The sequence below is a fragment of the Nicotiana tabacum genome, chromosome 14 (assembly GCF_000715075.1).
Source record: "Nicotiana tabacum cultivar K326 chromosome 14, ASM71507v2, whole genome shotgun sequence".
Classification (NCBI taxonomy): Eukaryota; Viridiplantae; Streptophyta; class Magnoliopsida; order Solanales; family Solanaceae; genus Nicotiana; species Nicotiana tabacum.
The window spans coordinates 87,682,670-87,754,758 of NC_134093.1; the positions used below are offsets into that span (position 1 = coordinate 87,682,670).

Below are 72,089 nucleotides of genomic sequence, written 5' to 3' on the forward strand. Positions count from 1 at the left end.
AATGTGTTGGTATATTTGGTTGAGGTCTCGAGGGCCTCGGGTGGATTCCGGATGGTTAACAGATCGAGTTTGGACTTGGAAGAAATGCTAAGGCAGCTGGTATGTGGTGTAACCGCACCTGCGAAGTTTCGGCCGTAGGAGCGGAGCCGCAGAAGTGGCCTAGAGGGTCGCAAAAGAGGTTCTGGCTGGGGAAGGCTGAGACCGCAGATGCGGTCAAGTTTCGCAAAAGCGGAACCGCAACTGCGCATGAAGAGCTGCAGAAGCGGACGCGTATATGCGCTACAAGGGGCACAAATGAGGGGATTGTTGGGCCGAGCTGGAGCCGCACCTGCGATGGAGTTTCCGCAGGTGCGAAGGTCGGGATGGGCAGAATGTTTTTAAAGCGGGGTTTGGGTTTATTTCACCCATTTTTTATTTGGTTGGGCAATATTTGGAGCTCTTGGAAGGGAGATTTTCGTCATCTATGTCAAGGTAAGTGATTTCCACCTATTGCAAGTTAAATACTTGGATTATATGAGTGTTTAGACTTGAAAATTTGTGGAAATTTGGGATTTTGGAGAAAAAACTAGAAATTGGTATTTTTGGATTTTGACCATGAAATTGGACATGGAATTTGGAATAAATTATATATTTGAGTTCTTGGTGTTATGGGTAAAGTTTATCTTCAAAAATTTTCGGAATCCGAGCACGTGGCCCCGAGGGTTGCTGTATCGATTTTTCTAGCGGAGTTGAAAATTATTATAAATTGATTAATTATGAGTATTAGAGTATATTTTGATTGGATTGCATCTTATTTGACTATTTTTGGATCGGCGGTCACCGGTTTGAGGTGTTAGGGCGGCGTTGGAGCTGGTTTTGGAACGTCAGAGTGAGGTAAGTCTCATTTCTAACCTTGTAAGAGGGAATTAACCCCATAGGTGAAATAATTCAATATGTGCTTCTATTTATGGGGGCTACATACGCACGAGGTGACGAGAGTCCGTGCGTAGCTACTAATATGTTTATGTTCGGGTAGTCTAGGACCCAGATCATGTTATAATTGCGATGCTTGCATCCTACTTGTTAATTAAATTGCCTAAATCATATTGGATCTTGGTAAAGGAACTTTAAAAAGGTTAAACTTCATTTACTTGACCGTTAAATGAGATTTTGAAATTTTGGAATATTTGCCCCTTAATAAATCTTGAATTGGTTGTTTAATGTGTATTTTCTCTTTTGTGGAGCGGGCCGAACGCCTCGGCAGGTTTAATAGATGCATCTATGGTCCGCGTCGTTCGACCCTCCACAATGCACAGTTTAAATACTTATGTTGGAGCAGGCCGTACAACCTCGGCTTGATTTGCGCTTGATATATCTTTGGAATTGATAATAATTGATATTATTTTTATTGGCCCGAGGTCCAAAAAAATGTTAAATGACGAAAATAAATTTGGAAATTTCTTATGAACAAAAGAATTGTTTACTTATTTTATGATAATCGAGCTTACAGTCGTTCTACGTAATCCATGCCTAATTATATCATTGGTATTTTATTTATAGCACATAGTAAGTATCGAAGTCGACCCCTCGTCACTACTTCTTCGAGGTTAGGCGGGATACTTACTGGGTATGCATTGATTTACGTACTCATACTATACTTGCTGCACATTTTTGTGCAGGTGCATATATGTCTAGTGGCGTGTGGGTGCAAAGGCGCCAGATATTGCGGAGAATTATGTGAGCTGCATTCCACGTGTAAATTCCACCTTTTACTATTTAATTGAAAGAAATATGATTTCAAAAATATTAAAATGCGAACCCAAACAAGTATTTATTTTTGGCTTGCCTGATAGCGGTGTCCGGCGCCATCACGACCTTTAATGGATTTTGGGTCGTGAAAACATGGTATCAGAGTACTAGGTTCACTTAGGTCTCACGAGTCATGAGCAAGTCTAGTAGAGTCTTGCGGATTGGTACGGAGACGTCTGTACTTATCTTCGAGAGGCTACAAGACTGTTAGGAGCACCTCCCTTCTTGATTCCTCATCGTGCGATTCGATTCCTTTGAGGCTTATGCCTTTATTCCCTTTCTCTTCAGTCTTATGCGATATGAAGCGCTTGTTATAAATTGGGAATCGAGAAATTTTAATAGTACTGCAGATGTGGTGCATGATGTTTCTCCTTGCATATTTGATTGGGCTATTGTCGTCACCTTACGGATGACCGTTCTGTCATTTCAGCTCGGTATTAGTATTACCTAAGGTTTTGAGGTTTGGCATTAATTGTTATGAGGATTCGTGCATTGCTATCGCACCGTGTTTGCGTAATGGTAGGATGCTTGTCTATGCGTCGAAGCAGTGAATGACTTGGAAGGAGGTTTACTCAGTACATGATTCAGAGATTCAGTATTTTATTTCCGGCGAAGGAAAGGCAATCAGACTATGAATGTTCAGGTTTGGGTTGATGGAGTAACGAGACTTGGTATTTCGAGCATGGTGGAATTTTCATCTGTGATGTGGTGTCGTCACCCTGGGTTGAATGTTTTATGTTCGCCGATGTTATGGTCTTCATCAATTTGCCTTCGGGGCAGGGTAGTGTGAAATAGTGGCGGGGAAACGGCTGTCAGAGATCGCAGTGTGCAGTGGTTCAGGACTTAATTGGTGGTTCGGGTGTTGAGGGCTCAAGGAAGAAGATCTTCAGAAAGGTTTAAAGTTGGTAGCGATCGATTGGTTCAAGTGCTACAGAGGTAGATTTTGATTTAAGGCAACAACTGGGCAGCGAAGGATGAGGAAGAACATGTGGGAGGTGTCTTGCGGTGGTTAAATTTCTTGAAGGCCAAGTGTGAGAAACAGAAGTCGGGTAGTTGCTTAAAGGAGATAGTTTGACCAAAGTGGGAAAGTGGTAGATTAGCAGATGGGTTCTGTGGTAGGATAGCTACACGCGTTGAGGAAAGTTTAAAGTGATTTGGAACTCATGGTGGACAGTGACTAAGTCTATGAACTTAATTTGGAATATTGGCTGCTATACGGAGAAGGGTTGGATACAATGAAAAAGAGTTGCATGATATGAAGAAGGATACAACATGACTTTGGATTGGAATGTATCATCGCACGTTTAGTTGATGTCAATGGGGAGTGAACGGGCTTGTACATCTGGTGAATGAGCATGGGCTCAGGGTGGTTTATTGGTTTCGTGGTAATTGTGCTAGGTACAACATTGTTGGAAGATGTCAGCATGGAATTTCCACATGTGGGTTAAATCTGATGAGCAGGTTAACTGTTGCGTAGTGTTGATAAAGCTTCTACGAAGAATTTTACTGGCTATCCAGTAAGAGGTCGAATATGTAAATGTGGTTAGTGATTCAAAGCGTTCATGAAATGATTAACAGGAAGATTTCGAGGAATTTGGCGAGTCGATTGCGCAAGGTCATGTCAGTAAGGAATCTTGGTAGGTTCCAGGGTCGTGTAATGGTAGCTTCAAGCTTAAGTGGGAGAGCCCCACCGCCTACGATTGGATTGCATGATTGTCTACTTATGAGGTTTCTGGTTATCGGCATATTGGTGGGTTGCTATGACTAAGGAAAGTGAACATCAGTGGTGATTTGAGCCAAGGACTTAAGGAATGTGTGCTACAATTGGCCTTATCGATTTATGTTCAGGTTTTGGGAAGACTTAGAGTTTATGCTTTGTGTAGATGTGATGTACAAGGAAAGGAATTCAGCCGGTTGCTTCTTTGAGAGGGTGTTCATGTGCCAACAGGGCCTTGGAGTTTGATTATATTCGAGAACAAGTCAGAGTGGGTGACTCTCAACAATGCGGTGACTAAGGATTTCGAGCCAGTAGTATGGTTAAGTATCGAGCTTTTGCAGTGGATTATGAAAGGGGCTTAGAGTGTTCTATATTATCATCGGTCTGCGGTGTAGCATTGGAGGAATGGGAGAAAATAACTTCGGATTCATAGAGGGATTTTCAGAATGGGTGTACTAGTTGAAGATGCGAATATGCGCATAAGGAGGGTATGAGATGGTTCGCGGGTTTTGGAGACAATGTGGTCTCGTGAAATAAGGTCACTCAGGATGAGTGCAGATTTGGGTTCATGATGTTTTGAATGGAGCTATTATTATTTCTAGGGCAAGTCCCAAGTAAATTAGAAGAAGTGGCTCGGTTGGTAATGGTTGAATCAGCACAGTTATGGCAGTGACCAGTTTCTCTAGCGTGAAGTTATACATGTGGTTTGTGGTTGTACACTTGGGCTTGAGCACCACCACAACTTGGTTGATTTGGGAGGTATTCAATTCTTATGGCTTTGTTGTGTAAAGGGATTTTCGGAAGAGTTATGGTAGTTTAGATTACGACATGAGGTTGTATTTTTTGCGGTTTGGGAATTTAGTTGCGTGTTGTATTGGTTCTTCTGAAATGAGCTAAGTAAAAGGTTTCTATATGATGAAGTGTTTATCCTATTAGTGGATCAGGGGTTATTATGGAATTCCGGTACTCACACGTATTGGCATATTAGGTGCAGTGAGCGGCATGGGAAATTGGAAGCTGAGGATCAAGGTTGCGGTTCGGTGTTGACAAGAATGTCACGAGCTCAAATGATCAGGGAAGAATTCAGATGTTTAGAGTAAGGTGGTATTGTCTTTAGCGTCACCTGATATTGATGTCCTGTGTAAGAGGCTTTGTGTACTAATTTGCAGCTTCTTGATTTGCGTTACAGCATTAGTGTGGCCGGTGATATGGATATGCGGACTTGTTACCTGGTGCGGAAGGTCGTGGGAGCATATCCCACGGGAAGATTGTATAAGTGTGACATGTAGTCACTCCATTGATTAAAGATTTCAAACCAAGTATGGAGATTTGGTACTATCGCTAATGTGAGAGTTTAGGCCTGAAAGATGCTCTATTCAGTTGGTTGTGAATTGTGGAAGTTTGTTCTGGATTTGACGGATGTTCTTGTGTGTCATGGAAAAAGGGGTGTTGTGGATCCTTGAAAGGTTATTAGCCCAGTGTGGTACGATCAGAATCAATTTGGGGTCCGTGTATGGGTCCAAATGTGGATGTGTACTCTACACCAGCCTGGGTGTGTTCATTCAGCATAGCATTCCTTATGGAGGAGTATTCGGGTGTTGGATGTTAATTTCGTCATTAGCTACTTCATGTAATACTCTATTGTGCCTAGTGGGTTGTGAGATGGCTTGATTATTTGTACAATGTGATGAGGTCCCGCGTAGCGTTGGTGTTATGTGAGCGGGATGGCTCTCGACATGCAAATCATATATCACACCTTAGTTGTACTTGAATTTTATAGCATATGGTGCTACCCGTCTCCTCAAGATTTGTATCATGCACTTGATGTGCTTATGGTTGATATTCGGGCATTTCGTAAGGTATAAACATTTCTGGCTTGATGGGTATTTCCCTATTTATTTCTATATGCGGATCGGGTGGCATGCTGCCACGGAGATGTTTTTTGGATCGGGTTGCATGCCGCAACGAGTATCATGATTGGATCGGGTTGCTCACCGCAACGGTGTCATGTGTGAATCGGGTTGCACGCAACAACAATGTGATGTTTAGTACAGTTCCCTATACCTATTCTTGTGTGTTTTGCTTCTCATTTTCTGAGGATGGTTCATAACATCTTTTCGGTTGTTTAATTAGTCACGCGGGTTGAGCAGTTCTTTCCGGAGTTCATTTTTCCTTATGTATCACATGCGAGTTTGTGGATTTTTGGCACATGTTGGCATCATATGAGACCTTTGGTAGTGTTTGTGGTGGCTTATTGGATGAACAACTTATATTGGGTGAGACAATATTATTGGACCTGGGATCAGTGCGATCGGATTATATGAGGCATATTAAAAAGCAAATATCATTATTTGGTTCATAATGGGGTAATGGTCCTTGTCAAGAGAAGGAACCCAATGATTTGCTGACTCGGCAGTTGGTTATAAATTTCTGCACATCTCTTCCGTCGTGGCAACATTTCAAGAGTTGGAACATGACTTATACGTGTCATGAGGTGTATTGTAGGCATCAGATTCGTGGAATTTTGGCTATTGTTATTAGAGGATGTTATTATGGTCATGTGAATTATGCGGTGCATGGTAAGAATTTAGTAAGGGTACACAATCGTGTTTGGTGCAGTGTGTAGTGATTGATACGGTGTTCGTATGTTGGAAACAAGCCTGGTGGAGAATTCCGGATGTTGGAATTTGGCTCTAAGACTTACTTGACTAAATAAAGAGGAAGATCTTCAGATTGGCTCGAACTAATGTGCTCAACTGGGTTGTGGTAGCATAGGTAGGTGCACGAGGTGTTGACTAATGATTTCGGCAAATTCCGGAGCAGTTCTTAGCACGTTCGAGGACGAACGTATGTTTAAGTGGGAGAGAATGTAACGACCCGACCGGTCGTTTTGAGCTTTAGCACGTCATTTAGTAGTTTGAGACCCTGAGCAGCTTCACTTCAGGTATTATGACTTGTACGCATGGTCGGAATTTAATTTCGAGGAGTTCGAAGTTGATTTGGAAAGAAGATTCTAATTTCGGAAGCTTTAAGTGGAAGGAATTGACTAAAGGGTGATTTTTGAGTAAACGACCTCGAAATTGAGATTTGAAGGTTTCAACAGGTTTGTATGATAATTTTGGACTGGGGCGTATGTCCGGATTGTGTTTTGGATGACCCGGGAACGTTTCAGCGCCTATTGTGGAAGTTGGCATTTTGGAAGGATTTCATAAATTTGGGCTGGAGTGCATTTCAATGCTATCGATGTCCGTTTGGGATTCTAAGTCTGGGAATAGCTCCGTATGGTGATTCTGGTATTGGGAGCGCGTCCGAATGTGGATTTGGAGGTCCGTAGGTCATTTCGGGATCGTTTGGCGAAAGTTGGAAATTTGAAGGTTTTTGAGAAGTACGACCGGGAGTAGAATTTTTGATATCGGGGTCGGACTCTGATTCTGGAAGTTGGAGTAGGTCCATAATGTCGATCATGACTTGTGTGCAAAATTTGAGGTCAATCGGACGTGATTTGATAGGTTTCGGCATCAATTGTAGAAGTTTGAAGTTTCAAAGTTCATTTAAGTTTGAATTGGATGGTTATTCATGTTTTTAGCATTGTTTGATGTGATTTAAAGGCTCGACTAAGTTCATAATGTATTTTGGGACATGTTGGTATATTTGGTTGTGGTCCCGAGGGCCTCAGGTGGATTCCGAATGGTTAACGGATCGAGTTTGGACTTGGAAGAAATGCTAAGGCAGCCGGTATCTGGTGTAACCGCACCTGCGAGGTTTTGGCCGCAGGTGCGGAGCCGCAGAAGTGGCCAAGAGGGCCGTAAAAGCGGTTATGGCTAGGAAAGGCTGGGACCGCAGATGCGGTCAAGTTCCGTAGAAGGGGGACCGAACCTGCGTATGAAGAGCCGCAGAAGCAGACGCGCATATGCGCTACAAGGGGCACAAATGTGGGGATTGTTGGGCCGAGCTGGAGCCGCACCTGCGATGGAGTTTTCGCAGGTACGGAGTCGCAAAAGCGGCTATTTGACCGCATGTGCGAAGGTCGGACTGGGCAGAATGTTTTTAAAGCGGGGCTTGGGTTCATTTAACCCATTTTCATTTGGTTGGGCAATTTTTGGAGCTCTCGGAAGGGAGATTTTCGTCATCTATGTCAAGGTCAGTGCTTCCCACCTATTGCAAGTTAAATACTTGGATTATATAAGAGTTTAGACTTGAAAATTTGTGGAAATTTGGGATTTTGAAGAAAAACTTAGAAATTGGTATTTTTGGATTTTGACCACGAAATTGGACATGGAATTTGGAATAAATTATATATTTGAGTTCGTGGTGTTATGGGTAAAGTTTATCTTCGAAAATTTTCAAAATCCGGGCACGTGGGCCCGAGGGTTGCTTTATCAATTTTTTGAGCGGAGTTGGAAATTGTTATAAATTGATTAATTATGAGTATTAGAGTATATTTTGATTGGGTTGTATCTTATTTGACTAGTTTTGGATCGACGGTCACCGGTTTGAGGTGTTAGGGCGGCATTGGAGCCGGTTTTGGAACATCGGAGTGAGGTAAGTCTTCTTTCTAACCTTGTAAGAGGGAATTAACCTCATAGGTGAAATAATTCAATATGCGCTTCTATTTGTGGGGGCTATGTACGCACGAGGTGACGAGAGTCCCTGCGTAGCTACTAATATGTTTATGTCCGGGTAGTCTAGAACCCAGATCATGTTATAATTGCGATGCTTGCATCCTACTTGTTAATATAAATTGCTTAAATCATATCGAAACTTAGTAAAGGAACTTTAAAAAGGTTAAACTTCATTTACTTGACCGTTAAATGAGAATTTGAAATTTTAGAATATTTTCCCCTTAATAAATCTTGAATTGGTTGTTTAGCGTGTATTTCCTCTTTTGTGGAGCGGGTCGAATGCCTCGGCAGGTTAAATAGATACATCTATGGTTCACGTCGTTTGATCCTCGGCAATGCATGATTTAAATATTTATGTTGGAGCAAGTCGTACGACCTCGGCATGATTTGCACTTGATATATCTTTGGAATTGATAATAATTGATATTGTTTTCATTGGCCCGAGGTCCAAAAAAAGGTTAAATGACGAAAATAATTTGGAAATTTCTTATGAACAAAAGAATTGTTTACTTATTTCATGATAATCGAGCTTACACCCGTTCTATGTAATCCATGCCTAATTATATCATTAGTATTTTATTTATAGCCCATAGTAAATGTAGAAGTCGACCCCTCGTCACTACTTCTTTGAGGTTAGGCGGGATACTTACTGGGTACGCGTTGATTTACATACTCATACTACACTTGCTGCACATTTTTGTGCATGTGCATATATGTCTAGTGGCTTGTGGGTGCAAAGGCGCCAGTTATTGCGGGGAATTAGGTAAGCTGCATTCCACGTTACGAGTCCGCAGCCAACAGAGTCTCCTTCAGAGTATTTATCTTTCTCCTGTCCGAATTTGTATTCCGGAAAGATGTTGTATTTTATTTTATATTCCTAGTTAAGGCTCATGCACTTGTGACACCGGATTTTGAGGTGATTTGGGTTGTCCTGTATTGAAATTTATTAAAAATATTCTTATTTACTCTATAAATTCCACCTTTTAATATTTAATTAAAGGAAATATGATTTCAAAAATATTAAAATAAGAACCCAATCAAGTATTTATTTTTGGCTTGCCTGATAGCGGTGTCCGACGCCATCACAACCTTTAATGAATTTTGGGTCGTGACAGTTTTAATGCTTACTCGAGGACGAGCAAGCGTTTAAGTTTGGAGTGGTGATGTTCGATAAAAAAATGCATATATTTAACCATTGTTGCCTCACATTCTAGTACTTTTAATTATATTTTGAGGATTATTTATATTACAATATACGTAATATTATATGTTAATTGTGTAAGAATAAAAAGGTGTGCAGATAAAGATATTTGGAGAAAAATTGAATAAAACGTGAAAGAAAGAAAAATAAAAGAGTAAAAAGGAAGGAGACAAAGGGGGACACCCTGTGGTGTTTGTCCCCCACCCCAAGTGGAAGACAAAAAATAAAATAAAGAAATACAATTCAAAGCAAGCAAGGAAATGAAATTGCAAATCGTCACTAATTCCAGCGTTAGGCCAGCGCGTTGTTGCATTGCGTGATTTTTCCTATTTCTTTCGGGATATGGTTATTTTGGCCATACACGGTCCCAACTCGTATAAAAGGGGTCCTAAACCTAATTTGGAGAGGTTCTAATATACTTTGAAGGAGAATTCACGTATGTGAATGCAAACCACGCTTAGAGAAGGCTTTCAACTAGTTTTTCTTCTCTTCTCTTCCTTTAATCTTATAGTTTATTAGTTCTAGGGTTGTGGGTGCTACATGAACGTTGTAGTTTGAAACTTGAATTATTCTTATTATTTTATATTCTGGTTTATTTATTTAATTTTGCGCTTAATTATTTGTTGATTGATCAACAATTGAATACTATCTACGAATCTAAGATTGAACTTGGGAGAGGAAATTCTAGATTGCATATAGGATTGAGTAGAGCAAGATCTTAAACTTTAATTACGGGGAACATATTTGCGTTAGGATAGGGATATACCTAATCGCCTTGCTTGATTACTATACACGAGAATTATTAATGTGTTCTTATTAATCCTAATTCCATAAGAATATAGGCGTTAGGTTAGCTTGAATAACGAGTAGCACTTCGGGAGAATACTACGAGTAATATTAACCATATCAAACAATACTCCAGATAAATTAATCATACAGTTTAAGTGGAAGACTCAACGGGATTGTTAGCTAACCCATAGAACTGGAATATTTTCTGCCATTAAATTCGTCTTTAAGCTTGCCGACTTGTTTTCTGTAATCACTTAGTTTGCTACTCTAGATTAGTTTTAGTTAAATATTCATCCTTTAGAAATTTGTTTGAATAGATTAATTGTCTTAGTTTAATTTAGTAAATAGTTAATCACAAGTCCCTGTGGATACGATATCTGGACTTACAATTTTATATTACATGTACAATCAAGTATACTTGCGTGTGCGTTTGGGAATAACACTTGGTTAATTGGATCGTTTCTTTATGGATTCCTATCCTAATCTCTTTGAGGTGTGTTTCCGAGTATTCCTTGATCATTTCGTCCACGAAGAGGAGTTCCTTGACTCGCGTTTTCGCTGTAAGATTGAGTGAGGTGACAAGAGCTGAAGCCAAGGTTCCTTGCTGCGCTACATAGATGTTATATAGCATTGCAAAACACTAATTGTAATGACTCGACTTGTCATTTTAAGAATTAACGCCCCGTTCAATAACTTAAGGTCTCGAGCAACTTCGTAATAAGAATTATGATCCGCGGGTGTGGTCGAGTCGATTTTCGGAAGATTCAGAATTTAATTAAAAGAATAATTCTTATTTAAGAAGCTTAAAAGAAAAGAGTTGACCGGGGAGTTGACTTTTTGATATCGAAGACAGAATCCGATCCTGAAAATTGGAATACCTACATTATATCATTTATGACTTGTGTGCAAAATTTGAAGTCATTCCGGATTGATTTGATACGTTTCAGCACAAAACATAGAAGTTGGGAGATTCGAAAACTCATAATTCGATTCGAGGCGCGATTCGTAATTTTGACATTGTTTGACGAGATTTGAAGCCTCCACTAAGTTTGTATTGTATTTTAGGACTTGTTGGTATATTTGGTTGAGGTCTCGAGGGGCTTGGGTGTATTTTTGGATCATTGGTTGAGAGATTAATAAAGTTAAGAAATTTGGGAGTTTGGCCATGGTCAATATCGGGTCAAGACGACCTCCTTTCAGTGTTTTAAGTGCACGATCAGGTCCGTAGCATGTTTTATGATTAAAATTCATATATGATTTGTATCCGGGAGGTTCCGAATGAGATTCGGGGTGAGTTTTGAGCGAGTCCAGACATTTCGACACTCTAATATTGTTCTGGCACTTTTGGGGGCGCGGACCTTGCATTTTTGGGCGCTGAGGCGAAGGAGGGACGCGGACCGCGCATTTAGGTGAACTGAGGCGAAGGAGGGGCACAGACAGCAGCAGAATTTCGCGGCCGCGCTCAAAATTTCACGGACCGCGCATTTCTGTCCGCGGCCGCGCTCCAGGAAGTTCTGCAGATCCGCTGGTCCGACTTCAGAAGCCTATATCTTTCGATCTACAAGGAATTATAAGATGATTCAAAAATGTAAGTTGTAGCCCTTCATGTCTAGTTTCCAGAAAGATAAAACAGTCATCATTTGGATATTTGTAGAGAAAGTTATGGCCAAAATACTAAAGCCTGGCAGTGCAATCCCAAGAATTTCGCGGCTGCACCATTATTTTTGCAACCGCGGGACCTGGGGCGCAGCCGCTCTTGGAATTTTGTGGACCGCGTAGGGGAGTTCAGAAGGTGCACTATATAAACGGGGTTTAGGGCATTATTACCCATTTTGGAGCTAGGGAGCTCGGTTTGTGGCGATATTTCGAGGGTTTTTCAAGAAATTCATCGGGGTAAGTGATTCTAACTCGGATTTGGTTAATATACATGAATATATCACTGATTTTATCATTTAATTAGTACTTTGAGATGGAAATTTGGGAAAAATTGTAGAAACTTCATAAACCACAAATTTAAGATTTGGAGGTCGAGTTATTATTGAAATTCGATAAAATTGGTATGGTTGAACTCGTATCGGAATGAGTGTTCGGATTTCATAAAAATTTTGTCGGGTTCCGAGGGGCGGGCCCCGCATTGAATTTTGTTTACTTTTTAGAATAAATTTTTAAGTTGACCTATTATTATCCGAAATTATTTTCGATGAATTTTAATGAAGTTATACAATTAATTTGGATAGATTTGAGCGGTCCGGAGGTCAATTCAAGCAAGAAGGCGATTTTGGAATATCGGCATAACTTCAAAAAGGTAAGTATCTTGCTTAACCTCGAGTGGGGGAATTACCCCTTAGGCATTGAGTTTTATGTGCAATTTGTATAATTGAAAATCATTTACGTGAGGTGACGAGTACGTACTTGGTTTATATGTGCAAGTTTTATTGAGTTAAAGTCTCGAGCATATTGGGTAGTAAATTGGATAATTGTTGACATATATTTAATCATCTATTTGTCGTGCCTAAATCCTTGTTGTTGAATCTGTTGTTATATGACAATTTGATGTAATTGTTACTTGATTATTTATGAAACTCCGTGAATTTGCTGGTTTATTAATTATTGGAATTTAATTTCATTTTGAATTTTTCTCTCTGCAAATAATTAATTAAATGAGCTTAAGAAGAGATGTTTATATAATTATTAAAAATTTAGAGTTAATGAAGACTTTGCTTTATGTTGAGAAATTTCTATCTCTGTTGATTGTTTTTGGGTGTTGTACACATTGCGTGGAGCCTTCGGCTATTTGTTGTGAAATTAATTGACTTTGTTGTAGATTTGGAATTTGGTTGTGGCCATTGGGCAAATTGTGATATGAATTGATTTTGTTATATTGCCGTGATAATTTTTCGTGTAAATTGTCGTGTTGTGTTAATTATTATTGTGAGGATATAAGGGTGACATTTCACCGTTGATATTATGTGGGTATAAGGGTGACATTTCACTGTGGTTGTGTTTGTTAGAATATTGTCTGGGCGGAGCGATAAGGGTGGCAATAGGAGCGATAAGGGTGGCTATTGATATTGTCTGGGTGGAGCGATAAGGGTGGCTATAGGAGTGATAATGGTGGCTATAGGAGCGATAAGGGTGGCTATAGGAGTGATAAGGGTGGCTATTGATATTGTCTGGGCGGAGCGATAAGGGTGGCTATAGGAGTGATAAGGGTGGCAATAGGAGCGATAAGGGTGGCTATTATCAGGGACGATATGTGATGATGTGGGGTTGTGGTGTTGATGATTTTAATGTAATATTTTGATTTTCTTGTATTTATTTTTATACCTTGTGCAATTTGTCTTGTTGTTGGTAAATTGATAACAATCTGAATTGTGTTGAAATCGAGAGCCTGTGGCTATTGCTAGGCGGATTATAAAATGAAATCTGGGCACGAGGTGTTGTGAGTAAATGATGAGGATATGTGGCACGTGAATTGTTCGTGCAGTTGTGATATGAAATATGGGAATGAGGTGCCGCGAAAATATGATGATTTAATTATGGGCACGATGTGCCGTGAAAATATGAAAAATGGGTTGAGACCCGTGTTTACGAAATATATGAAAATGGGCTGAGACCCGTATTTTTATAATTTTGAAATGAGGTGTCATATGGTGACTCTTTAATCGAAAGAATTATATTCAAAATATTTAATTTAAAGGATTTTTATTCAAGAAGAATTATATGAAAGAATTGTATTTGGAAGATATTTATTCGACGAAATTATATTTGAAAAAGAGTTTTATTCGTAAGAATTATATGTGAAAGATATTTAATTGAAGCACTTGATTTAACTGGGCGTAATTGTATTTATTAATTGATGAGCGATATTAAATGGTGATTTTATTGTCTTACTGTGCATATCATTGGTTGTTTTATGTTGCCTTGATGTTATTTGTTTCCTATTATTTTGTATATTATATTGCACAGGTTATTAGACTAGTGAGTGTCTTGACTGTACCTCGTCTCTACTCCATTGAGGTTAGTCTTGATACTTACTGGGTACCGACCGTGATGTACTCATACTACACTTCTGCACAATTTTGTGCAGAGCCAGGTATTAGAGATATCGGGCTTGAGCGGAGTTAAAGCGGAATCGTAAGAATTCAAGGTAGAGCTGCTTGGTCGTCGTAGTCCCTTGGAGTCTTTTCATTTCATTGTACTGTTAAATTTTAATCAAACAGTATTGTATATTCGGTCCTCGTGATCATTCCATGTATTCAGTAAGAGTTCGTGACTCAGTACTACCAGTCTTGGGAAGGTTGTATATTTATATTTGTTCCGCTGTTAGTTTTGATTACTTATAAAAAAAATAGCTTCAAAATGTAATTAAAAATCGGCTTACCTAGTCTTGGAGACTAGGTGCCATCACGACGCTTGAAGTGGGATTTTGGGCCGTGACAAGTTGGTATCAGAGCTCTAGGTTCATAGGTTCTACGAGTCACGAACGAGTCTAGTAGAGTCTTGAGGATTGGTACGGAGACGTCTGTACTTATCTTCGAGAGGCTATAGAATTGTTAGGAATTTTCCACTTCTTTTATTTCTGTCGTGCGGAATTTGTTGATTTTTGAATTTTAGCCTTTGTATCTCTATTCTCTCACAAATGGTGAGGGCACGTGCTACCGGGTTAGCTGAGCAGGCATCCGCACATATTGCTAGGGCTACAAGAGGCCGGGTCGAGGTAGAGGTCGAGGAAGGGCACGTGCTGCGACTAGAGCACCTGTCAGACCAACAGTTGGGGGACAGGTACCAGAAACACCTGTTGTTACCTCCAGATTTCAGGAGACCTTAGCACAGTTTCTGAGTATGTTTGGTACATTAACTCAACCTGGATTGATCTTTGTTGCACCAAATATTTGGCAGATTGGGGGAGTAGCTCAGACTCCTACCACGACTCCAGAGGAGCAGGATCACATTGGTCAGGTTGCGGGTGTAGTACTGGTACAACCTGTTATTCCGGTTCAGCCTGAGGTCAGGCCAGGGGCATCAGTAGAAGAACAAAAGAGAATTTAAAGGTTTAAGAGGTATAGTCCACCTACTTTTAGTGGCACAGCTACAGAGGATGCCCAAGGATTTCGAGAGAATTATCACTGTATTCTCCGCACCATGGGTATTGTGGAAGTGAGCGGAGTTGCCTTTACTACATTTCAACTGTCAGGCGCAACGTATCGGTGGTGGAAAATCTATGAAGAAGGTAGACCAACCGATGCAACACCACCAACTTGGGCTTAATTTTCGGAAATGTTCTTGAAAGAGTTTGTTCCCCAGACTCTCCGAGATGTGTGGCGCACAGATTTTGAATGATTGCGTCAGGACACTATGATAGTGTCATAATATGCTATCAGGTTCAGTGAGTTAGCCCGTCATGCACCTATCTTAGTTCCTACAATCAAAGAATGGTACGCAGATTCATTGAGGGGCTCGATTATGATATTAAAATATGCATGGCTCGAGAGTTGCAAACTGATACTCCATTTCAACAAGTAGTGGAGATTGCAAGGAAGATTGAGGGTGTTTTAAGCGAGGAAAGGGAATCTAAGGAGGCCAAAAGGTCTCGAAGATCTGGAGGGTTCAGTGGATTTTACTCTTCAGCTAGGACCCATTATAGCGGAGGCTCGAGTAGTCGGCCAGCTCAGTCCGCACATCAAATTACTCGGAGTGCTCCAGTAAGTTTTTACCATGCACCACCGGCACGAGATTCTTACAGTGGTTATTCTAGTTATCCATCACAGACTCAGTACGAGCAGCCGCGACCTCAAAGGGGTTGTTATGAGTGTAGTGATACTAGGCATATCATGAGAGATTGTCCCAGACTTGAGAGGGGTGGGTTTCATCAGAACACTCCAGCTACAAGCTTTATTTCAGTTGATACTCTACGTGCATAGTCAGCTAGAGGTGGAGGACAGGCGGGTAGTGGGCGCCTAAGAGGTGGAGGCCCGATCCGTTGATTTAATCACTATGATTTGGCTAAGGCCAATACACTAGATGGTATCGTTATAGGTACGATCCTAATTTTTTTTATTATAAAAGGATATTTTCCTTAATTTGATTCGGTTCTGAATATTGAGGTAAGTCTTCCTATTATGCTCCACTTATGGGTGAGCTTCGTAAATTTGTGACCCACTTATATGTTTATCACTGTTGGAAGATTTGAAGGTGTGAGCCCGTGTCTGTCATTTTTATATTTGGGCTCCATTGAGGACTATAAGTCCAAAAGTAACTTTTATTACTCACTAAAGTGGGTTTTGATGTGATTTCGGGATATTTGATTTCAATTTTATGAATTATATGTCCTACCGGTATGGAGGTTCGTTATGTATTATGAAAAATGTTTACGAAATTTATAGAAAAGAAGAAAGAAAGGAAATTGAAAATTTCAGTTGGCACAATATGCAACATACTTGTGATTCGGAGTTGAGGACGAAATCCTTGCATTTTTATATGATATGAAATATTTAAATCGGGCTGCAAGCCGCGGTGGAGGTTATGAAAGGACGAGGTCCTTGTGGTAAAATATTTATGAGTTTAAATTCTCCCTTTGTGAAATTTAATTTGTACAATAATATTAATAGGGAGTCATGCCTGTTAGGCTTATTTGATAATTCTTGTATATTTTCTGTGCATATTCAGCCATTTTCGTGCTGTAAACATTGAGTTTTAGCCTATGAGATGAGTTCTCAGGTGGCGTTAAATGTGACTCATTAATCCGAGTAAGTGATCATGAGGTCTTCATGCCTCACATTCTGTTGTCAGTGTTGTGCAAATTCGAAATGAGATGGTGGTTAATATGAGATTAATTGATGATGCTGGAACTAATTATGAACATATTTTAAGACTAGAGATGTGGTGATGAGCATACATATGATGTGCTTCATGTTCTGACATCATTGTGATAATGTAGGGCTTGTAATGCTGAGATTGGTGTTATTGATATATACATTATGGATGTATTGTTAGGAGTTATTTTTGTGTTACTCTGGCAGGTGGATAGGCCCAATTACAGGGGAGACTCTGTCATAATTTTTGAAAAATTTGGGAGTTAGAAAAATTTGGGAGATTAAGACGTGCAAAATAAGAGATAAGTTATGTTATGTGGTTGAGGGCGAATGATCATAAGCGGGGGAGAATGTAACACCCCAGAATTTTTTTTGAAGTACTTCAACACTATCAAGAAAGTTGATGTGTGCGTAGGCACGATTTGCTATAGCCGGTTGAGACTAACACCGTGTCTTGATGTAGGGAATTTGAAATTTAATTGGAGTATAAGGAATTGGCTTAAAGCCTTACAAGTGTGAATAAAAGAAATAATCTCAAATGAGATGGTGTTGTCGGGCTTATCTCAAATGCGGTAGCGTGGAATCAACTATGAGTATATGTGTAAAAGTAAAATCATCAATTTGGTAACCTCAGAATAATTCTTAGAACGTTCGAGGACGAACGTTTGTGTAGGAGGTAGAGAATGTAACGACCCGACTTGTCGTTTTAAGAATTAACGCCTCGTTCAGTGACTTAAGGTCTCGAGCAACTTCGTAATAAGAATTATGACCCGCGGGTGTGATCGAGTTAATTTTCGGAAGATTCGAAATTTAATTAAAAGAACAATTCTTATTTAAGAAGCTTAAGTTTGGAAGTTTGACCGGGGAGTTGACTTTTTGATATTGAGGCTGGAATCCGATTCTGAAAATTAGAATACCTACATTATGTCATTTATGACTTGTGTGCAAAATTTGAAGTCATTCCGGATTGATTTGATACGTTTCGACGCAAAACATAGAAGTTGGGAGATTCGAAAACTCATAATTCGATTCGAGGCGCGATTCATAATTTTGACATTGTTTGACGAGATTTGAAGCCTCCACTAAGTTCGTATTATATTTTGGGACATGTTGGTATATTTGGTTGAGGTCCCGAGGGGCTTAGGTGTATTTTTGGATCATTAGTTGAGTGATTAATAAAGTTAAGAAATTTGGGAGTTTGGCCATGGTCAATATCGGGTCAAGACGACCTCTTTTCAGTGTTGTAAGTGCGCGAGCAGGTCCGTATCATATTTTATGATTGAAATTCATATATGATTTTTGTCTGGGAGGTTCCGGATGAGATTCGGGGTGAGTTTTGAGTGAGTCCGGATATTTCAGCACTCTAATATTGTTTTGGCACTTTCGGGGGCGCGGACCGCGCATTTTTGGACGCTGAGGTGAAGGAGGGACGTGGACCATGCATTTTGGGGTGCTGAGGCGAAGGAGGGGCGCAGACAGCAGCAGAATTTCGCGGCCGCGCTCAAAATTTCGCGGACCGCGCAATTCTGTCTGCGGCCGTGCTCCAGGAAGTTCTGCAGATCCGCTAGTCCGATTTCGGAAGCCTATATCGTTTGATCTACAAGGAATTTTAAGATGATTCAAAAACGAAAGTTGTAGCTCTTCGTATCTAGTTTCCAAAAAGGTAAAGAAGTCATAATTCGGACATCTGTAGAGAAAGTGATGGCCAAAATACTAAAGCCTGACAATGCAGCCCCAAGAATTTTGCGGCCGCACCATGTTTTTCGCGACCGCGGGACCTGGGGTGTGGCCACGATTGGAATTTCGCGGACCGCGTAGGGGAGTTCAGAGGGTGCACTATATAAACAGGGTTTAGGGCATTATTTCACATTTTGGACCTAGGGAGCTCGGTTTGTGGTGATTTTTCAAGGGTTTTTCAAGAAATTCATCGGGGTAAGTGATTCTAATTCGGATTTGGTTAATATACATGAATATATCACTGATTTTATCATTTAATTAGTAATTTGAGATGGAAATTTGGGAAAAATTTTAGAAACTTCATAAACCACAAATTTAAGATTTGGAGGTCGAGTTGTTATTGGAATTCGATAAAATTGGTATGGTTGAACTCGTATCGGAATGGGTGTTCGGATTTCCTGAAAATTTTGTCGGGTTCCGAGGGGCGGGCCCCGCGTTGACTTTTGTTGACTTTTTGGAATAAATTTTTAAGTCGACCTATTATTATCCGGAATTATTTTCGATAAATTTTAATAAAGTTATACAATTAATTTGGATAGATTTGAGCGGTCCGGAGGTCAATTCAAGCAAGAAGATGATTTTAGAATATTGGCATAACTTCAAAAAGGTAAGTGTCTTGCTTAACCTCGAGTGGGTGAATTACCCCTTAGGCATTAAGTCTTATGTGCAATTTGTGTAATTGAAAACCATTTACGTGAGGTGACGAGTGCGTACTTGGTTTATATGTGCAAATTTTATTGAGTTAAAGTCTCGAGCATATTGGGTAGTAAATTGGATAATTGTTGACATATCTTTAATCATCTATTTGTCATGCCTAAATCCTTATTATTGAATCTGTTGTTATATGACAATTTGATGTAATTGTTACTTGATTATTTATGAAATTCCGTGAATTTGCTGGTTTGTTAATTATTGGAATTTAGTTTCATTTTGGATTTTTTTCTTTGCAAATAATTAATTAAATGAGCTTAAGAAGAGATGTTTATATAATTATTAAAAATTTAGAGTTAATGAAGACTTTACTTTATGTTGAGAAATTTCTATCTCTGTTTATCATTTTTGGGTGTTGTACATATTGTGTGGAGCCTTTGGCTATTTGTTGTGAAATTAATTGACTTGGTTGTAACTTTGGAATTTGGTTGTGGCCATTGGACAAATTGTGATATGAATTGATTTTGTTATGTTGCCGTGATAATTTTTCATGTAAATTGTTGTGTTGTGTTAATTATTATTGTAAGGATATAAGGGTGGCATTTCACCGTTGATATTATATGAGTATAAGGGTGGCATTTCACTGTGGTTGTGTTTGTTGGAATATTATCTGGGCGGAGTGATAAGGGTGGCAATAAGAGCGATAAGGGTGGCTATAGGAGTGATAAGGGTGGCTATAGGAGCGATAAGAGTGGCTATAGGAGTGATAAGGGTAGCAATAGGAGCAATAAGGGTGGCTATTGTCAGGGACGATATGTGATAATGTGGTGTTGATAATTTTCATGTGATATTGTGATTTTCTTGTATTTATTTTTATACCTTGTGCAATTTGTCTTGTTGTTGGCAAATTGATAACAATCTGAATTATGTTGAAATCGAGAGCCTGTGGCTATTGCAAGGCAGATTATAAAATAAAATGTAGGCACGAGGTGTCGTGAGTAAATGATGAGGATATTTGGCACGTGAATTATTCATGCAGTTGTGATATGAAATGTGGGCACGAGGTGTCGTGAGTAAATGATGAGGATATTTGGCACGTGAATTGTCCGTGCAGTTGTGATATGAAATATGGGAACGAGGTGCCGGAGAAATATGGTGATTTAATTATGGGCACGAGGTACCGTGGAAATATAAAAAATGGGTTGAGACCCGTATTTACGAAATATATGAAAATGGGCTGAGACCCGTATTTTTATGATTTTGAAATGAGGTGTCATATGGTAACTCTTTAATCGAAAGAATTATATTCAAAATATTTAATTTAAAGGATTTTTATTCAAGAAGAATTATATGAAAGAATTGTATTTGGAAGATATTTATTCGACGAAATTATATTTGAAAAAGAGTTTTATTCGTAAGAATTATATGTGAAAGATATTTAATTGAAGCACTTGATTTAACTGGGCGTAATTGTATTTATTAATTGATGAGCGATATTAAATGGTGATTTTATTGTCTTACTGTACATATCATTGGTTATTTTATGTTGCCTTGATATTATTTGTTTCTTATTATTTTGTATATTATATTGCACATGTTATTAGACTAGTGAGTGTCTTGACTGTACCTCGTCTCTACTCCATTGAGGTTAGTCTTGATACTTACTGGGTACCGACCGCGGTGTACTCATACTACACTTCTGCACAATTTTGTGCAGAGCTAGGTATTGGAGATATCGGGCTTGAGCGGAGTTAAAGCGGAATCGTAAGAATTCAAGGTAGAGCTGCTTGGTCGTCGCAGTCCCTTGGAGTCTTTTCATTTCATTGTACTGTTAAATTTTAATCAAATAATATTGTATATTCGGTCCTCGTGATCATTCCATGTATTCAGTAAGAGTTCGTGACTCAGTACTACCAGTCTTGGGAAGGTTGTATATTTATATTTGTTCCGCTGTCAGTTTTGATTACTTATAAAAAAAATAGCTTCAAAATGTAATTAAAAATCGGCTTACCTAGTCTTGGAGACTAGGTGCCATCACGATGCCTGTGGTGGGATTTTGGATGGTGACACTAATAAATACAGTAAAGTAACCTGAAGAGTTATAATTTGTTAGCCATTCCTAAAAGGACATATGGTCCCCCGACGTCCTTGATAAAGCTATCACTTTCTTGATTGATCCAAATGGTGTTAGTCGTAATGTGCAATAATCAGCTAAGATTGCCAAAGTCATTGTGTTATATTATGAGTGGATACTTGTTTCTATACAATATCTTGTAACCTGTCTGAATGATTGTTATATCGAATAATATACGGGGACGAAATTTTCCTTCTGAGAGGGGGAGAAATTGACAAGACTCCAAGTCTCCAACCATCATTTCAAAGAGATTGTTATCTAGCTAACAAAGATAGACATTGCTTTATATTTTATCCAACCATTTGAACATAAAAGATATTGTTATCTAGTTGATTAATTTTTTTTTTTTAAAAGAAAGGTTGATATCTAGTCTAGCTAATAAAGAAAGGAACAATTTTAAATTTTAAAATTTTGTTTTTGTCTATCCATGCATCTTGATGTTGGTAGGAGTTGAAGCCTATAAATTGGCTTCAACATCAAAGATATTGTTATATAGTTGATTAATTAAAAAAAAAAAAGAAGAGATTGTAATGTAGTCTATCTAGCTAATAAAGAGATTGAAATAGTTTAAATTTTAATGCATATAGTTTGGTAGGAGTTAAAGCCTATAAATAGGCTGTGGAGTTGAACTCAAACGAGTATTAGAAAGTTTATAATAAAAAAAAAGGTAGATTAGTAATACAGAAATTAGAGATGTAGAGGAATTATAATGTAAAGATTATTTTTCGTGTCATGTTTAGTTTGGTTATAAATAGGTATAAATGTACAATAAACATATGTTTTTACTTTCAAATAACATAGAAATTTGTATCCAATTACCACTGTGAGTTTTATCATTTTAGTTGTTTTAATGCATATATTAATAATATTCATGTTCTTATTCCACTTTCTATCCTACATAAAATAATACATACAGTTCTGCATAATTTAGAATAAAAAAGTAATAACCAAGCATTGTACTAAAATATGTTGGATTTTATGAGAAGATTAAATCTCCTAATCGAACCAACCAAACACCCTCTTATATCCATTCTTTTTTTGAGAAAAAATAACACTTTTTTTCTTTTTCCTATGCTTGATTGAGTATATTTTATTTTATTTTATTATAAGCTCGTGTAATAATGTATCCCCTATCCCTTTTATTTTCTTGCTGAATCAATCTACTAATAGGTAGCATATTTAAACATATTCCTGTTTAACTTTTTCTTTAAATAAGTTTAGGCGACGGAATTTAAATTAAGAAGAGATGTTGCTGTAGTTTTTCCAAGTAGATATATGGGCGGTGACAGTTATATCATCAAGAAAAAACGTATATTTTGCTCTCTTCGTAGTTTTACCAGAATCAATCTATGTTTTAACTATATTATTGGATATAGTTTAATGGAACTTCCTTCTTAATCTCCTTTTTGAAAACTGCATACTATCCACCATAAAAATTTATGTATTCACATTTAATATTTACACAAAATCAATCAATACATATACAAATATGTTATTATTTGACTATGGACTTGTATAATTACCAAAATATATACTTAACTATAAAATATGTACGTGATTTGGTGTAAATACTCGGAGTCCATCTTTTTATCCTTCTACCATACTCTCGCAGGAGAAAATGTAAATTTACAAGCTATGATTTTCAGAAAACAAACCAATTCTGAAAATATTGACGCAAGATATACGTATTAATTGAATAACAAGTGAATTATGATCAACCACTGAAAAAAAAAAGCGCAAAGGAGAAAAGCATCAAAATTAAAAGTCGGGCGTTCCTACTGCCAAAGGAAATTTTCGTAAACATGTGTGGTGGAATGTCAAGTACACATTCATATTAATCAGAGATTTCGGATTCAAGCTCTGGGTCAAAAGTTATTTTTGATAGAAGCGCTTTACTTTTCAACATAAGAGTTTTTGACACGAATCCGAACTTAATCGAGCCTTGTATAGATAACGAACGAACATCGGATGGAAAACAAAAAGAAATCTTCGTTGATAAATTGCACGTCAACTATCCGTGAGAGCTACGTCTTTAATTTTGCCCTGCCAAAAGTCTTGTACCAAAAAATCTTCATGACCGTACCTTATTCTCTCTTCTTTTGAATAATTCACAAACATATACACACATTTTATTTATATATATATATATATATATGAATTCACAAACATATAGACACATTATATATATTCTTCTCCAAACATCTTACGTAACTTTTCTTTTCTTTATTCCACCCTATTAATAGGAACTACATAGAATCTAATTTTCTATTTGTTCTGTTCTTGTTTCATTATCATCAACCTTGAGTTTGTTGATTGATTTTGGAACAAGACATGATGAGGAATAATTCAAGAAAACAACACAATATGGTGAAAGAAGACAACATCAATATCCCTAGGAAACAAACATTTGGGAGCATGTTACAATCTGATCCAAATCATGATCAAGATGAATATACTAATTTTCGTACGAGCAATATATCTGAAGCTGCAGGCCCTGCAAATTTCGATAATCGCCCTTCTCCATTGAGCTCTGATTACAATATGGTCTCTCCTTCACCTAATTCAGACGACCATTATTCATTATCTTCTCCATATTCAATGCCTTCTATGGACCTAACATCTCCATTATCAAAATCTCCATGGTCGTCACACGTCGAAAGTTATCCTTACACAGGTCTTATGGGGTCCCTTGTTCGTGAAGAAGGCCATATATATTCATTAGTAGCTTCTGGAGACTTGTTATATACTGGATCAGATAGCAAAAATATTAGGGTATGGAAGAATCAAAAAGAATTTGCTGGATTCAAATCAAACAGTGGATTGGTGAAGGCAATAATCATTTCTGGAGAAAGAATCTTCACGGGTCATCAAGATGGAAAGGTACTTTTTCTTAATTATGTCTTGCGCACTCACGTGCGAAGTTGAGTCTTGGAGTAACTGGTAAAGTTGCTGCCTCGTGACCAGGAGGTCGTCACAGGTTCGAGTGGAAACACCCTCTTGTAGAAATGCAGGGTAAGACGGTGTACAATAGACCCTTGTGGTCCGGCCCGTCCCCAAACCCCGCGCATAGCGAAAGCTTAGTGACCTGGGCTGCTTTTTTACGCGCTCTCACATGCGAGTCTGATACTTTTTCATGATCCAAGTACATAAAAAAATCTTTTTGACATAAGGTGGCAATATCATGTTGAATTTGATGTGTTAAATTCATCAAAAAACTTAAACTGTTACAGAGAGAGCATTTTATTTACTTAAAGTTTTTCTTAAACAGGCACGAGTCTGGAAGATATCTTCTAATGATCCAAACGTTTACAAGCGCATTGGAACATTACCAACTTTGAAGGCTTATATAAAAAGTTCAATGAATCCAAACAATTACGTTGAAGTGAGAAGAAATAGAAATGCCGTCTGGATCAAACATTTTGATGCTATTTCATCTCTTAGCATGAGTGAAGACCAAAATCTTTTATATTCAGCATCTTGGGATAAAACCATAAAGGTTTGGAGAGCATCAGATTTTAAGTGTTTGGAATCCATAAATGCCCATGAAGATGCTGTAAATTCAGTGGTTGTAGGGTTTGATGGGCTAGTGTTTTCAGGCTCCGCTGATGGAACAGTAAAAATTTGGAGAAGAGAATTACAAGGAAATAAAACAAAACATTTTTTTTCACAAACGTTGTTAAACCAAGAATGTGCAGTAACATCATTGGTTGTGGACCCTACATCCAGTTTCCTATACTGCGGTTCGTCTGATGGACTAGTCAACTTCTGGGAACACGCAAAGTTTTTGTCACATGGAGGAGTTCTCAGAGGTCATAAATTGGCAGTTCTTTGCTTAGCAACTGCAGGAAATTTAGTTTTTAGTGGATCAGCTGACACAAATATTTGTGTGTGGAAAAGAGAAGGTGGTGATCATATGTGTTTATCAGTGTTGAAAGGACATTCTGGTCCTGTAAAGTGTTTAGCTGTTGAAGAAGATCATGGACCAATTACAAGTGGTGATAGGCAGTTTATTCTGTATAGTGGTAGCCTTGATAAATCAGTGAAGATTTGGAGAGTGTCATCATGTCCCCCTTCCATGCAAGCGCAGCAACTTCGAAGCCAATCTCATGGGCTATGAGCTAGCAAAGGTGAGTCACGACTCACGAGTAAAGTTAGCGAGTTCAAAACAAATATGATTATGTAGTATGAGTGTATATTTTAATTATATTCACATATGTTCGAGTCGAAAATCAAATTCAATTGAACTTACAAAACTCGTTTAATTCCGGCTCGGAATTATTAGCACCAATTTCCATTGGTGGCTCATCGTTGCAATGTAGAAGAGTTAGCCGATGAAAAAAGATAGCAACGATCGAACAAGAAAAAGGACAGGACATGCAAGCTCAGCAACTTCAGATTCAGTTCGTTCTGAGTTGGAAGCCAATTTAGAATCTAGAATATGTAAGTCGGAATGAATCTGATCTTATTATATGTGTACATTTTAATTTTTTATACGTACATAGTTCGAGCTAAATACAGTGGATGCGATTGAACTCGAACAAAGAAAACGCCTTGTAAATCTGCCTCAGTTAGCCACCAAAATTTTAGTCCGTTTGTTGTTTATTGTTGCAAGGCAGAAGAATTAGCCAAACGAAACAATAGTAACGGTCTGAACACGATGGAAAGGATTTGACAAATCTGTAGGCTGAGCTAGGTTTTGGGTTGACCAAGAAAATTAAAGTACAAATATCTCCTTTTATGTACTCATTATAGCTTCTTTTCGGAGCAATTGTACATACGATTTAATTTATCTTTTAATTTTCACCTTTATAGTTCGACACAAATGTCTATATATGGTGGTGAGGATAGAGGATGTTAATGTACGTAAATTATTTTATTTGTTATACATGAAATCAGCACAGAGAAAGCATTATATTGCATGATCCTACTTAACACGATAATCTTCTTCATTTTGGCCTTTGGTCCGATTGAGAATTTAGATATCGAAAATTATGAGTCAAGAAAATGAGTTTTGAAATATATATTTAATATTTTTATAATTCTTTTTTGCAAATATACATAGGATTCGACTTTGAATATAGTACATACTCATCCACACTTAAAGTTTACACTACATACATATCCCATACTTGCATTTCTTGATTTGGTATAATATTGTAAATTTTGCTGAACTCGCTAACTCATTATTGGATCCGTCGCTGCTTTTGGTATGTATTGTCGCCAGGAGATTTGAAATGTCTCAATTTAAACAAACGTTGCGACTTAGTGACGAGTCTTGTATGATGGATGTTAGAACCTGGAATTTGAAACTCTTGGCCGTTGTGAAGGTTTGAAAAAATACAGTTCTTCATCCAAATACCAGTTTTAGACTTTTAAGAAGAAACAAGAACAACCAATTGACTTTTCGCCTGACCATGATCTTGAGATTGTGACAGGAAGTTAACATTTCAATAATTCAAGGCTGTTCTAGGTACAATGGAAGGAAAACTCCACAATACAGACAAACTAGCAAGAAAAGAAAAACACAAGAGAGAGAAGGTCGAAGTCTTATAAAAGTAGTTCTTTTGGATTTTGGTAGTATGCTTTAATGTGAATTAATAAGGTATACTTCTGTACAAAATGGGCATTGACTTTATAAAGCTTATATAAACATATTAATTTCATGATGTGAAACAATGTAAATGTTGACTTTGTTGATCCCCAAAGCCAAAGGTCTCCTAATTGATTTAATGAAGGTGGTGAATTATTTTCTTGACAATTTGACCTTGATGCAAGCTTTTATTGTTTGTCTTTTCTTGTTGAAATTCTCATTTGGACTTTCGCTGTCTCTTTAGGTAGTTGTATATCAAGTAGGTTATCCCAAACTCAAAGGATGTAAGGTCATGAATGAAATTTCTTTATCCTTAATTAGAAATTTTGGGTTCAAGTCTCGAGAATTGAATTATTTCTATTAAGAAGTGTTTTTCATTTTAATTGGCCTTGTACGATGCGAATCCGAATTAGTCGGATCAATTGGCATTAAATACCGGATGATTATACACAAAAATAGATATATTAAGTAGGTTACGGGGGAAAAGATTACATATTTACTGGTGGGTGGAAAGGTGGGGACTGTTTCAGGTCTCAATTGGATTTGTTTTAAGTGTGAGTCAAATTGTAAGCCAACTGTATATATAAGGAGAGTTGACAAAATGTGAGTTGTCACGGAGATTGAGTGAGCAGTCTTAGTTCGCTCTGTGATTTTGTAGGATACATTACAGGCCACCAATACTGATTAAAGCTCATTACGAAGCTTTATCCAATACTATAGTTGCACCTTATATATCCAAGCAATAAAGCTTTGCTGTGGCAAACAACAAGCTGGAAATGATTTGATTTGCATTTGTATGCATTTATAGATAAGTTTAAATGTTGGCTAAGATAAAATGATAAGATGTCTTCTGAATATATATATTAGATAGGGTCTATCTGAATGGATTTAGCTTCCTTTCTGTCCATGATCTCTCCATTTCCGCAAGTTGGACCGTGTATTGCTTACATCTGTCCTCTTAATAATCCAATGGACCAGAATTTTGCTATTAACCAAGTTACTCTCTCTTATCCCATTTTCTTCTCTTTCCTCCCAAGAATAATCCTTCATCTCCCATATCTTTAGGGGGAAATAGCATAATAACATATTCTAACTTTAATAGTTTAAAACTTCAAATCCCGGCAAAGAGTACAATTTGACTCGAAAATCCCATCAAGCTCATAGATGGAGACTGGAAGCTCTCTTTTCTCTCTCAATATAAGTCTAGGCAGATGTAGTGTGCTAGTTATGGGTTGAACTCATAACTTTTGATGTGGAGTAAAAATTTATGTACAAAAATTTATTAAAATTACAAAAATAGGAGATATGAACCCATAACTTAAAAAACATAATGGGTTCATGTCACGCCCCGTCCTGGGGGAGCGCGACCAACGCTCAACCAAGATACCCCAGTCAAGCAAGCCTACTAGATGCTTCCTACCCGACCTTACCCATGAATAAAGTGAAGATGTATTCCATCAATTAGACAATGAGAATATTACATGAACAATATCAATTTCATTACCATTAGAACTTCATTCAAAGTTTTCCAAAATATTTCATTACACATTCTTAGTTTAGAGGTGGAAACATGTGATACAAATTACAACATTTCTAGTTTGACTTTTCCAACACCAATATACAACTCACACTATGTCTACGGAGCCTATAACAGATACAAAAGAGTACTATGATAGTGCCGACAACAAGGCCCTGGCTATACCTCAAAACATTATACATAAGGAACAAAAGATACAAGACCCCAAAATGAAGTGGGGCTCACCAAGTCGGTGGGGAAGAGGGTGTACCACTATCACTGATCGGTCCCGCCTGCTGTGGAACTACCTGCATCCATCAAAAATACAGCAGCCCTGGCAAAAGGGACGTTAATACATATGGAATAGTACTAGTATGTGATACTAAATACCCTCTCAATAGAACGAGTAACAATACAATGAGAAAGAGCATGGAATCAATGAGAGCCTCAAAAAATATAACAATGTCAAGTTAAGAGAAAGGTAAATTTCAAGTAAATAACAATGTTTTAGGTTGGGAGATCTTTAGTACCGATACACCACTGTGTTTTTAGCACGAAGTCCGATCTCGGCCCGACGGCTAAGCCGTCTCACCTAGAGACATCCAATCACAACACCATTATGTGCGCGACATGGAGTCCGATCGGCTAAGCCGTCTCACCACAATATCGTGTGGGTCGACATCACATTCCGCTAGCAAACATCTCATCCCAATTAAGGCGAATAATCTCATCATATCAATCTCATCCTAAGTAAGGGGAATAATCTCATAACATTCATTATATAAAGTAATTAAAACTCATTTAATAATATTTCATACATCTTTTCATTTCGTTGGCACTAGTGGCCACAAGTGTAATTTTGTTCTTGGCACGTCGGCCATTTTTCATATTTCATACTCACTCCTTTCACTTTCAAATATCATTATGAATTATCAACAATACGGGCATTTATAATAAAGATTTGAAGTTAATATACGAGCAATAAGACTCTTAAGCACATTGAATTGTCCTCCAAAACTTGTCATAGTAACTTGCAATTGAAATCATAATATTTGAATACACAAACCATACTTGAACACATTTTCGAAGGATAACATAATGTGATAGGAGCATTTGAAGCACATATTGAACATATATCTTTCAACACAAATCTTATTCGGAATAGTCAAATTTATAAGGAATAACTCGGAACATGAGAAATAAGAACTTGGCCCATCAAACTTGAGGCTTATGAGAACATCGTGGGATTCAATTCTAAGAGAGAAGTTTAGCCAACATATCTCGTTTTGAGCTTTCCTTAAATTACTACAATGTTCTAGAAATCCTTGCAACTTCAAATAATTTAGAGACATAACAAAATTGAACCATAATTAGGAATATATTTATGGGTTCATCTCATTTAAGCATTTCATCAAACAGTAGGCAGGCATATTGACGCTCGTAAAATACACACTTAAATTCTTCTCGCTAATCAAATATAGTATAGTATAATATCGTATTCACAGGGATTGGATTTTAACAGTATTCTCGTAGTTTCTAGTTTGATCGCTATCCAAGATGATCAACAATTGAGAAGTATATGATTTCTAAGTAAAATTACTAAGAGTCTAGAGCTATTGACTAATGACAATCGAAATAAAGATAAGCAATGAAGTTATCAGTGGGAGAAAATAGGGGTTGATAGGATAAGTACAAGATAATTATTTGGGATCTAACTCTAGGTAATTCACTTCTAATATTCAAGTGAGTCTCTCGAATTCACTCAATTATTAGTTCAAACGTTCAGCAAAAACTCCTCTCTCGATTAAGTCTTAACCTCACAAGATGAACCAATTTAAGCACATGAAAATATGCAAGAATGCGTAGTGGATTGGTCTTTAGGAGAACCTCTCTCGATTATTCTCCTAACTAGGTTTAATCAATGATTCAACTAGTCTCTTTCAATTACTAAGAAGAATTAATGAACTCAATCAACAATATAATGCAAAGATATCACAAGTTATACCTCTCTCGATTACATGAACAAGTGAATATAGATGCAACGGTTAAATCATCCAAAATCGCTTCAATATATAAGACGTACCATAGGCTGGCCCGTAGTGTACTACTATACTAATTGAGCTCATTCAGTCAAGGATCAAGTAGGACTTTCATTGATTGTAATGTAGGCTGCGGGATAGATATGATACATTTAGATATAAGAGTGACTACACCTCCCTAAGCACTTTAATACATACATTTTATTGTTCAAATACATCAATATACATCAACTCAAAACCAAAACTTATGTCAAACCAAAACTCCACCTTCACATCAATATACATCAACTCCCTACTTCTTTAAGCACAAATACATCAAGAGTCACCACTATCAAGGAATATTTTGCACAATGATACAACTATTTTTTTTTTCCGATTTACGTGGCTCTTACTTTTTCAAAACAATTCACCTTTTTCCTATTTCAATAGTTCCACTCAAAAGCCAAACCAACCACTCCACACTTCAACCTTTACCAACTTCAAGTGCTCACGAGAGGTAAAAAGGTTCAAATAGATGGTCAATTCAAACAAATGAGTAAAACTTGTAATGTGGTTGCCAAAGAAACAAGATTATAGGCTCAAAGGAGTTAACTAAGATACATAACAATTAGGTGGGTAAACATATATCTGGCTCAACAAAGAAATGCCTATATCACTTCCAAGATTGAACAAAACTACTATTTCGCTTTGCAAACACACGGGGCAAGTTCTAGACATCAAATGCAATGCACAGAATAACACAAAACCTCACACCCACATGGCACATAACTCACTCAGGATCGGACTCATCAAGACACTCTAGTCAAAGCAGTTAAGCAAAGTTAAGATCATACAATTTAAGGTACTTATACAAGAGTCAAAAACTGAGCCTAAGCGTCACACTAAAGCACTCACTATTCTCAAGGTATAATAAAGTCAAGAGACATTGCCTTCAATTCAAATTACAGCACAAGGTTTCCTACTCCCAACAAAATTAAAAACTAACTACACCCGGTTCAAACAAAACCCTTAAAAAAGAACCGCGACACAAAGAAAAATCAAGGGGGAATTATTACACTACCTAACAAAAGGAAATCTTGTTTTCTTTTTCCTTCCAACTTTAATCCCTCAAGAAACCTGTCGATTGATATACATCATCGGGAAAAATCAAAAATTTTAAATTTTTTATGTTTCTTTCAATTTTTTCTCTATCTTTAACTACTACAACAACAAAAATAAAACTAATATACATACATACAACATATCCACCACTCCACACTTTAAGTTGTGGCATGTCCCCATGACACACAATTAAAAGCATAAGGTAAAGGAAACTTCCCTGAACATCTAGTCGGGGTCTGAGTTAAGGTCGGCCTCCATTCCTCGCCTTCGAACTAATGTGCACATCCATGCAGACAACTTCTTCTCAGCCTTCTTGGAGTACACCCCACACTTATCTTTCTCACTCACCGCAACTTTCTCTTTTGAGCCCTTTACTTTCCACTCAATACTCGCAGCTGGTTTTTCTTTTTGTGCCCCCTTTTCTATATCCATCTTAAAAGTCACAGTCTCCTCACCCACTCTAAGCATGAGTTTTCTCTCATGTATATCTAATATCGCTCTGCCCGCTGCTAAGAATGGTCATCCTAAGATGAGGGGGACCTCCTTGTTTTCCTCCATATTCACCACTATAAAATCCACAGGAAATACGAACTTATCTACCCGAACTAACACATCTTCTACTATCCCCTCGGGTATCAGAGTCGTTTGGTCTGCCAGCTGCAAAGATATTTGTGCAGACCTTATCTCTCTGATCTCTTTCTCTAGTTTCCTGTAAATAGATAGAGGCATTAGATTAATTAAGGCACCAAAATCACATAAAGACTTATCAAAACTAATAGAGCCTAAAGAGAAAGGTATAGTAAAACTCCCTAGATCTCCACACTTCTGTGGGAGTTTAGTTTGCAATATTACGCTGCAATGCTCTGTGAGATTGACCACTAAGGTCTCCTTTATCTTCCTTTTCTTTGTTAGGATCTCCTTCAAGAATCTAGCATAAGACGATATTTGTGAGAGCACTTATGTGAATAGTAAGTTTACATGAACTTGTTTCAGCATATCCATAAATCTCTCAAATTGCTTGTCTAGCTTTTCTCAATATAGCTTTTGGGGGAAAGGTAGCGCCAACATATGCCTGCTCTCCTCATGTTACTCCCTTCTCGATTTTTCTTCCTTCTTCTTTTTCTCATCTTTTATTTGGCCCTTATTCTTTTTATCAACATCACTTTTCAGTTGCTCCCTACTTTAATTTTCAAGTATCACATCATTTTGGATCGGGGTGGGATCTTTCAACACTTGCCCACTTCTTAGAGTTACAACATTCACCATTTCTTTGGGATTCCTCTCAGTATCAGCGGGGAGAGTTCCTGGAGCACTCGCAGATAATATTGTTGCAATCTGTCCCTCTTGTCTCTCCAGGTTCCGAAAAGATGTGCCCAACTCCTTGATAGCTACTCCATGGGCGTCCAACCTCTTATCTGTCTTGATAATTAAGGCTTCATTAGATCCTCTAGACCAGGGTGAATGGGCTGTTGGGGATGAAATTTTTGCCTTTGCTGATTTTGTTATGCTGGAGTTCCTTGTCCCTGGGGTCTAGAGTTATTTTGTTGCCAAGCATTCGCAGTACCTCCAGGTGAACTCCATGAAAAATCGGGGTGCCTCTGACCAATTTCATTGAAATTGTAGTTTCCCATAACATTCACTTCCTCCATTGAGGCTTGACACTCATGAGTAGGGTGTCCTCTTCCACATATATCACAAGCTGTGTGAGGCTCACTTTGTATTGTAGCCAAGGTTAACTTCCTTATTTCTTTATCCATAGCATCAAGCTGTTACTGCACCGATGTATTAGAATCAACTTTGTGAACACCAGTTGATCTTCTTCTTTCAGCACTCTCAAAGGGCCACTGATTTGCATCTTTAGATAACTCATCAAGAATTGTAACTATCTCCTCTGGAGTCTTCTTCATCAACGGGATCCAGCTGCATTGCTCAATATTCTACACGAAACCGGTGTCAATCCATCCCAAAAGTCCTGGAGTTGCATCCAGAGTTCAATTCCGCTATGTTGACACTTTCGAACAATCTCCTTAAACCTCTTCCATGCTTCAAAAACAGTTTCAGTCTCTTTCTGGCATAAGTTATGAATTTCTCTTCTAAACTTGTCTGTCTTAGTTGAGGAGAAATATTTATCAAGGAATTTTCTGGTCATCTCCTCCCATGTTCTAATCGAACCTGTGGGTAAGCTTTGAAGCCACTGCTTTGCATCATCTTTGAGTATGAAGGGGAATGTCCTCAAGTACACTGCATCTCTTGACACACCATTGTATTGAAAGGTTTTCATAATCTCCTCGAAGTCCATCAGATGTGTATTTGGATCTTCGTTTGGCTTCCCTCTGAAGACACATCAGTTCTGAAGGGTTTGAAGCAACCCTTGCTTCAACTCGAAATTGTTAGCTGTAATTAAAGATGGTCTAACACTTGATAATATGCAAACTCCCAGGCATGGAAGCTATATTTGCAAACTAGTCTGCACCCAAGGGTTGATTTTGAGCAATTCTCCTACCCCTCTCTTCTTCGTAGATAATATGTGCATCTCTAATAGCTGCTTCCTCAACATCCTGTGCAGCTTGTTCTCTTTGTTGTGCTACTTCTCTCGCAGCCAAATCTACATTATCCTCACCATTCCATCCATAAGTTCTTTGGTTGAGGATTGCCCAACCTTTTCTGATATCTCGGTGAGATTTCTTTTCCTCCTCAGTTGTCACAGTTATTTTTCAATTTCTGGCTCGTATGGTAGCACTTCTTTAGCAAAATCTTGAGTCATGCACCAATCTAAACCTGTAGCCTACGCACAGTCATAGAATACTAACCATAAAAAGAGAAAAATAAAATTAACTAAAACGAAAAAATTCCTCAATTAGCACTACAAACTATTTCAAACACGGTTGATTGCCAATCCCTGGCAACGATGCCAAAATTTGAGGAGCGCAAAACACACACTTAAATTCTGCTCACTAATCAAATATAGTATTTTATAATATCGTATCCACAGAGATTGGATTTTAACAGCATTCTCGTAGTTTCTAGGTTGATCGCTATCCAAGATGATAAACAATTAAGAAGTATATGATTTCTAAAAAATATTACTAAGAGTCTAGAGCTATTGGCTAATGACAATCAAAACAAAGATAAGCAAGGAAGTTATCAGTAGGAGAAAATAGGGAAGATATGATAGGTGCAAGATTATTGTTTGGGATCTAACTCTAGGTAATTCACTTCTAATGTTCAAGTGATTCTCTCAAATTCACTCAATTATTAGTTCAAACGTTCAGCAAAAACTCATCTCTCGATTAAGTCTTAACCTCACAAGATGAACCAATTTAAACACATAAAAATATGCAAGAATGCGTAGTGGATTGGTCTTTAGGAGAACCTCTCTTGATTATTTTCCTAACTAGGTTTAATCAATGATTCAACTAGACTCTTTTGATTACTAAGAAGAATTAATGAATTCAACCAACAATATAATGCAAATATATCACAAGTTATGCCTCTCTCGATTACATGAACAAGTGAATATAGATGCAACGGTTAAATCATCCAAAAACGCTTCAGTACATAACTAGAGTTATAATCCACAAACAATCATCAATACACCAAATCCATCAAACCTTAAAAGGGAACTACTCCATAGATATGGAGAAATTCATCACAAATAAAATTAAAGTATAGGAAAACATAAATTCGATCCAAACTCGGGTTATGATTGAGGAAGGAATGATGAAATCCTTGTGCTTGTATTCTTCCCATTCCTCCTTAGCCTCCTTAGGCCGAATATGTGTCAAAAGTAAATAACGTGTTTCCATGTATTTATACTAAGTAGGGTCGGGCCCAGACGAAATCATATTTTCCTAGCCAAAATAGGAAAATAACTCTATAAAAATTGCACAAGCATACCGCATGGGGTGATGCGCCATGCGGGGCATTAGTGGGGCAATCCAGAGAATCAAAATTCGTAAGGCAGTAGAGAAACGCACAAGTGTGCCGCCCCACGCACCACCGCAGTAGGGAATTCTCAGAGTACAGACCAAACTTCGATTTTTGACGTCCAGACTTGGTCCTCGACCCCCGAAAACGATCCCGTCTTAATCTCATGGGCTTTTACTCAGACTTCAAAACACCGAATAACTCAAATTAGCTCCATAACATCTATATCACTCGGAATCACTCCTACATGGCATAAAACACACAATAAGTGCAAAACACTACCAATTAAAGCTCAAAAACAAATAAAGTGCAGTGAATTAGAGTGCAATAAGTGACTAAAATACGCAATTATAGCCTACCATCATATATTCGACTATAGGGTCCTATGAAGATGTTCCTTCACCCCACGAGCAATTCCCACTTCAATAGGTCACCCATATATACCCCATAACCTCGTTACCACCTTCATTGGCATATTCATGCATTATTAACCAACTCTTATTCTCAAAACCATTTTCCCCAATACTTATTTCCAACCCAAATTTCAAAATTGAAGGCTAGGGCTAGAATGTTACCTTTTTAGTAGATAATTTTATAAGCTTTCTTAGTGAATTCTCCAAGGCTTGAGCAAGGAATTGAAGTGGATGGGTATTGGAGCTCCTCCTTCTCTCTCTTATTCCTCCCCTCTCTTAAAATATCAAAATTCCCCTTCAAAAATGGCCCCCTTAAGTCTATGTATCAAAATAGTGTCGGGTAAAATATTTCCAAACTTAAGCCTACGAAATCGGGTCTGCGGTCGCAGACCGGACCTCAAAAGGAGTACGCGGCCCGCAAAGGGGACCGCAAAAATGGCCCAGAACTAGGCTTGGCCTGGTTAAGTCTGTGGCCGATAAAGAATGGCAGCTGGAACAATGAGTGCCGAGTCTCCAACTACCTTCTTCAACATAGATACATGAAACTATGGGTACACCAATGACATCTCTGGTGGTAGCTCAAGCCCATAAGCCACCTTACCAATCCTCTGAATGATTCTGTACGGTCTGACATACCTCAGACTCAATTTCGCTTTCTTACCAAACTGCATTATACCCTTAACATTCAAGAATACCCAATCATCCTCTTTGAACTCCAAATCCCTACAACGTACATCCGAATAGCACTTCTGACAACTCTCGACAATTTTCAACTGTTCCTTAATGATCTTAACCTTCTCCATAGCCTGATAGTCGAGGTCTGGCCCTATCAACTCTGCTTCCCCAATCTCGAACCATCCAATATGAAATCTACATCTCCTACTATATAAAGCCTCGAACGGTGCAATATGAATGCTAGCATGGTAACTGTTGTTGTAGGTAAATTCTACGAGCGGCAAATGATCATCCCAGCTACCCTTAAAGTCAAGAACACAAGAGAGCAACATATCCTCAAGCATCTGAATAGTCCGCTGTGCTTTCCCGTCAGCATGTGGATGGAAGGCTGTACTAAGATTCACCTAAGTCCACAAACCTTGCTAAACTTTCTTCCAAAAATTAGTCATGAACTCTGCCCCCCAATAAAAAATGATAGAAAATAGAGTGCCATACAACCTGACTATTTCCTTGATATATAACTAAGCATACTGTTCTGTGGTGTCGATAGCCTTAACAGGTAAGAAGTGTGCTGATTTCGTGAGTCGATCCACAATCACCCAAATCGAGTCGAACTTGCAAGGAGTGCGAGGTAATCTTACCACAAAGTCCATACTGATAATCTCCCACTTCCAACCCACCGGGCCTTTGGTGTTCGGCCTTCACTTATTGATAATTTGGATATCTTGCCATAAAGTCCGCTATATTCCTCTTCATATCATTTCTTAAGATCATGGTACATCTTTGTAGAGATTGGGTGCATGGAATACCTAGAAGTTTGAGCCTCGGTCATGATTCTTTCCCGGAGACCATCTACATTTGGAACACATAATCGTCCTTGGTACCTTAGTGTACCATCATCCATACCAAAATAAAAAGCCATGGTCTTATGTTTATGAATCCCCTCCTTTAACTGTACTAATAATAGATCGTCGTATTGCTTCTCCTTGACTTCCCCAACAAGTGATGATTCAGCCCTATTTTGCACAATCACCCCTCTTTTACTAGAGTTCGCAAGACGAACTCCCAAACTAGCCAACCGATGAACTTCCTTGGCCAATGGCCTTTGATATGCCTCCAAGTGAGCCAAACTACCCATAGATTTCTTGCTAAGAGCATTCGCCACAACATTAGCCTTCCCCGGATGATATAGAATATCGATGTCGTATTCCTTGAGTAACTCAAGCCATCTTCTCTGCCTAAAATTCAATTTCTTCTATTTGAAAATATATTGAAGGCTCTTATGGTTCGTGAACATATCCACATAGACCCCATACTAATAATGATGTCAAATCTTCAATGCAAATACCACCGCCGCAAGCTCTAAGTCATATGTATGATAGTTCTTCTCATGATTCTTGAGTTTCCTAGAAGCATAAGCGATCACCTTGCCATGTTGCATTAATACTCACCCAAGTCCGATCCTTGAAGCATCACATACACCACAAACCCATCTGTACCCTCTGGTAAGGTCAACACCGGTGTCGTAGTCAATATTGATTTCCACTCTTGGAAACCCTTTTCACAAGCGTCTGAACCATTGGAACTTAACTGCCTTTTGCGTCAATTTAGTCAATGGAGAGGCAAGAGTAAGGAACCCCTCCACAAATTTTCTATAATACCCAGCTTAGCCCAAGAAACTACGAATCTCTGTTGGAGTTGTGGGTCTAGGCCAATTCTTCACTGCTACGATCTTCTGAGGATCGACCTTAATTCCTTCACTATAGACGACATGACCCAAGAATGTGATAGATTCAAGCCAAAATTCCCACTTCGAAAACTTTGCATACAACTTGTGCTGATATAGAGTCTGTAGAACTGCCCTGATATGATCAACATGTTCCTCACGACTTCGTGGATACACAAGAATGTCATCAATGAACACTATCACAAAAGAGTCTAGAAAAGGCTTGAAGACTCGATTCATAAGATCTATGAAAATTGGTGCGGCATTTGTTAGCCCAAAAGACATCACTAGAAATTCAAAGTTCCCATACCGGGTCCTGAAAGCTGTTTTCGGTACATCTCCCTCCCTAATCTTCAATTGGTGCTACCCGTATCTTAAATCAATTTTATAGAAGTAATTAGCACCCTACAATTGGTCAAACAAGTCATCTATCCTTGGCAGTGGGTACTTATTCTTGATTGTGACCTTGTTGAGCTGCCGATAGTCAATACACATTCTCAGTGACCCATCTTTCTTCCTTACAAAGAGAACCAGTGCGCCTCAGGGCGACACACTCGGCTGGATAAAACCCTTCTCTAACAAATCCTTCAATTGTTCCTTTAGTTCCTTAAATTCTGCTGGTGCCATTCTGTAGGGTGGAGTAGATATAGACTGCGTGCCTGGCATTACATCAATCCCAAAATCAATCTCCCTATCTAGTGGGATCCCAGGGAGCTCATCAGGAAAGACCTACGGAAATTCATTCACAACTGGTACAGACTCAAGTGTAGGTGCCTCATTATCGATGTTCGTAACCCGGACCAAATGGTAAATACATCCCTTGTTAATTATCTTCATGGCCTTGAGATAGGAAATAAACCTACCCTTCGGCACAACATCATCCCCCTTCCATTTAATAACTAGATCATTTGGAAATTCAAACCTAACGGTTCTGGTTAGACAATCAACCTTAGCAAAACATGAATAAAGCCTGTCAATCCCTATTATTACATCCAAATCAATCATCCCCAATTCAATAAGATCGGCCATGGTGTCTCGACCATGTACCATGACAACACAATCCTTATAATCCCGTGCGAACACAATAGACTCACCAACCAGAGTAGATACAGAGAACGACTCATGAAGTTGTTCCGGTTCTATCCTAAATTCCATATAAACATAGGGAGTGACATATGACAAAGTGGAACCGAGATCAATAAGAGCATATATATCATGAGATTGGATAGTCAATATACCTGTGACAACATCTTGAGAAGCCTCTGAACTCTGGCGACCCCTCATAGCATAGAAACGGCTGGGTGCTCCCGATCTCTATGCACCACACCTAGTTGCACCACGCCCTGCGTGTGCTGGAGTGCTTTGAGCTGGAGGAGGTGTTGAGGATGTAGCAGCTGCAGAACTAGCTGGTTGTTCTATACCTCTGCCTACTATCTGGCAGGACGAATGACAATTCCTCTAAATATGACCCCTCATACTGCACCCATAGCATACCGGTTAGTCCATAAAGCAGGACTCAAAATGCATCTTCCTACACCTAGGGCATAGGGACCTCCGCTGCTGCTGAAATCTCTCACCAGACCGACCCTACTGGTAGGATCCCTTGTTGCCCTTACCGGGCCTAAAACAACCGACTGCTGCTGACCGGGCCCCAATGGCTATGCACTGACTAAAGACTGAGCAAAGGACTGGGACAACCGTGATGACCCTCCCTAAATGCTGACCTACTACCACCAAAAGAACCATTAAAGTTTTCCGCGGACCGTGCCTTATTGCTACCCTCTTGCTCCATTATATTCTTCAATTTGCGGGTCTCTGTGGCTTGAGAAAATGCCACCCTCTTCCCATAGTTCATAAAAGAATTCAAGGCAGTTGTAGCAGCCTCATTAATAACCAAGGGGCTAAGGCTTTGCACAAACCGGCACACTCTAGCCTCCATAGTGGAGAACATGTAAGTGGCATACTTAGACAGGCGCGCGAATCTCATATGGTACTCCCACACACTCATGCTACCTTGTTTTAGGCTCTCAAACTCACGGCACAGGATTCCTTAGTCTCGGCAGGCAAGAAATGATCAATAAAGGCGTCAACAAACTCACTCTACCTTGCCGGAGGGCTCCCCTCCTCACGGGACTCCTCCCACATCTCAAACCAAGAACATGCGACCTCTCTCAGGCGGTAGGAGGCCAACTCCACTACCTCCGTCTCAGTAGCACACATAACTCAGAGAGTCTTGTGCATCTCATCAATGAAGTCTAGGGGGTCCTCATCAGGATTAGTACCCGTGAACACTAGAGGATCCGACTGAAGAAACCTGTTCACCCTAGAACTAGTAGAATACCCATGCTGGCTAGAGGAAGCAGGCGCAACATTTGATATCTGGGCCTGGTAAGCCAGTATCTGAGACAACATCTATATGGCTCCCCTAAGGTCCCCATCAGAAACACCAGGACCGGAAGCTGGGGCTAGAGGTGGAACTATAATATCAGTCTGGGGTGGAATAGCTGCACCCTGAGTAGGAGTAGGGATTGGTGCAGTCTGAGCAGGAGTAGTAGAATTAGGCGGTGTAGTAGTTGGGGGAATATCCTCAACCCTCGAGTGCTCACCCGCCTCACCAAGTATAGAATCAACTGCCATTCCTAGGGTGACATTGGCTCCTTGGCCAGTTCCTACCTTCTTCAAAGGTGCCATATACTGAAAATTAGAGCAATGCATGAGTTAAAGGAGGAGCAGTCTTATAATCAGCTCTATCGCACGATCTAGAACATCAAAGAAGGGTGTTATTCCTAAATACCCAAGTAGCCTCCAAATTATAGATGTATCGACACACCGATAAGAAGGACTCTACTAGACACGGCTTCGAGACTTCCTAGGACAATTTAAAACCTTAGACTCTGATACCAAGTTTGTCACACCCCATCCTCGAGGAGCGCGACCGACGCTCAACTAAGATACCCTTGTCAAGAAAGCCTACTAGATGCTTCCTACCCGACCTTACCCATGAATAAAGTGAAGATGTATTCCATCAATTAGATAATGAGAAGATTACATGAACAATATCAATTTCATTACCATTAGAACTTCATTCAAGGTTTCCCAAAATATTTCATTACACATTCATAGTTTAGAGGTGGAAACATGTTATACAAATTACAACATTTCTTGTTTGAGTTTCCTAATACCAATATATAACCCATACTATGTCTACGAAGCCTCTAACGGATACAAAAGTGTACTATGATAGTGCCGACAACAAGGCCCTGGCTATACCTCACAACATTATACATAAGGAACAAAGATACAATACCCCGAAATGAAGTGGGGCTCACCAAGTCAGGTGGGAAAAGGGTGTACCACTGTCACTGATCGATGCCGATTGCTGTGGCGCTACCTGCATCCATTAAAGATGCAGTGGCCCCGACAAAAGGGACGTTAGTACATATGGTATAGTACTAGTATGTGATACCAACCACCCTCTCAATAGAACGAGTAACAATACAATGAGAAAGAACATAGAATTAATGAGAGCCTCAAACAATATTATAATGTCAAGTTAAGAGAAAGGTAAATTTCAAGTAAATAATAATGTTTTAGGTTGGGAGATCTTCAGTACCGATACACCACCGTGGTTTTAGCACGGAGTCCGATCTCGGTCCGATCGGCTAAGCCGTCTCACCCAGAGGCATCCAATCACAATACCACTATGTATGCGGCATGGCGTCCGATCTCAGCCCGATTGGCTAAACAGTCTCACCACAATGCTGTGTGGGTGGACATTATATTCCGCTAGCAATTATCTCATCCCTATTCAGGGGAGTAATCTCATCACATCAATTTCATCCCAAGTAAGGGGAATAATCTCATCACATCAATACGGGGGTTTACCCCTTAATCACTCCTACACCGACATATGTAGTTTCGAGGTTAGGTTTATTTGGCCTACCCTTCCTCGGTGACTAAACGATACTCCCAAAATATTTATTATATAAAGTAATTAAAACTCATTTCATAATATTTCACACATCTTTTCATTTAGTTGGCACTAGTGGCCACAAGTGTAATTTCGTTCGTGGCACGCCGACCATATTTCATATTTCATACTCACTCCTTTCACTTTCAAACATCATTATGGATTATCAACAATACGGGAATTTATAATCAAGATTTTAAGTTCATATACGAGCAATAATACTCTTAAGCACGTTGAAATTTCCCCCACAACTTGGCATAGTAACTTGCAATTGAAACATGATTGAAATCATAATATTTTAGCACAAACCATACTTGAACACATTTCCGAAGGATAACATAATGTGGTAGGAGCATTTGGAACACATATTGAACATATATCTTTCGACACAAAGCTTATTCGGAATAGTCAAATTTATAAGGAATAACCCGGAACATGAGAAATAATAACTTGGCCCATCAAACATGAGGCTTACGAGAACATCGTGGGATTCAATTCTAAGAGAGAAATTTAAACGATATACCTCGCTTTGAGATTTTCTTAAATTACTACAATATTTCGAAAATCCTAGCAACTTCAATCTATTTAGAGACATAACAAAATTGAACCATAATTAGGAAGATATTTGTGGGTTCAACTCATTTAAGCATTTCATCAAACACTAGGAGGGCATATTCGACTATAGGATCCTATGGTGATTTTCCTTCATCCCACGAGCAATCCCCACTTCAATAGGTCACCCATATATACCCCACAACCTCCCAACCACCTTCATTGGCACATGCATGCATCATTAACCAAGTAAGTGGATGGTGTTGGAGCTCCTCCATCTCTCTCTAGTTCCTTCCCTCTCTCTTAAAATATCAGAATTCCCCTTTAAAAATGGTCCATAAGTCTATTTATCAAAATTGGGTCAGGTAAAATTTACCCAAACTTAAGCCTACGAAACTGGGTATGCGGTCGCAGACCGGACCGCAAAATGAGTATGCGGCCCGTAAAGGGTACTGCAAAACTGGTCCCAGAACTGGGCTTGGCCTGGTCAAGTCTGCGGCCATTATGCGGCCCACAGAATAGTTATGCGGTCACCTAATGCGCCGCGAAGTCTCTATCCCAAATTCTTCTTGCTGGATATGCGACGAATTGTACGGCCCGTGAAATGATTATGCGGCCGCCTAATCGACCGCAAAATTCTCTTCAAAATTTGGCTTGGGCCCTGTTGCATTCTGCGGCTGATCTGCGGTCTGCCAAGAGATTTTGCGGCCGCATAGTGGACCGTAGAAATGCCCTATTATGCAAAATATTTCTTCCAACTCCCTGATGCGCTGTACAACCCAAAAACTCCATACCGCAGCGAGCTTGGAGTTCTATAAACCTAAAACACATTAGCCTACCTTGGCACCACGAAACCCCGGGTTCTAGGTGAAATTTTATGGGGTTCCTTCCCCGCTTAGGATCATTCGTCCTCGAATGAGGGTCAAAATTCACCATCGGCATCCAAAGCAACTCAACTCTTAATTCACATACCAGCAGTTCCTAATTTGACTAACTCCCCAAATTTCCAGAAATTTTGGCAGAATTTCCCCTATAACTGGTCCCGTCCACCTGTCAGAGAATCCCAGAAACCAGTCCTAACAGCATAGCCACAACACAACGATGTACCAAAATAGGAAAACAACATTGACCATGATGTCATAGACCTTATATTACCAAAAAGGAAGATCCCTAACATAAACTGTACAAGTGAAACATAATTCATAGAAGGTAAACTCTTAACATTTTCATGGAACACAACTTTATAAATACATAGTAATTCAAACAAATGAGGGTACTTCTTATTCTTCATCTCTTCCTCGGCCTCCCAGGTGGCCTCTTCAACTCGTTGGTTTCAGAATAACACTTTCACGGAGGCAATCTCTTTATTTATCAGCTTTCGGACTTGCCTATCAAGAATGGAAACTGGAATTTCTTCATAAGTCAATTCTTCACTAACCTCAATAGTCTCAACCGGAACAATGAGTGTCGGGTCTCCAACTACCTTCTTCAACATAGATACAAGAAACATTGGGTGCACCAGTGACATCTCTGGTGGTAACTCAAGCCCGTAAGCCACCTGACCAATCCTCTGAATGATTCTGTACGGTCCGACATACCTCTGACTCAATTTCCCTTTCTTACCAAACTGCATTATACCCTTCATGGGGAAAACCTTCAAGAATACCCAATCATCCTCTTTGAACTCCAAATCCATACGACGTACATCCGTATAAGACTTCTGACGACTCTAGGCAGTTTTTAATTGTTCCTTAATGATCTTAACCTTTTCCATAGCCTGATGCACTAGGTCTGGACTTATCAACTCTGCTTCCCCAATATCGAACCATCCAATGGGAGATCTATATCTCCTACCATATAAAGCCTCGAACAGTGACATCTGAATGCTAGTATGGTAACTGTTGTTGTAGGCAAATTCTACGAGCGGCAAATGATCATCCCAGCTAGTTGAAGTCAAGAACACAAGCACACAACATATTCTCAAGCATCTGAATAGTCCGCTCTGCTTGGCCATCGGTCTGTGGATGGAAGGTTGTACTAAGATTCACCTGAGTACCCAAACCTTGCTGAGATTTCTTTAAACCTTGCTGAAATTTATTTCAGAAATTAGCTGTGAACCGTGCCCCCGATCAGAAATGATAGAAACTGCAGTGCCATGCAACCTGACTATTTCCTTGTTATACAACTGAGCATAATGTTCTGCGGTGTTGGTAGCCTTAATAGGTAAGAAATGTGTTGATTTCGTGAGTCACTCAACAATCACCCAAATCGAGTCGAACTTGCGAGGAGTGCGAGGTAGTCCTACCACAAAGTCCATATTGATCATCTCCCAATTCCACACTGGAATATCTATATTTTGTCCTATCGAACACAACAACATCAGCAACCAACATTTGCACACAAGGTGCAGAAGTATAGTATGAGTACAACCGACCCCATGTACTTAGTAAATAACAAACCTAACCTTAGGTTGAAAGTAGTGATGAGCTAACACAAAGGTCGAGTCCAACACCAATATTCCACAACAGTTCATAAAAGCATAGTACAAGTAACAAAAGAGGTATCTCAGAAATAAAATTCTCAAATAGTTCACAGTTCCAGAAAAATAGGCATTTCTTTTCAAGTATCTCAGTGAAAACACAAATCTTTTACCGAAAAATCCAAAATACGAGTAAGTTTGAAAACTGTGATTTTTCTCAAAAGCCCTTTCAATAACAAGTAAGGTGTTTCATTTTTCACTCCAGATAACAAGTGTAAAACAAATGCATCACTATGACCATATGTGAACATGTATGAGAAATCGTGAGTGACGTGACGCCGTACAACATGAGGAAAAATACATCTCTATGCCTGTATGTCAAGTGTGCATGTCAATGCAATGTATCTCAGAGATGAACTCATGTACTCACACTTTCAGAGTACTCAAATCTCACTTTCTCACACATTCCACTAATCATGCTCAATCACTCGGTATTGTATATGGCCAATCCGACCCAGGGAAGATCCATCCCGGAATATACACATCAACTGATCATCAGTCACTCATTACCGAGTAGTGAGAAAATCCATCTCTAGGTATATAATGCTTCGGACAAGATCCTCGTTGTGTAGTGCAACCCGATCCCATAAATGTCACTCATAATCAGGCACTCGGCCTCACTCAGTCATCAATCTCTCCTGTCACTCTCTCACGGGCTCACAGTGTCATGATACTAGCCCAAAAACAATGATATGATGCATCAATAAATAACAACAGAGACTAAGATATGATATGCATGTTAATACGTATGACTAGTATGTAATTCAATGAAAGCAGATTACTTAACAACAGAAATGACCTCAGTGGGTCCCAACAGGATAAGCATGTAGTCTAGACATAGCTTCTAACATAATCACAGCTCGATAACTCTAGTACGTAGAGATTTCAAGATTTCAGACAAGTTCAGGTAACTACACAGTACCACAGAAATAACAGAAATCACAGTTCACACCGTGCACGTCCACAGGCCCGTCACCTTCCATGTGCGTCACCTCAAAACCAAACACATAACACGTATATTCAGGGTTCATACCCTCAGCTCCAAGATTAGAAGAGTTACTTATCTCGAACAAGCCAATACTAATGCCGAGCATGCCAATAGATGTTCAAAAGATGCCATCACGAGCGTAGCGACCTCTTAACGGATCAAAACCCAATCCTTGTGATGAAAATTGCTCCAAGGATCGCTTCAATCCGAGCTCCATAGCTCCCAAAATGTAAAAATGGCTGAAACCCTTGAAATAGAGTATTTATACTTCTGCCCAGGCATCCTCTTACGCGAACGCGGGAAGTCTATCGCGTTCACGATGAACAAATAAACACTGCCACCAAAAGCACTATGCGTTCGCGATAGACCCCACGCGAAAACGATGAACACTGATGCAAAGCTTCGCGAATGCGACTCACCTTTCGCGATCGCGTTGAAGAATTCTCCAACTCCCAGCTGCAAAACCTCAACACCACGCGAATGCGATCCCCCACACACGAACGCAAAGAAGACTTGCCTCAACTCTACGCGAACGCGGACCAATATTCCCGAACGCGATGAAGAAATGCCACTACAATCAAAATACACTACGCGTTCGCGATACATGCCACGCGAACGCGACTAAGGACTGAGACACCAGAAACCAACAGAAGATAGCAGTGAAAACATGAAGGAAAATGATCCGAAACACGCCCGAGCACCTCGGAACCCCATCCTAATATAAAAAAGTAAAAGAAAGTGGAAAATTAAAAAAAATAAAAGTAAAAGAATGTGGAAATTTAAAAAATAAAAAGTAAAATAAAGTTGAAATTAAAAAATAAAAGTAAGGGTATCTGATTTTTTTTAAAAAAAGAAGTAAAAGTAAGTGGGAAATAAAAAAAGAAAAGTAAAATAAGTGGAAAATAAAAAAAGAAAAGTAAAAAAGTGGAATTTTAAATATATTAAAAGTAAAAAAAGTGAGAAATTAAAAAATAAAAGTAAAGAAAAGTGGGAAATTATTTTTTTTTAAAATAAGAAAAATGGGAAGTGGAAATTCTTTTTAATTAAAAATAAATAAATAAATAAATAATAATAAATAAAATTCTGAAAATTCCGATTTTTTTCCTATAAATAGAAGAGAAATGTGATGAAAAAAAGAGGGAGAGAGAAAGGAAAAAATAGGGAGGAAGGAATACAAGTACCATAACATAACACGAACCTACTCGAGGCCTCAAAACACACGTAACAACATCGAAATGATGAATCACACCTCAACTCGAAGTCAGTGAACTTTGAAACTTCAAACTTTCACAACCGATGCTGAAACCTATCAAATCACGTCCAATTGACCTCAAATTTTGCACACAAGTCACATTCGACATTATGGACATGCTCCAACTTCCAAAATCGGAATCGGACCCCGATATCAAAAAGTCCACTCTCGGTCAAACTTTCCAAAATTTCAACTTTCGCCATTTTGATCCAAATTCAACCACAGACCTCCAAATCACAATCCGGACGCGCTCCTAAGTCCAAAATCACCCAATGGAGCTAACAGAACCATCAAAATTCCAATCCGAGGCCAAATGCTAAAAAGTCAAACTTTGTCACCTCTCCCAATTTAAAGCTTCAACAATGAAATCCATTCTTCCAATTCGATTCCGAATAACCTGAAATCCAAAACCGACGATTCACATAAGTCTTAATACATCATAGGGAGCAACTCATGCCCCTAAACTACCGAGCAAAGTGCAAAGGCTCAAAACGATCAGTTGGGTCATTACATTCTCCCCTACTTAAACATACGTTTGTCCTCGAACGTGTCTAGAGTTGTTCTCAAAGCCATCAAACCACCGTATAACCTTGCCATGCATATACCCAGGGTTGATCCCACGTCACCCTATTCCATATAGGCCCGACAACACTACATAACTGAAAATCATTACTCCAACCTTAGCCCATAAGCCTTAGAATCCAATTTCCAACATCCGGAAATCTATAAGGTCAGAATCCCGCATCAATACTCTGTATAAGTCTGAACAAGCTATACCAAAAGCTATAACCATAACTCAAATACCACATAGATCAAATGCTCGAGGCGATGATTTCTGATCATAGTAGCTGCTCAATCAACCCAATATCGGTAATAAACCTCATATCAAACAAAACCTCATTCTAAAACCTTCGTACACTGCCGATGATGAAAGAAACACGCAAAACTCATAACCATTCATCAGATCAACCAGTCATGGAATTCCCTCTCATTCGACAAGAACTATAGCCAATTCTAAGACGACTTTCGATATTATCCTTCCAAACATGCTGTAATCAATTTCGATAGTATCCATTCTAGGTCCAATGATCTCATCTCATCCAACACAACCAATCTGGTGACATGCCACATCAATACAATCTAAAGCCATAACCCGTGCAATCGGCTTAGAGGAAGGATAAGGTGGATGCTTATGATGTACGCAAAAAAGGTAAATATCAGGTCAGTGGGGCGAGTCAGTTTAGTGGACCTCATCCTCATTGCGTGAAGTCTAGGAGATGTCATTCAGAGGTATGATACTATCGTACCAATGTATGTTATGGATATGGATTCGAGGGGCATTAGTTAAGGTACTGCCCTGTCAACCTAAGGTCACTAAGTAAGTTACTCCTTGCTACATCATTCTGAACACCACATTATATTTCTTGTTATATATGTACATCTGGATTGAAGAGCCTGCATAAACATGGTCTTAACAAGAAACTGAACCACAAAACATTGCATGTGTCCACTCTTTGAATGAGACGCATTATTCGTGAAGCCTCTTTATCACAATTCTCTTACTTACAACCTCTTGAGAAATGGAGTTCCATAATGATTCTATTGAAATGAGTTATAACCCTAGGTTAATACTTCCCACTTGCTTCCTCAAATTCTCAACAAAGGACTATACTTGATGATTTTCTTAGAGTACATTCTGATTCAAATAGATAACACTTGCTCACTTGTGCTTTACCTACATGGTATTGAATCTAATGTAAGACAACCTAGTGTTGAGATTCTTCTTGAGTCACTCTATCTCCCTCTCCTGTGTATGTAGCTCATATAGTTTGAACGATCACTTTACTCCCTTTGTGAACATTATCATGAACTATTTTAACTGTCTAGTAACATAAGAGCATATCTCACCACCTATCATATGTGTACATGTCAATTGAAATGGTCACTTGTCCGCATAAAGTTTCTCGAAAATTTGGGATTTTAATAAATTCATCATAGGAAGATCTTTTGTTTGCCCATATAAGTATAACTTTCAATCCACCTAGATCATACCTCAATGAGTAACACATCTTGTTCCTAGTATTGTAGCAGCTCATGCTGTGGTTGGGTACCACGGCTTGAGAGTTGTTATAGCGGAAACATGTCTAGTTCATAACAAGTGTTCACTTTCTCTTTACACCTCTACACATGTTCTGACTGTGTTCTTAGTTAGTAAATTCATTGTGCTAGTTTCCCGACGCTTGTTGGATAACCATCAGAGATCGCATCTTTCCATATGTTGCTGTAACACTTCCTTTCTCGTAGGATCCTTAATAGGCTCTTCGTCAAGACCGAATGCACTTTTGGGGTTATCACAGCATCATGCATGCTTCTTATGTTTTTCCCATCCTCCGGTAGCATATGGGTACTTTTCTAGTCATAAAATCCATGGCGACCTCATTATGAACATTTGCAAATCTTCCATGAAAATTTTATAGTGTCTCCCTGGGTTCCGTTATCTTTAACACTCAGCTTCTAGAATTATCTACTATGCCATTATCATGCATGGAAAGTTTACTATCCTTAATATTCCACGTCCCTGGGTGGATAGAAATTTTATTTGTCTTTCTTCCTGGAGCATCATATTAGCCATTAGAACCTATCTAGCTAATGCATGATTTAATTCCAATATTGAGAGGTCCTAGCTACATGGTTACACTCATGTGTTTGAAGTTTAGTAGCCTTACCGCGACCTTTCCCTCCCAACTTCAGGTGGGTTTTTCAGATTCTGGTACATATTATGAGCATATTTATTTGAAAGACAAGTTTGTCGTATCTGTAGTCCTCTCATAGAGGATCAACTATAGGGAAGGGTTAAGCTGTTAGAATGAAAATAATCTCACAAGTGTACAACATTGTTTCAACCCCGTGGGCTTGTGGCATAGATTCTGTGTGTCAGATACTGTTAGGAGCGTAATGCAACTTCATGTATTTTTGAAATCTCCATCACATTCGTGGTGAAAGAATATTCTCCTTTTAAGTTAAACTCATTTTCCCTACACTCGAGGAGGCAACGAGTGTTACATACTTGGTTATTTCTCCTTAAGGCTTACTTTTTGCCGAGAAAGGTACATATGGAATAAAACTATTGCCACTATCCCTTTCGTAACTCATCATAACTGATGCTAACGTCTTTATTCTTCCGATCATTCCTCCCATGTATCTCATGTCTAAAATGACCCACTTCCTTTTCATCTTAAAATCATGTACATGGTCCTCACACTGACAATGTCTACTAGGAAACTCTAGGTCCCATTTGTTGAACCACTGATGTCATCACACTGAATAACCATGTCAGCGCTATTGGTAGTAACCCCCATATCTCGTAGGATATAACTTCCTGAAATGCCGCTACTCAACAAATTGATGGATTCTTGAATAAATCCAACTCAAACTCGAAACCTCGTTGTTCCTATTTGTTATAGATCTCTAGAGAGTTGTAGGTTCAACATTTCAAAAAAGAAGTATCATTCCATGATCAATCATATCGGGTAGGAAACTCTATGGTCATATCCATTCTAGCACATCATAGCATAATTGTTGAAGGTCGTAAAAGGTTTAATTTTTATGTTCGGCGTAGAGATTTAGAGTTGAAGAAAATGAACGGTTTACTCTCAAGATTTTCTCCATGAAGATATTATGTGAATTGTTAATAAAGATAAAGTAGGTGTGGTCACATTAGGCCTTATGGAATCTTGAAGGATATAGGTCAAACTATGAGTATGATGTTTCCCCATCGTTGTTCTCCATGCACCCGATGCTTCATGTGTCTATGTCAAAGAAGGCAGTTGGAAATCCATTGTCTGTCGTTCCGGTGGAATCTATTGAAGGTGAAGTTAATGGATAATTGGCTGATGGGAGGTATCTAATTATCATCCCTCCTAGATAAGTCCGGGAGTTGATATTTCCCCCGTCAAGTGCTATGGCGAAGTCTATGTGTCGAGGAGGTTACCTAGAAGGCCGAGGGTATTGTGGAAAGAAAATATATTCACTTGTTTGTATAGCAAATGGTTGTGATTCGAAAGGTACTTTCTATCTGTTATGATTTAAATATGTATAGTTCATGTCCAGATGCCACTTTTGATAATGTAATGCCGGTAATGTTGAAATTTGTGTCATTGATATATTGTGATGCTTCGTTAAGTTGTGGATATGTTGTTAGGAGTAGTTTTGGTGTTTTGCTGGCAGGTGGATAGGCTCAAATATAGAGGAAACTCTGCCGAAGTTTCTGAAAAATTTGGGAGCTAGTCAAATTTTGGGGCTTGAGATGTTTGAAAGAACAGTTGAGTTATGTTAGGTATTTGGGGTGGACTCTACTCTTCATTCGAGGATGAATGATCCCAAACGGGGGAGGATGTAAGGCCCCATAAAATTTTTCCAAGGAATTTAAGGTTTTGTGGTGCTGAGGTAGACTAAGGCATGAACTTTTTGGGTTGAAGAATGCATTGAGGAGTTGGTGGAAATTTTTGGCAGAAAAAGGCAATTATGCGATCAGTTTCGCGACCGCAGATCCGTTTCGTGGGCCGCATATCCATCGCGGAGTTGAGCAGAAAATTTGTCGAATTTTGAAGGTCATTTTGCAGTCCATTATGCAATCGCATATCCATTTCGCGGTCCGCACTTCCGTCGCATATTTAGCATGAAGAATTTAGAAGGGTGATTCTGCGGTCCATTTTGCGGCCGCATAACTGGTCTGCGGACTGCAGACCTACCGCGGACCTGTCCAGACCAGCCCAGTTTTTGGGATCGTTTTTGCGGTCCATTTTGCTGGCCTCATACCTCTTCTGCGGTTCACTCTGCAATTGTAGGGTTGGGTTCGGAGGGTCCATTTTCTATTTTTATAACCCGACCCTATTACTTATAAAATGACTTTAGGGTTATTTTGGCCGTGTTAAACACATATTTTAGAGAGAGGAAAGTGCTTTAGAGAGAGAGTGAAAGGTGCCCCAAGTGCATTGATCATCAATCCCTGGCCTAATCTTGAAGATTCAAGGGAATCATTCACTAGACCATCATCTACCCGGGTAAGACCTTGTCCTAAAACCTTCATGCAATTGTAATGGGTTTAATTAGGATATGGAGTTGGAGATAGGCCATGCATGTGACATTAGGTGGTAGTAGGTGGGATTGTTGAACTATTTTGGGTAGTTTCTTGTTGAATTGGTTGAGGGAGGAAGGGATTACCATTGTTGATTGCCCAAAGCCTGAACATACATGGCTAGTGGCATCTCTGATATAGGTATGTCACGCCTCGATCACGGGGAGCGCGACCGATGCTCAACCGAGATAACCCGGTCGAGCAAGCATGTACAATACCTTCTACCCGAACTCACTCATGAATAAAGAAAAGATCTATTTCATTAATTAGACGGTGAGGAGGGTCATGCAAACAACACCAATTCATTAGCATTAGTTACATCATTTATAAGTCTCAAAATACCTAGATTTTCATAGTTTGAAGTGGAACATATGGTACAAATAAAACCTTACAAGTTTGACTCTCCCAACACCAACATACAACTCACACTATGTCTACGGAGCCTCTAATAGATACAAAAGAGTACTATTATAGTACCGGAAACAAGGCCCCGTCAATACCTCAAAACATAATATACAAAGAACAAAAGATACATGATCCCGAAATGAAGTGGGGCTCACCAAGTCAGCTGGGAAGAGGGTGTACCGCTATCAATGATCAAAGCCGCCTGTTGTGGAACCACATGCATCCATTAAAGATGCAGCGCCCTCGGCAAAACGGACATTAGTACTTATAGAATATACTAGTATGAATAACTAAACACCCTCTCAATAGAACGGGTAATAAAGTAAGGAAGAACAATTATAGATTCAATGGGAGCCTCAAACAACATCAAGACATCAAGTTAGGAGCAAGACAAGTTTTCAAGTATATTTCCATATTTTAGGTTGGGAGATCTTTAGCACCGATATACCACCGTGATTTTGGCAGGAGTGCGATCACGAACCGATCGTCTAGGCTGTCTCACCCAAAGACATCAACCACAATCACAATCACTATCAAGATCTCAATCATTTTCTCAATCATAATCTCAAGCACAATTACCACCATGTGTGCGGCATGGTGTCCGATCTCGACCCGACCGGCTAGGCCGTCTCACCACAGTGCCATGTGAATCGACATCACCCTTTTCTAGCAATCATCTCATCCCATTTAAGGGGAATAATATCATCACATCAATCCCATCCCAAATAAGGGGAATAATAACAATCCACTCCTGCACCGGCACGTGTAGTTTCGGGGTTAGGTCATTTCAACCCACCCTTAGTCAGTGACTAACCATACTCCCAAATATTTATTATATAAAAAACTTTCCGCTCGTTTCATAGTCTTTTACTCATCTTTTCATTTCATTGGCACTAGTGGCCACAAATGTAATATCATTCTTGGCACGTCAGCTGTATATCATATTTCATGATCACCCTTTTCACTTGCAAATATTATCATGGATTATCAACAACAAATCATCTCTAATCACGACTTTTAATACACATATGAGTAAATAAGAGTCTTAGGCACATTGAGCTTTCTTCCATAATTTGGCATAATAATTAGCAATTTAGACATAATTGAATTCATAATACTTCGACACGTAGTCACATTTGAATACAATCTCGAAGGATAACACAATATGATAATAGCATTCAGAATACATTTTGAAAATATATCTTTCTTCACAGAGTTTATTCGGAATAGTCAAATTTATAAGGAATAACTCAGAACACGAGACATAAGAGCTTGAGCCAATCATAACTACAACTTACGAGGACGTCATGGATTCAATTCTACAAGAGGAATTTAGCCAACATACATTGCTTTGAGCTCTCCTTAAATTACTACACAGTTCCCGAAATCCTAGCAAATTTGATCTATTTAGAGACATGATAAATTTGAACCACAATTAGGAAAATAATCATAGGTTCAGCTCACTTAAGCATTTTGTCAAGCACTAGGTGTGCATTATGATTTCAAGGTCATCAAATGGTGGATTTCTTCATCCCACAACCCAATGTCTACCCTTTTAAGCTCAACAACCTTCCCACGACTTTGTTGGTACATGCATGCATAGATAACATCCCCATACCTAAGAATCACACTCCCTATTACCCATCTTCTACCCCAAACTCCAAATGAAAAACTAGAGCATGCAACCTTACCTCTTGGATGAAGACCTTATGACTGTTTCTTTTGAATTCTTCAAGTCTTGAGCAAGGATTGATGAACAATTAGCTTAGGAATCCCCCTCTCACTCTATACCAATTTACTCTATCTAAAATATCATTTAGGACTAGCCAAATAAAACCCCAAGTTTTTTTTATAAAAATGGGATGGGGTGAAATTTTCCAAAACTTAAACTCTACGAAGCCAGGTCTGCAGTCGCAGACCGGACAGCAAAACAAGTATGTGACCCGCAAAGAGGACCGCAGAAAGGGTCCCAAAAACTGGGCAGGACTGGACAGGTCTGCGACGGATCTGCGGTCCGCATATCTGTTCTGCGGTTGCATAATGGACCATAGAACCTCCTTCCGAAGTTTTCTCATGCTGGGTCTGCGATGGATTGTGCGGCCCGCGAAATGGTTATGCGGTCGCATAATGGACCGCATAATGGTCCTCAAAATTAACTCAAGTTTTTCTTCACTCTGCGGCCGATCTGCGGCCCACAAACTGGTTCTGCGGTCGCATAGTGGACCGTAGAAATGCCATGGTCTGCAAAATGATTCCTTCAACTCCCCGACATACTATTCAACCCAAAAAGTTTGTATTGTGGCAAGCAAGCTCGCCGCAATGAATTTCTACTACCCTCAATTACATTACTCTACCTCGGCGCCACAAAACCTCGGGTTCTAGGTAAAATTTTAACGGGGCCTTATAGGGTAAATATTCCAAACTTCCCATACTCTCAGTCTTCCTACTCAATGCATCGGCCACCACATTGGCCTTCCTCTGATGATATAACATGGTGATATCATAGTCTTTCCGCAAATCTAACCATATCCGCTACCGCAAATGAAGGTCCTTCTGCTCTAACAGGTGTTGGAGACTCCGATGGTTGGTATAGACCTCACATGGAATGCCGTACATATAGTGCCTCCAAATCTTCAACGCGTGGACAATGGCTGCCAACTCTTCATCATACACAAGATAATTCTTCTCATGAACCTTCAACTGCCGAGACGCGTAGGCAATCACCCTACCGTCCTGCATTAGCACCGGGCCAAGCCCAATATGCGATGAATCACAATATACAGTGTAAGATCCTGAACCCGTAGGTAACACCAACACTGAGGCTGTAGTCACCGCAGTCTTGATCATCTGAAAGATCACCTCACACTCATCGCACCATCTAAAAGGAGCACCATTCCGGGTTAGTCTAGTCAATGGTGCAACAATGGATGAAATACCCTCCACAGAACGGCGATAATAATCTACCAAACCCAAGAAGACCCGAATCTTTGTAGATTAAGACAATTTGGGCCAACTCTGAACTGCCTCAATCTTCTTCGGATCTAACCTTATCCTCTCACTGGACACCATGAGCCCCAAAACACCACGAATTCAAGCAAAAGCTCACACTTAAGGAATTTAGCAAATAACTTCTTCTCCCTCAAAGTACGGAGTACGATCCTCAGATGCTGCTCATGATCTTCCTGGCTGCATGAGTACACCAATATATCATCAATTAATACTATGACGAAGGAATCAAGATATAGATGGAACACGTTGTTCATCAAGTGCATAAAGACTGTTGGGGCATTGGTTAGCCCAAAAGACATCACCTAAAACTTCTAGTGACAATAGCGGCTCCTGAAATCTGTTTTCAGAATGTCTGAATTCGGGATCTTCAACTGATGATACCCTAACCTCAAATCAATCTTTGAGAACACTCTAGAAACCTGAAGCTGATCAAATAAGTCATCAATGCGTGGTAGTGGGTACTTGTTCTTAATAATAACCTAGTTCAGCTGCCTATAGTCAATACACATCCTCATTGTGCCATCCTTTATCCTCACAAATAGAACTGTTGCACCCCAATTAGACACACTAGACCTGATGAAGCCCTTATCAAGTATCTCCTACAACTCCTGCTTCAACTCCTTCAACGCAATAGGTGCCATGCGATACGTAGAAATATAGATGGACTGAGTGCCTGGCACCAAGTCAATACCAAAATAATTGTCCCTGTCAGGTGGCATGCCCGACAGGTCTGTTGAAAATACATCTGAGAAGTCTCTCACTACTGGAGCTGACTCAATGGAAGTAGTATCAGCACTAACATCCCTCACGAAGGCCAAATATGCCAAACATCCCTTCTCAACCATCCGTTGAGCCTTCAAATGAGAAATCACTCTACTAGGAACATAATTCAGGAAGCCTCTCCGCTCCAACCCCAGCACCCCCGACATTGCCAATATCACGGTCTGAGCATGACAATTAAGAATAGTATGCCATGGCGACAACCAATCCATGCCCAAAAGCATGTCAAAATCAACCATGCTAAGTGGTAAAAGATCAACTCTGGTCTTATAGCCCAAAATAGTCACCACACACGATCGATAAACAAAGTCCACAACAATAGTATCACCCACTGGCATAGATACATGAACAAGCATAACTAAAGAATCATGTGACATATCCAAATAATGAGCAAAGTACGATGACACATATGAATAAGTGGAACCAGGTTCAAATAATACTAAAGCATCCCTGTGACACACTAAAACAATACCTGTGATCATAGAATCAGAAGCAGCTGCCTCTGTCTTGGCGGGAAAAGCATATCGTCTAGCCTGACCACTACCTAATGAACCTCCCCTTCTAGGGCGACCTCGACCTTTCGACCTCCACCCCGAACTGGCTGAGCTTTTTGTGTAGTAACGGGTGCGGGAGCCATAGTATGGCCTCTCTCCTATACGGGACCTCCAATAAAACGGGGGAAAAACCTTCTCACATGCCCCAACTCCCCATACTTATAGCACCCCCGACGTAGGGATGGCTAAGGGTCTAAACTGGACCCCGATAACTAGAATACCCACTGGAAGAAACCAATACTGACAAAACCTGAACTGATGGAGCATGGTAAGAACTCTGAGCTGGAGTGCACTAAAAGATTACTAAATCGGACGAGTGTTGTATAAACTATGGCTAGCTGTGATGTGAATGACCTCCATATATGGTATCGCTAAAACCACCTGAATCACAAGCACTCTTGCCCTCCTGCTCCAAACGCCGAGGAATCTTGACCACCTGGTCAAACTTGACATTTGTCTCGGCCTCTCGAGCCAAACTGTAGTATAGGCCATAGTTGAGGCCATCAATGAACCCCCTGATCCTCTCTCTCTCTCTCTCTCTCTCTCTCTCTCTCTCTCTCTCTCTCTCTCTCTCTCTCTGGTAGGAACCAACTATACTGTATGATGAGCCAGATCCGCGAATGTCATCTCATACTAATTCACAATCATATTTTCCTGGCGCAGCTGCTCAAAATCTCTAGCAACTCCTCTTTGCGAGTCTGTGGAACAAACTTCTCTAAGAAGAGAACTGAGAACTCATGCCACATAAGTGGTGCTACACCGGCTGGCCTACTCAACTTATAAGCCTACCATCATCTGTAGGATGCCCCTATCAACTGAAATGTAGTAAATGCAACCCCACTGGTGTTCAAAATACCCGTTGTGTGAAGAATCCGTTGACAACTATCTAGAAACTCCTGAGCATCCTCTGACTCTATTTCACTGAAATGTGGAGGCTTATGCCTCCCAAACCTCTCCAACCTCTTTTGCTCCTCATCACTCATAGGTGGGCCAACCTTGGACCGAGCAGCAGCAACAGAATAAACCAATAACACCCCCGGTTTCTGATGACCCAAGATAGCTGCTCTAGAGTACGGGAGACATGAGTCTGGGCACATCCCTCAACTTGAGAGGTAGCTGGTGCAACTGGAACCGAAACCGCTTGAACTAGGCTCGTGCATACAGTCAAAATTTGGGCCAAGGCCTCTCGAAGGCTAGGAATAACAATAGGCACTATTGGTGCCTGGGTAGGTCCCACCGGCTCAAGGTGGCTGGAATCTACTCCTCAAATGGAGCAACTGGTTGTTCTAGAGGTGCTGCTCTGGATGTAGTACGAGCCCTACCTCGACCTCTACCGCGGCCCCGGCCTCTCGCGGCCTTAACAGGAGGTATTGGTGGCCGTTCGCCTAATCCGGTCGCATGTGTCCTCACCATCTGTGAGAGAATATAAGAGTCAAGTTTCAAACTTTGGAAATAACAGCAAGACAAGAATGCAAGAAAGTGAAGTTTCCTAAAAGTTTGGCAGCCTCTCAAAGATAAGTACAGACGTCTCCATACCGATCCGCAAGACTCTACTAAACTTGCTCATGACCCGTGAGACCTAAGCAACCTAGTGCTCTAATATCAACTTGTCACGACCCAACTCCTACTGGAGCCGTTACGGTGCCTAATACTACTTTCCAGGCAAGCCAACAGTCGCATAATAACTATGAATTTGAATAAACATGGTTTAATAAACTTAACAACGGAAATATCATAATTATCTAGTGAAAACCATAACAATATTGCTACCACAATCCCAACAATCTGGTGTCAACGAGTATATGAGCACTATTGAATATCAAAATACAAGCAAATCCTCAATATAACTATATGGACAATAGAACAGTAATAAGAGAAATAAAGGAAAGAGAGTTAAGGTCTGCGGATGACATAACAACTACCTCAAAGTCTCCCAAATACTGGTACTAACATGGCTCTAGCAATCACCACGTCCAGAGTTACCTGGATCTGCACACGAATTGAAGAGTGTAGTATGAGTACAACCGACCACATGTACTCAATAAGTAACAAAACTAACCATGGGCTGAAAGCAATGACAAGCTCAAAAGAAGACGGTCAAAAACCGATATTAATGACAACACAGATATAATGATGACAATAACAATAAGTAACTCAAAGGAATTATCATAAACAGTTCGTTTACCTTACATTTTAGGCATGCTTTCAAGTATAACACTTTAATCCCAACACTAATAAGAACATTTCATTTATGAGCTAGCATGAAGAATGATACACCTTTATGCCTACATGTCAAATATACATGTCAAGTGAATGATTTCACGGTGGTATCCCCAAGTGTTCTCACTCTTAGCATACTCCGTGTCTGTCTCAAATGCCCATGTCATCATGCACACACAATCACTCATCACTGTACGGGTGCCTAACATCAATTCCCCTCACCAAAGCACATGTGTTTGCACTAACTGCTGGTATGTCAGACTCCGAAGGGATGGATCCTGCCTAAGCGCTAATCAAAAGCCAATATATGCCGCTGCGGCATGCAGCTCGATCCAAATAATAATAAAGCCAATAAGGCCTACTGCGGCGTGCAAACCGAGCCAAATAACACTCTCAACATGGCTCTAAGGCCCACCTCAATCATCAACCTCTCAAGTATCAAGGGCTCACAATCTCATATTACTCAGCCCAACAACAACAACGTTCGATGTAACAATGAATGATGAACAAAGATTGAGATATGATATGAAAATGAAGAATTATGACTGAGTGTACAATTAAAACTAAGACAGATAGCCCAAAACAATAGAAATAACAACATTAAGTCTCAACCAAATAACCACATGGCCTAAACATGATTTCTAACATGAATCATAGCTCAGATTATCAAACAAGTAGGGAAAAATACGGATAAAATAAGGTATGTAAACTACATATTCTAAAAGTCAACCCGGATCATGACTACTTCGGTGCACGCCCACACGTCCGTCACCTAGCATGTGCGTCACCCCAACACATCACAAATAACATAGTCCCCAAGAATAAGTACCCTAAATTCTATGTTTAGAAATGTTACTTACCTCAAAATGCTCAAATCAATACTCCAAAAAGCCCTTGTCTCACGAATCGGCCTCTGAGCAACTCGAATCTAGCCAAAAAAACTTAATATCATAATAAAACCATCAGAAACAAGTCCAAATGATAAAGCTAATGTTTTGAATCAAATATGTAAAGTCAATCCCGGGTCCGCACCCCGGACCCGACAAAATTCACAAATTCCGAACACCCATGCAGTTACGCATCCAACCATACTAATTTCATCCAATTCTATCCACAAATCGACCCTCAAATCACCAAATCTCACTCTCCAATAACATAGCCTAAAATCCCCAAATTTCAATTCAAATTCACATAAACTAGGCGTAATAATCAGTGGGTAATCAATATCTAACATCAAAAGTGATTAAACTTCATTTACTTCTTCAATTGCAGCAAAAAGTCTCCCAAAAATTGCGTTTAGCCTATCTCCACAAATCCAAAATGGGAAAAATGCCCAAAACCCTCGTTTATATGATCTGCCAAGTGATTCTCGCACATGCGGCTCAATTGGTCGCACCTTCGATGCCGCTTTTACGGTCCAAATTTTTCTTTTGTGGGACTCACTTAACTCCCGACCTTGCGCACCTGCGATCCCCTTTCCGCACCTACGGGACCGCTTCTGTGATCCATACTCCACATTTGCGAATTCCTATGCCTCCGCCCTATCTCACTTCTGCTCTCACTTGCCTGCATCTGCGGGCTCGCAGATGCGGGAAATACCTCTCACCTACGCTCTTCCCAGCTCCAGCCAAACTTCGCTCATGCGGACCCTCACTCGTTAAAGCGCATCGGCTTCTACGGAAAACATTGCGCCTCTGCGACCTTTCCCCTAGCCAAGCCAACCTCGCATATACGCACAAGAGGCCGTAGGTCCATTGCAAGTGCGAAAACACCAGAAGACAGATTTCATTCAGCAATTCCTCTAAGTCCAAACAAGATCCGCAACTCATCCGAATCATAGTAGAGTCCCCCAGGACCCCATCCAAACATACCAACAAGTTCTAAAATACAATACAGACTTACTCAAAACTTCAAATCATATCAAACAACATTAAAACCACGAATCGCACCCTAATTCAAGCCTAATAAAACTAACGAACTTCCAACTTCTAAAACGCATGCCGAACCATATCAAATCAACTCCGAAGATCTCAACTTTTGTGCACAAGTCCCAAATGACACAACAGACCTATTCCAACTCCCGGAACCAAAATCTGAACCTGATATCAATAAAGTCAACTATTGTTTAAACCTCTCAACCTTCCAAACCTTCAACTTTCCAACTTTTACCAAAACACATCATATCAACCTACATATCTCCAAATCAACATCCGGACATATGCATAAGTAAAAAATCATCATATAGAGCTATTGGAATCATCAAAACACCATTCTGGAGTCGCCTACAAAAAAGTCAAACTCCAATCAACTATTCCAACTTAAGCTTTCAATCTTGGGACTAAGTGCCCTAATTTATTCCGAAACGTTTCCGAGACCAATCCAACTACCCCGACAAGTAACATAACCACAAATGAACATAGAAGAGGTAATAAATAGGGGGACGAGGCTATAGTATAGAAAATTACCGGTCGGGTGATTACATTAACATAAATAACTTAACACAACCAGTAATGGAAATCTCAACACTAAAGGAGAATAAAGCATACAAAACATCAAGGAACTACAAGTACAATGGAAGATAACCAATACCTCATATTTTCTAATTCTCTAAAAATCAGCAATACAACAATAGCTAAAGAACTAAATTAAATCGGCATAATATAGTAAAGTGCAACAAATAATGTAAAGTCAATGAAAGTAAGTTAAACATGAAGCAGTGAAGTTATACAATTAATACAGTTAGGAACATATAGCAGGTAAGCATATATTGAGGAGAAATATATAAATCAAAATAAGTAACAAGTAAATAATAGGTCTGAAACATCCAATCTCACAAATCGATTGGCCAAGGCCTGAACATCCATCACTAACAGCCTCTCTACTACCGGTAAATATGCAAAATTACCCATGTTCTCCACTTTCCTACTCAATCCATCGGCCACTATATTGGCCTTAATCGGATGATATAATATGGTGATATCATAGTCTTTCAACAACTCTAACAATCTCCGCTGCTGCAAATTAAGATCTTTTTTCTTGAATAGGTGCTGGAGACTCTGATGGTCGGTATAGACCTCAATGGAATGTATAACAGATAGTGCCTCAAAATCTTCAGCGCGTGAACAATGGCTGCTAACTCATGAACCTTTAACTGTCGAGACGCGTAGAAAATCACCCTATCGTCCTACATCCATACCGCGACAAGCCCAATATGCGATGCATCACAATACACTGTGTAAGATCCCAAAACAATAGGCAATACCAACACTGGATCTATAATCAATGCAGTTTTGAGCTTCTGAAAGCTCAATTCACACTCGTCGGACCATCTGAAAAGAGTACCCTTCTGGGTCAACTTGGTCAATGGGGCTAAGATAGATAAAAATCCGCCTACGAACCGGCGATAATAACCCGCCAAACCCAAGAAGCTCCGAATCTCTGTAGTTGAATTAGGTCTAGGCTAGTTCTCAACTGCCTCAATCTTCTTAGGATCCTCTTTAATTCCCTCGAAAGATACAACATGGCCCAAAAGGCCACCGAGTCCAACTAGACCTCACACTTTGAAAACTTGGCATACAACTGACGATCCCTCAGAGTCTGAAATACGATCCACAAATGTTGCTCATGCTCCTCTCGAATGTGGGGTTAAACCAAAATATCAGAAATAAAGATGATCACAAAAGAATCCAGATAGGGCTTGAACACCCGATTTATGAAATCCATAAAGGCTGCTTAGGCATTAGTTAAGCCAAATGACATCACTAAGAACTCGTAGTGACCATACCGATTCCAAAAAGCTATCTTACGGACATCCGATGTCCTAATCTTCAACTGATGGCAGCCTAATCTCAAGTCAATCTTTGAAAATACCTTGGTACCCTAAAGCTGGTCAAATAAGTCATCAAGCATCGGCAACGAATAGTTGTTCTTGATATTGACTTTGTTTAATTACTGATAATCTATACACATCCTCATCGTTCCATCCTTCTTCTTCACAAATAACACCGGTGCACCCCAAAGCAAGACACTCGGTCTAAAGAATCCCTTATCAAGCAAATCCTGCAACTGCTCCTTCAATTTATTCAGCTCAACTAGGGCCATATGATATGGTACGGTAAAATTGGGTTGAGTGTCCGGAACTAAGTCAATGCAGAAGTTGATATCTCTTTCGGGTGTCATCCTTGACAAATCAGTAGGAAACACCTCTGGTAACTCACGCACAACTAGTACCAAATCCATGGAAGGAACCTCTGCATTTGGATCACGGATATAGGCTAAATATGCCAAACACTCCTTCTCAACCATACGCCGAGCCTTCACATATGAACTGAACATGCTAGCAGAAAGACAGGAGTCCATATCCACTCCAATCGAGGCAACCCAGGCATGGCTAATGTCACAGTCTTAGCGTGACAGTCCAAAATAACGTGATAAGGTGACAACCAATCCATGCCTAAGATCATGTCAAAATCTACCATATCGAGAAATAGAAGGTCTACCCTAGTATTATAGCTCCCGATAGTCACCAAAAAAGCATGATATACCCGGTCTAATACAAAAGAATCCCAACAGGTGTAGACATATAAAAAGGAGCACTCAAAGAATCACGATACATATCCAAATATGAAGCAAAATAGGATGAAACATATGAATAAGTCGCACCCGGATCAAATAGAAATGATGCATCTCTATGGCAACTAGAATAATACCTGTGATGATGGCATCCAACGACTTTGCCTCAGACCTTGATAGGAATGCATAAAAATAGGACTGAGCCTCATCACTCTGACCTCCGCCTCTCGGACGACCTCTAACTGGCTGGCCTCCACCTTTAACGGCTTGACCAATACCTCTAGCTGCCTGGACCCTGTCTCTAGCTGATTGAGCAAGCGGTGGAGAAACCAGTGGCAGAATCATGGCCCAAGTGCCTTGCTGCTCCTCAATCTAGTACAATACCTACTGATATGACATGCATCACCGCACTCAAAGCAACCCCGCAGCTGGCCTAACTACTGAGCCTAAGACGATCCATGATGACCCTAATGACCATTGTAGTAACTCTGTAGTGGCGGTGCACTGATACGAGTTGACATTGTGCTGAATACTGACTGCTTGGGATGAGACTCATAAGAACCACGACTACCCAAAGCTCTGTGTGCTACCTGAATCGCTGACTGAATTGACCTGTATGGATGGCCTTTACAAAATGAATCACTGCCTTCAGATGAGGCAGCACTGAAACCACCAAAATGATGAGGTCTCTTCCTAGATGTCGCCTCTCCGCCCTAACCACAAACCCTCTCGATCCGTCTACCAATCTTTACAACTCGTTTGAAAGAAATATCACCCTTAGTCTCTCTAGTCATCTATAATATGATATCATAAGTAAGGCCATCTATGAATCTCCTCATCCTCTCTCTATCAGTAGGGATTAAGATAACTACATGGGGAGATAGGTCCACAAATCTTGTCTCGTACTGGGTAACAGTCATGCTACCCTACTGTAGACACTCAAACTGGATGCAGTAGTCCTCTCTCGGAGTAAAAGGGATGAAATTCTACAAGAATAGCTGTGAAATATGATCCCAAGTGAGTGGAGGCAAACCTGTTGTTCTTCTTCAAACATAGTACTACCACCATCTCTTAGCAGCACTGGTCATCTGAAACACTGTGAAGTTGACTCCATTGGACTCCACAATACCCATGTTGCGCATCACCTCGTGGGAATGATCCAAGTAATCTTGTGGGACCTCAGAAGGTATACTACCAAAATGAATAGGAAAAATCTCGGTGAACTTGTCCAACCTCTTCAACCCCTCTAACAACATAGCGGGTCTCTCCCCGGGCTGTGTAGCAATAGCATGTTACACTACTCGAATTGGTGGAACCGCCATAGTTTGATATATTGGATCTATTTGCTTAGGAGTGTGAGTGGCGGGAGTCTGAGCTCCTCCCCCAGCCTGAGAGAGAGCTGGTGCCATAGGAAATACCCCGACTTGGGCCACACTCTCCATAAGGCCCACTAAGCGGACTAGGGCGTCCTGAAGTATGGGAGTGGCATTGAACCCCTCCGGGACCTGAGCTGGTCCAGCTGATACAGTCTGACAAGGATCTCCTCCTCCTACTCGATCTGAGGATCTGCAATAGGTGCTGATGTGCGTACTCTAGGATGAGCATTTCCTCAGCCCCTACCTTAGCCCCTACCCCTACCCCTGGTAGTGGCTGTAGCCAGGGGCTCCGGCTCTTGCCTAAATGTCGATGTTGTGCGTGTCCTCACCGCTTATGAGGGAACAAGAATAGAATGGTTCAAACTTCAATGATAGAATAAAGTCGCACGATAGAGAAAGAAAGAAGTGATATTTCCTAAAGCTCTATAGCCTTTAGAAGAAAAGTACAGGTGTCCCCGTAGCGATCCTCTAAACGCTACTAAGCTTGCTCATGACTCGTGAGACCTAAGCAATCTAGTTCTCTGATACCAACTTGTCACGACCTAAAATCTCAATTGTGGGGCTATGATAGTGCCTAACATCCACTTGCTAGGCAATCCAACATTAGCTAATTAATTAACCATTTTTAACATTTTTTTTAACAGAGTAATGATAATTAACATTTGGCAAAACTAAAATACATAAGATAAATCCATAACATAATACGATCTAGACTAATCATAGAAATCCAACGCCACCAATATATGAGCAACTAGAATACTACAAAGTATGGTCTGAAAGAAATACAACTGTTTAAAACTAAATAAATAATAAAGACAGAACAAAAGGGTGCTTCAGGGACTGTGAGATCCAACAGCTCCACCTCAAGTCTCCTCAGCAAGTCAATCAGAGCAAAACTCCTCAACGCACCGCAGGGACTAACATCGGGATCTGCACAATAATTACAGAAGTGTAGCATGAGTACAACCGACCCCATGTACTTTGTAAGTGACGAGCCTAACCTCGATGAAGTAGTGATGAGGCTATGACAAGACCCTCACAAAAAACCTGTACGAATAATTACATTAGAATACAAAAAAATAGATAAAGTAGAAAACTCATATAAATGTGTAATGACTCGCCGATCATTTTATGTATTATAGCCCGGTTTCCCCATTTATCACTTCTTCTATGCTTAATTATGGGTATGTGACTTACCGGGGTAGTTGTATATGGGAAGGTTTCAGAGTGAATTGGGACACTTAGTCCCAAGGTTGAAGGCTTAAGTTGAAAGAGTTGATAGAAGTTTGACATTTGTGTGGACAACTCCGGAATGGTATTTTGATTGTTCCGATAGTTTTGTATGGTAAGACTTAGGGGTATATCCGTATATTTATTTGGGGGTGCGTACGTCATTTAGGCTTGGATTAGTGAAAGTTGAAAATTTGAAGGTTTGGAAGGTTGGGAAGTTGATCGAGAGTTGACATTGTTGATACCGGATTCAAATTTTAGTTTTGGGAGTTAGAATAGGGCCGTTGTATCATTTATGAATTGTGTGCAAAATTTGAGGTCAATCGGAGTTGCTTTGGTATGAATGAGAATTAGTTTTAGAAGTTCAAAATTCATTAGTTCATTAAGCTTGAATTGGGGTGTGATTCCTGATTTCGATGTTCTTCGATGTGATTTGAGGCTTCGACTATGTTCGTATTATATTTTAGGACCTGTGGTATGTTTGGATGTGTTCCCGGGGGCCTTGTGTGTGATTCGGATCATGTTCAGCTTCATTTTAGACTTGTTGGACTGGCGATTGTCTGCTATCTGGTCTCCTTATACGCGTTCGTGAGGGACGGGTCCCGATCGTGAAGAGTCTTTGGGTGACTGGTGGAATTTGTGAATTGTATTTGCAACACTTGGGATGCATTCGCGAAGGTTATGGTAGGTTGTTCATCATGAACGCGTGATGTATGTCGCATTCGCGTAGAAGGGAGGTAAGGCCCAAGGGTGGCAGGAATTTATTCATCGCGATCGCGAGGCCTGGAACGCGATCGCGAAGATTTATGGTGTTTGGTCATCCCGTTCACAACTGGGCTGTCACGTTCGCATAGGAGGATTTGTCAGCTGGAAATGTTTCAGCTTTGCGAACGTGAGGCTTCTTCCGTCTTCGCTAAGGAGGAGCACCATAGCAGATTTAAAAACCCAAATCGAGGGTTAGAGTATTATTCTCATATTTTGAGTTGTAGAGCTCGGTTTTGGGCGATTTTGGAGGAGATTTTCACGTCTTGGATCAGGGTAAGGGTTTTTGACTCGGGTTTGTTCATTTATCATGATTCCATCCTTGTTGTTGTCGTTTATTTGGCGAATTAAAGTGAATAAATGGGGGATTTTGAGGAAACGTTTCAAAAATGAAAAATGGAGGTTTGAAGGTCGATTTGAGGTCGGAATTGGATGGTTTTGGTATGGTTGGATTCATAATTGAATGATTATTCGGATTTTGTGAATTTTTTTGGGTTTTGAGGTGCAGGCCCAAGGTTGAGATTTTGGGCTAACTTTTTGATTTTAATAAAGATCGAAACTTTACTTTTTGAAGTTGCTTCCTACGGCATTATTTGTTGATATTGAGTTGATTGTGACTAGATTCGAGTCGTTTAGAGGCTGATACGCATCTGAAGGGCTTGAGAACTACGTTATGTGAAAGATATTGGGGTGACGTACATGCTTGGTGACAAGCATGTGTGCGTGCACTGGTTTGTTTATGGTTGGGAGAGGCCTTTAGGCTATTACCAGGCTTGTTTTGCTATCATATCATGCCCCCCCCCAGCGTTCCCTCTACTTGTTTGTTTATTTGAATTGTGAATCATGTTAGACATCCTGTCTAAGCTATGTGTTAACTGTTTGAGACTTGATAGAGCTATTCCTGTTGTTTCTGAGTTATATACCTTATTTGCACACATGTTTTAAGTCATGATACTATATCTGTGGATGCTATCTCTGTCTCAGTATTTCTTATTTGATTCCTCATATGTTGTTGATACCGCTTAACGGTAAAACAGTTAAACTGAGTATTTAAGATGTGTTTATCTGAGACTTGAATGGTAAATGACTGAGTTTGGGCCTTAGAGCTAGTGTGGTACTGATTCTGATGTGAGGCGTACATGCCCATATTGGACTGAGTGTTATTGTTTTTGGGGTGACGCATGCACCAGGCCTTATTATTGGGCTAAATGATTATGATTAGCGCTAATGCAGGATGCGCCCCTCCGTAGTCTGACATGCCAACAATGGGCGCAGGCACATTATTTCACATATGTGCTTGATGATGAGTAGTTATGCTAGGCATATGTACAATGCTAAGTGTAAATATTCTTGATGGATCATCTGTGATACTATTGATTAACATGTATAACTGACATGTAGGCATAGAGATGTACATTCCTCATGTAATATGATACTTGATATGTTTTTCTGTGTTGGACTTTAACTGTTATACTTAAAAGCATGTCTAAATTACGTAAATGAGAACAAGCTGAACTTGATATTATTGAGCTACTATTTCTACGGTTTATCCTTCTATTCTAAATTATTACTAGTTATTGATATTGGTATTTGGATTGTTGTTCAGAGCTCATCACTGCTTTCAATCCAAGGTTAGTGTTGTTACTTATTGAGTATATTAGGTCGGTTGTACTCATACTACACTTTGCACTTCATGTACAGATCTAGGTACATCCGGTCGAGGTGATTTCCAGGCTTGAGTTGTACTAGCTTTTGGGAGACTACGAGGTAGCTATGATATCATCCGCAATCCTTGAAATTCTCTTCCTGTTATCTTTATCTTTACTGTTCTTATATTCAGACAGTTGTATTAGATGATTTGGCTTGTACCTTGTTATTCAGTAGTGCTCGTGTACTTGTTGACACCAGATTTTGGGGTAATGTAGTGGCATTTTGATTTCATTCTCTGATATTTTATGGTATTCTTCTTTGTTGAGTTATTATACCATGTTATTTCATTTTCATTTATATCATGTGATTTTTGGATAACCTAGCGGGTTGGGTTAGGTGCCATCACGACTTGTAGATGTGGGGTCGTGACAAGTTGGTATCATAGCACTAAGTTAATTAGGTCGCACGAGTTACGAGCAAGTTTAGTACAGACTTACCGATCAGTACGGAGTAATCTGTACTTGTCTTTCAGAGGCTACAGAACTATTAAGATACTTTACTTTCTAGTACTCTTGTCATGCAAATTTGTTGATTTCGAAATCTGAATTTCTATGTTTCTATTCTCTCACAGATGGTGAGGACACATACGATTGGATTAGGGGGACGACCACCGGTACCACCAGCTAGGGCTGTGATAGGACGGGGACACAGTAGAGGATAAGGTTCGACTCGTACTACATCTAGAGCAACACATGTGGAGCCGCTAGTTGCTCCAGCTATGGAGCAGATACCAGATGTTGTTAAGCCTATGGAACAAGTTTAGGCACCACATGTGCCCATTGTGATCCCAATCCTTCAAGAGGCCTTAGCATAGACTTTGACCATATGCACGGGCCTGACTCAGGAAATCTCAATTCCAGTTGCACCAGTAACTTCTCAAGCCGGGGGAGGTGCTCAGACTCCCGCCGCCTGTACTCTAGATCAGACACCGGGGGTGTTACCGATTTAGCTAGTTGCTGCTGCTCAGGCCGAGGTTGGCCCACCTATGAGTGATGAGGAGTAGAAGAGATTGGATCGGTTTGGGAGGCTTAAGTCTCCAAAGTTTAGTGGAGCAGAGTCAGGGGTCAGAGAATGCTAAGGATTTCCTAGACCAGTGTCAGTGGATTCTTCGCACAACGGGTATATTGGAGACTAGTGGAGTTGCATTACCACTTTTCCGTTGATAGGGGAAGCCTACAGATGGGGGCAGACCTATGAGTTGAGCAGGCCAGTTGGCGTAACACCACTTTTATGGCATGAGTCCTTCATTCTTCTTTTAGAGAAGTTTGTCCCACAGACTCTGCAGGGAGGAGTTGCGTAGAGATTTTGAGCAGCTACGCCAGGGAGATATGACTGTGACACAGTATGAGATGAGATTCACAGATTTGGCCCGTCATGCTATATGTTTGGTTCCCATAGAGAGAGAGAGAGAGAAAGATCAAGAGGTTTATTGATGACCTCAACTATGGCCTACATTACAATTTTGTCCGAGATACCGAGATGGATGCTAGGTTTGACCAGGTGCGCTGGTTCTGTTTGTGAAGAAGAAGGATGGTATGTAGATGTGCATTGATTACAAGCAGTTGAACATAGTTACAATTAAGAACAAGTACCCACTATAATGTGTTGATGACTTATTTGACTAGCTTCAGGGTGCTAGAGTGTTCTATTAGATTAATTTGAGGTCTGGGTATCACTAGTTGAAGATTTGAGATTTTGATATTCTAAAGACGGCATTCGGGACCTACTATGGTCACTTCGAGTTTCTTGTGATGTCTTTTGGGCTGACCAATGCCCCAACAACATTTATCTATCTGATGAATAATATATTCTAGCCATATCCTGATTCTCTTGTCATAGTATTCATTGATGATATACTGGTGTATTCACACAGCCAGGAGGATCATGAGAAAAATCTTAGGATTGTACTCCAGACCTTGAGGGAGAAGAAACTTTATGCTAAATTATCCAAGTGTGAGTTTTGGCTTGATTTTGTGGCATTCTTAGGGCACGTGGTGTCTAGTGAGGGGATCAAGGTGGATCCGAACAAGATTGAGGTAGTTCAGAGTTGGCCCAGATCATCTTCAACTATAGATATTCAGAGTATTCTTGTCTTGGCCAGATATTATCGCCATTTTATGGAGGGTTTCTTATCCATTGTTGCACCTTTGACAAGATTGACCTAGAAGGGTGACCCATTAAGGTGGTCTGATGAGTGTAAGGAGATTTTTCAGAAGCTTAAGACTGCTTTAACCACAACTCCTGTTCTAGTTTTGCCTTCAGCATCTGGTTCATATACAATTTTATTATAATGCTTCTTGGATTGGTATTGGGTGTGTCTTGATGTAGGAGGGTAGGGTGATTGCTTATGCTTCACGCCAGTTGAATCCCCATCAGAAGAACTACGTCATTCATGATTTAGAGTTGGCAGCCATTGTTCATGCATTGATGATTTGGAGGCATTATCTCTATGGCGTGTCTTGTGAGGTATTTACAGATCATCAGAGTCTACAACACTTGTTTAAGCAAAAGGATCCAATCTTGAGGCAGTGGAGGTGGTTGGAGCTGTTAAAGTACTATGATATCACCATTTTCTATCATCATAGGAAGGCC

The 72,089-nt window shown here is 39.8% G+C and overlaps 1 protein-coding gene and 1 non-coding gene across 2 annotated transcripts; both read left to right on the forward strand.

Annotated features, from left to right (window-relative positions):
* The first annotated feature begins 23,652 nt into the window (after positions 1-23,652).
* LOC107817533 (protein JINGUBANG-like) lies at positions 23,653-26,043 on the forward strand. The gene is made up of 2 exons (XM_016643386.2): positions 23,653-24,334; positions 24,723-26,043. Exons 1-2 carry the CDS (start codon positions 23,786-23,788, stop codon positions 25,569-25,571), a joined length of 1,398 nt encoding a protein of 465 aa, XP_016498872.1. The 5' UTR covers positions 23,653-23,785; the 3' UTR covers positions 25,572-26,043.
* A 7,651-nt stretch (positions 26,044-33,694) lies between these two features.
* Positions 33,695-33,801, forward strand: LOC142169322 (small nucleolar RNA R71). Its single transcript, XR_012699030.1, has one exon. It is a non-coding gene; the product is annotated as a small nucleolar RNA R71 (small nucleolar RNA).
* The last annotated feature ends 38,288 nt before the right edge of the window (positions 33,802-72,089 follow it).

Bases quoted from the DNA above. Each gene is read 5' to 3' on its own strand.
- LOC107817533 (XM_016643386.2), top strand. From the start codon at position 23,786: ATGATGAGGAATAATTCAAGAAAACAACACAATATGGTGAAAGAAGAC. The intron at 24,335-24,722 runs GTACTTTTTCTT...TTTCTTAAACAG, and splicing joins CGGGTCATCAAGATGGAAAG to GCACGAGTCTGGAAGATATC.